The sequence below is a fragment of the Helianthus annuus genome, chromosome 1 (genome assembly GCF_002127325.2).
Source record: "Helianthus annuus cultivar XRQ/B chromosome 1, HanXRQr2.0-SUNRISE, whole genome shotgun sequence".
NCBI classification, from domain to species: Eukaryota; Viridiplantae; Streptophyta; class Magnoliopsida; order Asterales; family Asteraceae; genus Helianthus; species Helianthus annuus.
In genome coordinates this window covers 88,800,113-88,872,201 of record NC_035433.2, presented here as the reverse complement: position 1 = coordinate 88,872,201, position 72,089 = coordinate 88,800,113, and the positions used below count along the sequence as shown (strand labels likewise).

The window sequence follows — 72,089 nt, the reverse complement described above, 5'->3', positions numbered from 1 at the left end:
TCGAATCCAAATCGTGGTGTAAGGATGCTTGTATGTTAGATATAGTAGTTGGGACTGAAAGTAATTTGAATAGAAACTCTATCCTACTCTACTCCTCAACTATCGAACTCGAAATATCAAAATCGTCGCGAAACACTCAAAAACCAGGCAAGCCGATCGAACAGGGCAACCTGATCGAACAGGCTAGCCGATCGAACAGGCTGTTCGATCGGACAGCTGCTCGATCAGGGATGCTGTTCGATCAGCTAACCCTTTCCACTTTTGGAAGCCTATAAATAGGGCTGTCCTTGTCAAGCTTTCCACTTTTGGAAAAGCTCTGACCGACCAGCCTTCTATTCTCGCCATTTCTCAGATTTCTCTCAAACCGGTAAGTATTTCGCTCTAATCCTTGTACGTTTTTGTTCATTAATCGATTCTCCATCTTTCTATCTTTCAAAACTTGGATTTCAACCGCGAAATCACCAAGATCTAGGTGTTCTTGGATGATGTCATCATGGTGTTCTTCAAGAACACTAAGTTTTGACATCATTCCACCATGAATAGCTTAGATCTAACCGATTTCCACATAAATAACCTAAAATCTACCAAAGATCTTAACATTTCACGGTGGGAAAGGATTGGAAGATGGGTTTTCATCTATCTTTCAACTCTTTTACACTCAAACCGGTGAAAACGAAGCTTGAACCGATTTATAAACCATTCTAAGCAAACACATGGTGCAAGATTCGGGTTCTACCGAGAGATATACCGATTTCGGGTTAAACGTTAAACTTAAGTTCCAAACCGCCTCTGGCCGAGCTTGGGTGATTCCTGCTCGAGTCAGTAGACTAAGTAGGGACTTCAGCTTTGTGGTTCAACTCGTAGTCAAAATATCTCTAAAACATCAACAATTAACGGGAATAACCAAGTGTTAAGTGATAGGTTAACCGAATCGAGGAGCTGGCCGAACGGCTAGGCTGTTCGATCGAACAGCCCAACCGATCGAGCAACACCAGCCGATCGACTAGGCTAACCGATCGACTAGCACTCAGACCCACCAACTCACAAAAGTGTAGTATTGACGAGGTACTGTTCGATCGACTACGCCACTCGATTGAACATTACTGCTCGAATCATGAGATACTATACTTCAACACTTAACCTTTTCGAAACATTGGAATGTCACCCGATCGAGCATGCTACCCGGTCGAGTGACATATTGTCAAGTCCTTGCTGATAACCGATCGGTTGGGCTAACCGATCGAACAGCTGTTCGATCGGCCAACTTGAAAGGTAATGCTGCAAGAACTTCAAAAGTTCAAACCATCATACACAAACACATCCTTCTCATCAAAGGAAGAAACAATCCACTTGAAGGAACCAGCCGATCGAGCCAGCCGGCCGATCGAACGGGACGTTCGAACAGACTTTAACCCAATCGAACAGCCCACTCGATCGAACAGCCGTCCGATCGAATGGCCTATCCGATCCAGTTTCCACTGTTCACTTTTTCGCATTACTCATTGTATTGTTATCGAACTATTCAGGCTAACCTATTCTCAGTGCTCCTCTCAATCCACAACCAACCACTGTGAGTATACTCGATCCCTTTTTGCTTTCAGCACTTTTGGGTGTTACATACGTAATCTATCAAATTCACGAACAACACAAACTATTTGAACGCTAACCTACTTGCATGTATTACTTGTCTAAATGATTGCTGTTTATTATGTTTACACGTGGAGTGCTATCTGCCTGCTTTAGCAACGTAGTACTATAGTTTGGACTCAGCACCCGTTCACACGGGGGTTGCTAAGGACAATTACTTGCATGGATTACGGTGGTAATCATGTATTGCGAACTGTCGCGGACAGTCAACTCGAAGTCATTGGTATCGATGGTCCCATGTTGATAATTTACATGCATCGTTTGCCCTTGTGTACGTGCTTGGTTATGCGTAAACTTTTCGAACTTTATATGCTATATCAAACTTGTGTACTCACCTTTACATTATATGTATTGACTTTTATTTTAACGTATGTGACAGGTGTTTAAGCTACTAGCGTGCTAGGGAAGCGAGGCAATAATAAGCTTCTAGGAGCCTGTGACCTTAGGACAGTGTCCACATACCTGCTCCAGGGCCATAATTATCTGTAGATCTTGTACTGGCACCTGTAGTCAGTAAGATCTACAGTTAGCCGTCTAGAAGTCTTAAAACAATATTTAAATTCGGTCTGTAATAATTAAGAATCTGAGTTGTCGGAACAGTTCCCATATTGTTTAGTTGATTTCTATGATAACTTGTTATTGTTTGGGACACGGTATGGGACGTGTTATATAACTGAATTGTATGATAGTTGTTGTGGAAACTTCTGAACAATCTGTTTCGCTCAGTGCCGCGCCCCGATGATTCCGCCATCGGTTGGGGTGTGACAAAAATCATTTAACTACAAGTCTAGAACAACAAAAAATCAAAAAAATATAAGAAGATTAAACCCTTACAAATCTATATTTTCTTCTAATCATCGCATAAAACAAAATAAATAAATAAATAAATAAACCATACTAGTTCTATATTGGAATTCTGACGTAATATGGGTCGGTCCAACCGGAATTTTGGTTTTTCCGGTAAAAAAAAACACCTGGTCGTGAGCAGTGGCGTCAAGTCGCTGTGAGTTTTTTGGGGGCGGGATTTGGAAATGGAATGGGTGGATGGGTTTGGGTTATTATATTTAGTTCAAATTTCTTTAGGTTGGGTTTGGGCTTGTGTTAATAAAAATTGATTGTAGATTGGGCTTTGATTGGATTAAATAATTAACTAAATAAGTGGTTAATAATTATTTTTTTCTAAGTGGGGCGGTTGAAAGTTTTCAAGGGGTGCGGGTGAAAAATTCCAAGGGGTGCGGTCGGGATTTCCGACGAAAAATAACACTAAAAATATTTTTTTCATAGGGTGCGCCCGCCCACCCTTGGCTTAGGGTGGGTACGCCCCTGCTTATATATGTGCAAGTCATATATGTGAATCCAAGGCTGATCCTAATAATTAAGTTGCCCTGTTCGAGCCTAGAAAAACATGTCTCTTAGAGCATTCACATCCCTTTCATCTTTTTTACCCTATAATTTCACTAAAAATAACTACATTTTCTCTTCCCCTTTCAATTAAATAATATTTTTTATATTTTTATCATTAGACCACCCGTAGTGGCTACCCAAAGGTACGTTTTTTGTGCTCAATCACGCCCCATCTCGCCCACCAGCCACTACGCATGGCCGTGTTTGACCTTTTTTTTTGTTATGGCGTGTTATAAATCATGTTGGTGGGGGAATTTCTTGGCCAATCACATTTGAGCTTCCATTTTTTGGCCAATAAGATTTTTAAATGTTTTTTTTATTTTATTTTATTACAAACATAATGCCCCACAATCCACACATCCCCACTACACCCCTTTTGTAAAAACGCCTAATAATGCCTCATTGCTGACTGGGCTGCCACATGACGCAAAACGTCCTAGGGTGGGGTATTATTCACCCCAACGACTACGTATGGTCTTACCTTTTTTTTCTTTCCTCCACTCACAATCATTTTCGAAATATATAAAAAATTATAGAGGGTGAATAGTGTCCCCTCAAATTTACAGATGAACAGTAATATTTTTTCTCCCTCCTCTACTTACAAACCATTTTCAACCATCTACAATCACTTTTCATAATATAAAAAACCGTCTCACAGAATTTGGGGGACGGATTATGAATGCTCTTAGGACTTGACGAATATATAATTTAAACTATTTTTTAAACATTGATGAAAGATATATATATTTGGTTTTACGTGATACTATGGTGTTTGATAAAATTTATTTCATTTAATTATGATTTATTTTAATAAATCTATAAAATATGAATAAGAAAAACTGTATTTTAAATATTTTTAAAGAATGTTCCATATCATGAGGGGAGAAAGTGTCACATCAAATAAAATGTCTTTTAAAAACTAAAAGTTTGCAAACAAATTTTTAGTGCTTTTTAAATTATATGACTTTTGTATTCTTTTAATTCGGTTTTTTTTTTTTTTTTACCTTTGGCAATCTTCACACATGACTCATGAGAAATCAATATTTTGGTTATGGACTTCCGTTTTAATTTTGGATTGTGGGCAAGGGTTATGGGTTGTTTTAAGGAAAATATAAATATGCTCATTATATCATTATTTAGTAACAACCTAATTAGGTTATCTTCTTCTTTGTTTTCACAAACTCAACTGACGCTGCAACATCTATGTTCTACGTGTTCTTCTAGAAATTTAGTGTTTTTGGATGATATTGTTTGATCCAAGTAATGTAGTGAAATATTTCATCTAGTTTATACAAAACGTAGTGAAATATTTCTTCTAGAAATTTAGTTATACAAAATGTAGTGATATATTTCTTCTAGAAATTTGGAAATTCACGTATTTTTATTATCAATAATTTCATACACATTTTTTTGTCGTCTAAAGTTGTTATAAAATGTTTCATCTAGTTTATATAAGGTTTTAACTTTTTTTCATGTCAAATGATGAAAATTTAAGTACATACATCTTAAGGCTGGACAGTATGAATTGAAGTCTCTAGGAACTATTGAAATACATAAATAAAGGGGTTGGTTCCGGTACAAACCATATTTATCCTACAAACCGTAAGAACAGATCCTAGCACTTAAAAAAAGTTAAATTAGCACATAACAAAACAATACATACATAAAAGTAGCACATTTGAATTATATTAGCACATGAAAATTAATCAAGATAATTGATTTTAGCACATATTTGAATGATATCAGCACTTTTCTTAATCAGCACATTGAAAACAACAAGAAGATCCAAATAAAGATTTAATTGCTTGTTAGCATATTTTATATGGAATTTGATATAATTGATATTATTTTATCATTTCTCTGTAATTGGTTGAATGCCACGTGACACTTTTTAAATGGTTCTTACAGTTTGTATGCAAAATGTGGTTTGTATTTGATCCTACTCCCATAAATAATAACGGTATGAATTGAAGTCTCTAGAAACTATTGAAATACATAAATAATAAATTAAGTTGAATAATATAATTGTCTAATTGAACTTGAACGTGGGTTTGGTTGATATGAGCTAAATTATAATGAGAACTTGAAAAGACATTAACATGCACTTCAAACCATTTTACTCAGAATTTATAAATCCAAAATATTAGTTGTTGTTATGTAGCATTCTTTTATAAGATCATATGTTTTTATATCGTCTACACTTGTTAAAAGACATTTTTAATCAGAGTTCCTTTTGCGCGTACGTTAATGTTGTTAACGAGATAATATGACAACGTGCGGGTTCTAAAAACTAGTACTAACATCTGTCACACGTCGGCTAATTAACTCATTTAATCGTTTGTTTATCATTACAATAAACGAAAAATATACTAATAACTGTGGCATTATATGTTAATATAGCGCACATATTTTATAATTATTAATAAAATTAGTTGGAGGGAAATTTGAAATTTTAACTATCGAATTTTAAATTCAAAAATTTACACAAAATAAAACATTAAAAAATACTACTCAAATAAAAATATTAAAAAAATCAAAAAATTACAATAATTAAACATTATAATTATTCCTTAACATTACAATAGATTATTTACATTAATAAAATATTTAATTTTATAATTAAAAGTATTTTTTCAAATATATTTAGAGATGAAGAAAGTCGTCCTTTTCTAATATTACCCAACCAGCCCATCGTGTTTCTAGAAACGATAATAAAATATACTAGTTAGATTTCCCCCCTGCGCGTTGTGGCGGGGACCCAATGTCTGCAAAACACGTATTAGCAACAGATATCGAATATCAAAACATAAATAAAAATGACGTTGTCACTCCGTTCTAAAAAACGATTTTAAAGAACCTAATATATAATAATAGGACCCACACGTCCTACACGTTGGAAATTCGGTAGTTTTCAATTTAGTTATTACGGTGATAGCACGTTAAAATATGGATGAGCTCGGTACCTGTAACGGCACCGAAAGTACCGATCCGGAAAATCATCGAAATTAGGTACCGGCACCGAAAATGCTCGGTACAATACGGTATGGTATTTGAAGGTAAAAATCAATAAATACAGGTATGGTGCTAGACCGGTGTCGAATCGAAAGTAACAATTCTGAAAACGCCAAAAGGTGGGTACCAAATTGGTACCGAAAATGATTTGGTATAGTAAATTTGGTACCGATACGATACCGGTTTGATTACAGGATTTGATACGATTTGCTCATCGATAATCTAAATATCCAAGTTAATTTTACATGCTACAATTCATTCATTACAGAAAAAAGACAAAAAATAAAGCAAAATAAGTTGTGTATATAAAACCTCATTCAAACGAAATACAGTTTACTTACTGTGTGCATGAAAAGTAATCTAAACTGTGCAATTAATTGCATTGCTACGTTGCTACAAGATTTGATGAGCTCGGTACCAACCGTTACCGAAATCTCCAAAAGTATGTACCGGTACCGAATATACCTGGTACGGTACGGTTCGTTACCGGTCGGTACTGGTACAGCACTAGTATTTGAGGGTAAAAATCGGTGAATACCGGTGCCGAACCGGTACCGAAAATACACCTTATTTGATAAAGAAGGATACCGGTACCCGATACTATTTCTTAATTTTATTTTATTTTACTGTTCATTGACTTCAAAATTTAATAGATAGGGTAAAATTTTATTTTATTTTACTGTTCATTGACTTCAAAATTTAATAGATTGGGTAATGGGTAATGGGTAATGGGTAATTAGTCAAAACACGACCAGTGGAAAACTAGCCCAAATCAAAGGGGTACAATAACTACAACAATGTAAGTCACCTAAGATAATCATCACCACTAATACATAAACATAACTAGTGATATTTCCCCCACGCTTCGTTGCGGGAATTCAATCAGCATTTGTTCAGTTAGTTACGGTATCACCACTCGCTATAGTAATTAAAAGAAAAAACTTTATACCGACAGAAAACAATAAAAAAGAATATCGGTACCGACGATTTTCAGTTGAAATCGGTTTAGTTGGTTTGCGTTCTATGCTTATTTGTTCAACACTATCATATAAACTTTATTGAAAACGGCTATCGTGACACTATCGTACCAAACAAAATCGACACCGACTGAGTTGTTTGGTACCATTATTTATTTTTATTTTTTATTTTGCTTTCGATAAACTAAGTTCGTATCGCTACCACACCGTACCGAACCGAACAACATCGATATCTGTATGTATTATTTTTTATGGTTTTTTTTGTTTGATAACATATATCGTGCTGCTACCATAGTGAACCGAACCCAAAGCGAACGAACATCGGTTCGGCACCGATAATTGTTTTTACTGAATTTTCTTTCAATAAACTGACATCACGTCGCTTGCGTATCGTATCAAACAATATCTGTACCGATACCTGTATTCATTTTATGGTTTTTTGTTTCATTTTTTAATTTATTTATACAACTCTGTCTATGACGATAAATAAATATCGGTATCAGTACCGTGACAATTTGAACTAATCGATACATTCGAACAACATCAGTTTCGGTACCGGTGTTTGTTTTTACCGTACCGATACTGTAATGTACCAAACTGATATCGAATTGATTGCTAAATAAAATACTACCAACTAAAATAAAAAACAAATACCTAAGAATTATTATTTACTCTTTATAACTGAAAATCAAAAAATAATAAATTAATTACTATTTAATACTAAAAGATTAAACAATAATTATAAAATATTACAAAAAACAAATACTACAATTACTATTCATGAGAATTATCTATTCATATGAGTATATAATAATATACAATATGTTACTATTAATGAGAGTTCTATCGGTGTCGGAAATTTGGTCGGTATCGTTTCGGTTCGGTTCTTAACGGTGTCACTATGGTACCGACATTCAATTTAAAGTAAAAAATATGCACACTAAATGTTTTTACACTGAAAGCCATTAAAAGGAAACTGGTACCAGTTCCGATAATAACAATACCGGTGCCGACGTTGATAAAAATCATAAAAAACGTATATCAATATCGGTTCTGATAACAACAAACAGTACCGATACTGGTGCCGGTATTAGTTCGGTCTGTCATCGTACTATCTTGAATAAAACTCTTTTTTTAACAAAGTTTATACAGTAACATCGATAAAAATTATTAAATACGGTTGTGTATTCAGTTTAAAAAAAATAATAAACGCGAGTTATCGAAAGAAAATCAAACGAAATAAAAACTGAATAGGTTAAAAATGTATATTATTTAAAGTATAATGGTTAAAATCAAAAGCTAAAAAAAGTTTGAAAATAGTATTTGGTTTACTGTTCATGGGGAGTTTGAATTCATATATATAATAAGACACCGGAGTCATACATAAAGTTGGGGATGTGGTTTAAAGCACCTAGGGTTTTGTAGTGTCACGTTAGATTCATATGAGCGCCATATCACATAGGGGGCTTTAAAGCCACTCCATTTAATTTGCATACAATAGTTTAAAGTCCATTTAAAGCCCCATATTAAACAAAATAGAAAAAAACAAAAGATTTGATTGGTTGAAAATAATGGCCCCGCCTGTACACCCCCTTTAGCGCTCGTTACTAGGCTGGCGGAGCTTCGATGGTGCCCCCCCCCCCGGCGTGCAGGGGATGGGGTGGTGGCGCTATAGGGCGCTAACGGAGCTGATGTGGCCAGGGACGGTATACCACACCCCCTCGCCTAAGAGCAAATGTAATCAATTTCATTTGTTTTGGTCCCCATCATGTGGCACTGATGCGTATGTGTAACACCTTGAAATTTTGCGTCCAATAATGTATTGACACGTGTCTTAGGTTTACACGCGGTGTTAAATACTAAATAAAGGACTAAAGTTGACAAACATTGAAAGTATGCAAATTCGAGGGTTAAAAATGTCAACGAGAGATAAATATACTGTACGGTAACCCTAAATGATGCTCGTACCTTCAAACGAATGAATCATGGATCGTACGGAACGAATTGTGGAAGAAAGTGAGGAATTGCAAACTATAGGGGCCAAATGTGTCAACATGTTTAAGTTATACCTCTGAGTGACCTTTGGGCATACTCGAGGCTTTGTAATGGTAAATTATACTCACTAGAATGCGCGATATAAATTTCGCGAAGTTCCGATTTAAAACGAGAAAGTTATGATCGAATTCGTTAATAAGGGTTAAAAGCGTCAAACTTTGAAAGTTAAGACTTTTTCGGGTAATAATAAATTAACCAAGGCTTAATAAGTTGGGTAAAAGTTCCGAGGCCCTTATTCGCAAATAAACGAGGCCCAAAACGCAAAGTTAACCCTTCCAACCGAAAGGCCAGGGCAATAATTACAAAAGATTTGAAAATCTTGAAAAACAGGCCTCAGGCGGGCCGCGTTGAAGAAACTAAGGAGCTTACGCGGGCCACGCGGGCAGTGTAGATGCGGGCTCTGACATTAGGATTCAGGCGACCTGCGTAAGAGTTGATGTATCTCTAACGCGGGCCGCGTCAATACGCCAGATGCAGAAAACGTGGACAGAAGCACTGTTGAGTGTTTTAACCGACCTTAGAGCCAATTATGAGAGCATGGGCGCCCCCTAAACGTCCCCTAGCACTCAGGGACAGATGTTGGTTATCCATGATCAATTATAGGTCTTGTTGTAATGATCTCATGCTCCAAATTTCATTATAAAAGGCCTTGTTATGCACACTTTAGAAACACACCTAAACCTGCTTTCTTGATCACATCTGGAGCTCAAGAACACTCTTCTAGCATCTCTGGTCGTGTACCAAACTTCTGTAAGTGTGCCTAACCCTTTGTGGTTTAGTTTTTGCATAGTTATAGCTTAAAAGTCAATCCGTCGTAATTAACGATTGACTTAACGATAAATCACAAATGGTCCAGTGATTTGTCGAATCAAAGGTAGTTAGTTATATGTTGGTAATCATGTGGGCATTAAACCCCTAAAAGGGCACCCTCTGATTCCCACTCTAACTAGTCCGAATGTCGAGTCAAACTTGCTTAGAAAAAAGTCAACAAAATGCTAAATTACGATTTTATGCATAATCAGTAATGTAGATAGCGTGTAACCTGTTTTAACACTCATATAACATGATAATAAGTATATTAACTAGTCTAAGCTTGTTTGATCCCACCATTTACTGTTTTGACCCGGTTCGGAACCGAAAGTCGCAAAACTTTGACTTTTGCTTTGACTTCAGTTATGACCCGTTATGGTATGATTTAGATATGCCTTAGGACTCTCTTAGGACCAGGTTACATGATGGTATAACCCTCTGTGACCGGTTCATTGTTTGTCCAAATCTTTAGCACATTTCCGTTAAAAGCTTAAAAGTTGACCATAACACCCTTTTCACTTTAAAACGAGAATTTTGGACATGTGAAAGGACCATAACCTTAGTTACTGATTTCTAAGCATGTCCCTAAAATTTCACGTCAATCCGAGGTCTAGAATAGGAGTTATGCTAAATAGCGCAATTACGGAAACTTTAGTAATTAAACGGCGCAATTAGCATAAAGCCTATCTAAACCCAAATTTCGACACCAAACCTTTTACACACTGATGTAAAATAATATTTTGAGATTTTTAAAGATTTTTAATTATTTTTAACCTGCACATAACCTGCGGTTATGGCATCGATTCGGTAAATACCGAATATACCCTTTTCGGACATAACTTGAGTTCTACATGGTATTTTGACCCGATTCCAGTTGCTACTAATTTTAAGTAATAAATAGAGTATTTTGGACTTTATAAACTGTTCGGAAAACTCAGATTTCCTGTAGAACTCAGAAACCTCTTTTATGATCTTTAAAATGACCAAAATATCCCTACGGGGCGTATATTTGATTTAAACTCGTTACGGGCATTATGGAAGGTATCCTACTGATACCACAACCTCTTTAGAGCATATTAACTTAGGAAACCTGTGTAGGACTCCTACGGTTACCCGTTACGCCTTTTTGCGCGCACGGTTCGGTTTATGTAACTAGTTTACACAAACTAGCCGAAACGGGTCAAACCTTATCGTTTTCACTTCAAAATCCAGAGTGTGGTTATATTATCCATATGAAACAAGTACTCAAACTTGATTGGGTCCAAACCACATTCCATTCCCGGTTTTCGCCTTTCACGCGATTTAACCGTAGTTATCCTTTGAAACTGACCGGTCTAAGCTAAGGCTAAATTAAAGACCCGTTAGGATTCTAATAAGTTGTTATAAACCTTCGTTCCAGAATAGGAGACCAGTAAAAGATACTTGCATTTGTTTGATTGAGGTTTAATACTTGCTCAGGTAAATACTTTTAACTTATTTTCCGTTATACGGGCTTGGGTTACGGTATTTAAATTACCGCTTGGTCGGGCAATTGACCCCAACTCATTAGTAGTTGGGTATTATCAATGTGACCCGTTTAAAAATTGGTTTTGTTGGTTTTACGCCTTTGGGAGCTTAATGACCATGTCCCGGATATCCTTGGCATCATTTTACGAAATGGCCACGACCTCGACACATGGGTGTAGGCGTACACCCGACAATGTGTCTATAATTATAAAGGTATAACCGTTGGTTTTCCCGCCACGGCTTTATGCTTGTGGCGTGTTTATTAACCTTAAACCCGGCACGACCCGGGCGACCGAATGCATAGTGACATGTAATTCTTTTACAAGATTAAATTGATTAATTATCCCAAGTTATAAAGAGTTTGTGCCTTGCGCATTCAAATCAATTTTATTAAACATTTTACAAAAGTGTCGGTTGAATGTATTTACCAGTGTAAACTGACGTATTTTCCCCAAAAAGATTAAATGCAGGTTCTGTACTAAATAGGCTGGCCACTCCTTAAGCAACGTTAGAGTCTCACAAGCTTGGGATGCCATATCTGTTGAACAATATTTATATCTTTATTTTGATCCCATGTGGATTTGTTTCGAGTACTCGTGATACTTGGATATTACAATCCGAGGTTGAAATATAAATTTATCTTTATGCTTCCGCTGTGTATTTAAATATTGTGTGGTTTGACTATATTGTTGCCAACTACGTCACGGTAATCCCCCACCGGGCCCACCGGTGAAGCACGTGGAAATCGGGGTGTGACCGTATGCTTTTGGTACTCCTAAATGGTTAATATTTATATGTTTTAGCATCGAATTTGTATCGAGACTTGTTACTTTGATGCATTTTTACATGTAGGGTAGCGGTGGAAGATTGTGTGATGATTCCGGATCATAAACCTACCACATGGAGCTTTACACACATCAAAGGAACTCAAGGAAAGTGATCTAGGCTTGTTTGGAACACCCCGACGTTCACTTTAACGTTGAACCAGCGTTTGACAGTGAAGCATGGGCGTTTGGGTTTCTGCCCGGCGTCCCATACTCCCAAACCCGGCGTTCCATACTCCGGGTGCAGATACAAAACGGTTTTGTTCGGTTTTGGACAAAAATAAAGTGGTTTTTTCGGGATTTTTCATTCATTCTTCACCATTGGAGGCTAGGAGACATCAAGGGACAAGGAATACTCATTCACAAAGTGTTCTAACATCAAGAATGCTCCAATTGCTACCGAAATCGCAACATTTCTTCATCAAGCATGATCATGTGTGGCTAAAACCCTTGTGATCACAACCAAGGGTTAGGGTTTGTATGCCATTTAGTTCAATTTGAGTTGTTTATCTATGTTGGACATGAATTCATGGTGTTTGTTAGAGATCTATGACATTTGCTAAGTTTTTATGTGTTATTTCATGTGTTGATTGTTCTTAAACGTTGTTTTCTTGAATCACTTCATGTATTTTGAGTTAATTGGTGTTTAATCATTGAATGTCAAGATATATGATTGAAGGTTATGTTAACATGTTTATATTTGATGGTGATCATTTTGTGCTAGCCTAATTACATCGGTGTTCAATCGTTGTAAGCTTAGATACACAAGTACAGGTCTTTCAATACTCAATTCACATATGATGTCACAAGATTATGTCTATATAATCTACCAAACCAGATTCACAAACTTAAATTACTAATTGTGCTTTCAAACTTGATACTTGGTTGTGCTCATTGTTACTTTATTGAATTTACAATTGTAGTTAATTCTAGTTTCTCAAATCAAAATACAAATCCAATTTTAAGTTTTTACCATGTTTTGCAATCGATTGAGATCTTACACCAACCACTAGCTCTTCGTGGTTCGACACCCTATTTGCCACTACTAATTTAGGGTACTTAGGAGCATATAATCTTTTTATCTTTGATCGGTACTTCGACGTCGATCAAATTTTGGCGCCGTTGCCGGGGTCTCAAGTTGAGGCATATTAGGTTTAATTAGGCAATTCGTATCTATTTTCTTCCATTCCTTCTCAAAACCGATGGCCTAAACAACCCTTCAAACCAAAGGTGTACAAGTCGCTTTTTTCTTTTCAAAAAACTGCTATGGTTTTTAACCGAACCGGGTTTTCTCATCAAAGATCCAAACCGGATTTTTCTCTATCTGGTTACGGTTTTGTAAACCTGAAATCCATACCGATTTTGAATCGTTTGAACTTCAAAGGATACCTACAATAGGCAAAAACCGGATGATATGGAAAAAAAAACCCCTCAAAACCAAGCTATAGGGGATGCTCTAATGAAATTCAAATTAATTCTTTGATTTCCCAAAAAATAGTCCCCAAATATGTATTTTAGTATATGACTTTTCAAACACGTTGGGGTACAAAGTGTGTACATGGTCCCGAATAATACATGTATACTAACAACTAAGATTCTCTAAGGCGTTTCACTTCTAATTGATCTTTTGTTGGTGCCTTGCAGTGGCGGAACTAGAACATCAACTCAGGGGTATCCCAATTTTTTTTTATCGTGCAATCATACAATATTAAAAAAACATGCCGCCCAATTGCCCAAATCAATAATCATTCAATTTTGGACTATTATTTACTTATTTGGGCTTAGCAAATGTGTATTATTTACTTATTTGGGCTTACCTAATGTGTTATTATTTACTTATCTGGGCTTACCAACATCTTATTATTTTGTAAAAAAAATTTTGAGGGGTGTCCTCGTACTTGTTCAGGGGTGTCCTATGTATAAAAATCGAAAAAAATAAAAAATTTAACACTACTAGTAAAAACTTGAGCCGTAGCCCGGGCTACGCCCCACATAACTAAAGGTCCGCCCCTGGTGCCTTGCATGGAAACATAAATCGATTAGCAAAAATATAAATATAAATATAAATATAAATATAAATATAAATATAAATATAAATGAATACATAGTATATTTTTTTTAAACCATGGCAAAAGATATGAAAATTTCAACTTTATAGGAATACAAAACCACTTCTAACACTTTTAAAGACACAATTATGTGTTTTATCTACGTAGACGTGTCCTACTAATATAATCAATCATTTGCTTACAAACCATATATTCACTTCACAAATCATACACTAAAATCTTGAAAATCAATCTATTTGCACGTTAATACACATAATTAACTATAATTCCAGTCATGAATTTATTAAATCTCAACAAATTCTTTATGGGAACTTAAACTAAACAAATTACATAATTTGAAAACACTAAAATGTTTTTGAAGAAAGTGTTGTTAAACTTCCAAATAATGCACAAAAACCACAAAAAACAACACACATGCATAGATCCAACTCCAAGTATACTCTCTAGGAGTTTTAGAGCCACTTTTGTGACATGGGAATTTAATCCCACATTTTGTCCAAATAAGCATAAACGTTACACATCTTGACACCTGGTGAATGTATTGCACATATATTTATATAAAGATTTTTCGCACACTTAGATTTTAAAGGTAATGATTCTACCTAAGTTAGGGACTGTCGAGTTCTCAAGTCCCGGATGATGGTCAAAGGGTCTCGTCAACGTTGTAAGGATCCTGCCTTGTTGTCCTACAAGAGAGAAAACCGTTAGCCTCGTCATGGGGGACCCGGGGGGGGGGGATCCGTGACCAAGCTCCGACGTGAGAGTAAGTAAACTTGCCGGAGATAATGAGAAGTTTATTCCGACGAGTGTAACCGCCGGAATATTCTCCTTGGTGTGAACTCAAGTGAATGTGGGTGATTGATGAGGTCCGAGGTTGTCGGAATAAATGGAGTGTCTTTTGTATTTAATGGGATCGGTATTGAATGCTTACCTTCGCTGAATTTATCACCTTCCTTATGTAATGGAGGTTGCTTATCCTCCTTAGACACATCACCTTGATCATCTAACAGTTTCTTGGAGATCTCGGGAGACTCAGACACGTGTCTGAGTCCCAACGACTGGATTATGGACTTCATTAATGAAGCCAGCTGCAAGTACTTGTTTCCGGCGAGACCCTTTCTCTCTCTTTCTCCGTCATGCATTAATTGTATTGTAGAACTTTGGATCCTCCTTCATTTCCCGTCTTTTCTGTAGTTACATTCCAAAGAGAAAGAGCCTGGTGTGGGCCCATGCAACGGTCCAAATGATGGAAGCCCAAGACGGGTTCACTAGGCTACCAGTGGGCCCCGTCGTCAGGGACCTATCATGAGTATGCATGTATGCCTATTGAGTAGCAACAAAGCGTCTGGTATGAATAGTGGTCGAATCCCTAGCCATGGTTGTTATAATAAATAAGCTGAGTCGGAGGGGCTCGCTAAACTAAGCGAGGTGAGCCAAGTTGGCTCATTTAACTTTGATACCGAGCTCGAGCCCAAGCTGACTTTGTTTGGCTAGTTTACAGCCCTAATTGTAAACCCTCATAACCAAATTTTGTTCATTGAGACATAACTCACCCGCTCTAACACTTATAACCGATCAATCAAAATTGACGTAACCGATCGTTGATGGTTATGACTATCTGTTGACAGACATCTCAGTTATGGTTACAGTTACCGGTAAGCTAAAGATGAAGTGAATGTATTAAGAGATGAAGGGTACACTATATGGTTTTCTTTAAAGATGGATTTAGGTTGAAGTTGATTGATTTGTTTTCTAATACTCGAAAAATCCTTTCATTTAAAAATACACGATGAAATATTAGCTTGATGCTAGTTAAGGCCTCTATGTATGCAACAAAAACCCTTTAAGGAGATGCAATAAATTAATCCGTAATTTTCAATATACCACAAGTACGATTTTTGTAGTGTGCTCTTATTTTATTCTAATTTCTTTTAAATGAGCAAAAAAAAAAAAAAAAAAAAATTTACCAACACTTCTACCTTGACACAAAGGTAGAAGAGCATGAGGATGTTAGCACTTTTTTTAATAGTCAAATTCATAAATATGTATATTAGAAAGATTTGAAACTAAGATTCAAAAAACATAAATCATTACGCTCATAAAAATGCTCAATCAACTCAAGACCGTTACTACTTGTTATCATAACACAGCAACGTCCACTTTATCTTTTGTCGTGAATAATGTTCATAATTTAACATAAAAAGATTTTTATAAGATGCATGCAAGAGCAAACTCGAGTACTGAAAACTTATGAAGCAAAATATTGATACTTTTGAGAGTAAGGAAAAAAAATTTAATAATTATGGTTTCCCTGTCTTTTCCCGCTAAAACCATGTTCTATCATGAGCAACGAGTTGGTTATGGTCGAGCGTTACGTTGCGTCCGTATGGTGTTAAATAAAATGTGTATACAAACATAAAAAAAAATAAGCGTGTCTCGCAATGGCATATTCACAAGTTTATGGAATTTTATATTTGAAAAAAATACATCTTACATCGATAAAAAACCATAAAAACGAATATTAACACCGGTTTCCATAATACAAATACCAGTATTAACGTTGCTCCGTGGGTATCGATTTTGTTCGTTTCATTACCGGTACTACACCAACAATTGGTAGAATTTACAACACAAAATATATTGTTCTAAATATAACTCGGTTTGTTACAACACTTGTACTCAGTATAGTTTACAATACAAAAAAAAAGTTATTCACAATGGTTTTATTACACAAAATTTATCTTGTGTAACTCAAAATATAAATTTGTGTAACTCTAAAAATAAAAACAGTGTTTTACTTCGATTGAAAACCATAAAAATTGATATCAGTGCCTATTCCAGTAATATGGTTATAGTACCGATGTTTGGTCAGTATCAGTATCATTCATCATAGTACCGGTACGTAACGACACTCTATATAGCATACGATACAAAAAATGACTCTATTTGCGAATACAGCTTAGTTTTCAACAAAAAATTGTTACTGAACGAATGTTTGTACGTTTGGTGCTTTTCTATATAATACAACGTCAAACGAATCTAAAACATTTTGCCTAAAACCCAAAACACAATGCCTTCTCACACTTATTAGACGTTTTGGATTTTGTAGCGAACCTTACCCACTAGTTATATTGACATTTTCTCCTTGTTATAATGAATAAACATAGGCATCGAGTTCATATAAAGCCAAGGTTCGTTGTTGAGTCTATGGATCTAACTCAATCTTTAACTAATGATTTACATCCACTAAAATTTTCTCTAAGTTATTAGAGATAATAGAGATCACCATTATAACATCTTACTAAGAAGATAGTCATCACACATTCTCACCTCACTAAGCTTATTATCACTTACTACTAATCATTAATATGTAAGTTTATTTGGAAAAGGATGAGTCAAAGTGATAGATACCGAGTTCAAGATCGGTGGTCTCCGACGAAATAAACTACATGTAAATATGAAAACGTAAATGCTTGAAATTTCAGGAAACAAACGTAAAATAAAAACTAATAAAAAACTAATATCGTTTAACTTTTGTGACATAGTTAAAAAAACCTTTTTTTTTACAGAGGTAGAAAAACCCTAAAGTTTATTGTGAACAAAAACACAAAAGACAAATTATTACTATTCATTAACATGATTTGTGGTTTTAAAGACAGGTTTTTATATTTTCATATCAAAACCATTTTTTATGCTTAAACCGTCGGACCGTTAAGATTTACATAATTTCAAATTCATGTTTTTGACCCGTTGACTCTTCTATTTCTATACCTTCTAAAAAACCGTTCATTTTTTTCAGGCAAAATTTCGTATTTTCATTTTTTTTTTACTTTTTTTATATCAAGAAACCAACCAAACCAGCTTCATTTCCTGCTACACTTGCAAGTTGCAACAAAAGATGCCATTCGCTTGCTGCAGAAAACTAGTCAAAGTTTTAGAACTGGGGGGTCAAACCATGGTTTCACGCTAACAAGACGACATCCAACACAAGTATAAATCCGGGGGTCTTGAATAACGGGTTTGTAATTTCTAGAAATAGTGAAACAACACGGAAAACCGAATGGTAAAATTATTACAAATTTGAGAACAGTTGCTAAAGATATACATGCTACACTTGACATTACTCCTAACTCGGCTATAATCTATCAACAGTTCAAAATCAATGATGAAACATAAAAGACTGTTACACAAGGCATAATCATAACTCCAACACGAATAGGGGTATGTTGCGCCTTTAACCTTATTTCCATAATTTAACAGAACTGTCGTGACTTGCAGACGCAACCATTCCAGTAACCGGTGACTGTGCTAAAGAAGCTATAATGGTTTCGTGCGCTTGAACCGTCATGCGTTTGTTCTCGGTCATGTTCCACAACTCCAATGACTGTCAGCAAAAAATGAACTTAAGTAATCGTTTCATCAGTGTTGAGAATGTCAAATATTACCCGTTCTTCCAAAAAGGTAAAATTAGATTTTATAAGGAAACCGGATCTGAAAGAACTGCGCACTTGAGTGGTTTATACTTTAGAGAGATGACTATTTTGACCCATAAAAATGGTCAATTTGGGTCGGACGGGTTGAATAATGGGTCAACATCAACAACACATTCTCTCTTTTTAAAACATAATGGACCAGGTAGGGACAATCCACCAACTTTTTTGCTCTTTTTTTACTTTTATATATATATATATATAGAGAGAGAGAGAGTGTGTGTAAAATACAATTGACCTTAACGTACGAGCGTACGCTGTGAAAATATAACATGCGGCATCACAAACCCTGACAGCCTATAACATGCGGCTTCACTAAACCCTGGCAGCCTATAACATGCGGGATTGGCTGTCAGGGTTTGTGAAGCCGCATGTATATTTTCACAGCATATGATCGTACGTTAAAGCCAATTGTACAATAACCGGCCTCTATATATAAATATATATATATAGAGAGAGAGAGAGGCCGGTTAACGTACAATATTCCTTAACGTACGAGCGTACGCCGGGAAATGACGCACATTGTGAAACTCAAAACCCTAATCACCCATGTGAAAAACATAAATCATGCATGTTGACATAAACTCGGAACACTACTTCGCAAACTCGGAACCTACTTCATAAACTCGGAATCAATTTAAAAAAGAAAAGGTGGATGGAAGAATGTGTTGGGAATAATAATAAATGCAACAAAAGAAAATAATTACTTACCCGAGTTCCACCAATAACCAAAAGAGTAGAATAACTTGGATGGAAAACACATGAATGGAACTGGTTTCCATTTGAAGTGAGCTCATGAATGCACTCTCTAGAAGCTAATGACCACACTTTCACAGATTCCTCACTAACAGTTGCCAGAAACTCTCCGTTCGAGTCCCAGCACACGTAGTTAACGACTCCTGAATGTGCCTGATAATGAGTAAAGGGTTGAAACGGTAAATAAACTCACTTATATAATTACCATGTTTGACGGAAAATGTATTACTTAATACCTGGAAGGAATGTGTTTGTCTATCGGTTTCAACATCAAAGATGGAGACGATTTTATCTGATGCTGCTGCGAGTAAATGTCCGGTTACTGGCTGGAACCTCACTTGTGCATTGCCAGGTTGCTACACTTGCCAACAAGAATCGTGTTGAGATATGAAAAAAAGATGTAATACAGGTGGTAATTTTGACTCATTTCCTTGTTAATGGGTTGAATAAAAATCAACTAAAAAACATACAACCCTGCAACTCCCACACACGCGGGGTTAGGAGGGTGTCACGCCACCTAGGATTGTTTAAAAAAATCTGAATCCAAATATCCGTATCCGAAATTTCAGATAATCTGAAATTTTGGATGGGGATTTCTAAAAGGTTCGGATAATCGGATTATCCAAAAACTAAAAAAATAGTAAATATATATATTACATGAGTACTATGTTTAGTTTAACATCGTTAAAAACAGTAACTAAACGTATTCGGATTTATGAATGTGTTTTGTTTTCAAAGTTGGAAAATACAGGTTTAGTTTTAATCTATGCACGAAACAGATTTTTGATTTTCCTTTTTTTTTTTTTTACAAATTCGTTTTAATCTATGCACGAAACAGATTTTTTATTTTTTTTTTCTTTATAAATTCGGATACCCGCATCCGAAAGTTCAGATACGGATATTAATATTCACTATCCGAAATTTTCGGATATCCCATCTTGAACACCCCTAATGCCAACTTGGGCCTGATGTTTCCACGACTTGAACTGGCCAAATGAATTGACTTTATAAACCGTCTACCATCAATTCATTGATGAGTTTATTTCAACTTTTGATGAACTTAGCGATAAGAAACAGTTTGAAAGTGAAGCACGTTTTTTAGGAGAAAAATTAAAGCCATATACTACAATCACTTTGCATTATATAAAACGTCTACCACCAATTAATCATTTCAAATCTAAATCGAAACTTATTATTTCATGTTCATCCAATTGAGTTTTACAATGGGTGTGTGTACAAAGGAATAGGATGTGATAAGAAGTGATTTTCGCTAAAAAGTGAATTGATGCATAACTTTTTGAGCGGAAGGAAGCTTATGGTAAACAGGTTAGGAAGGAAGAAAGGTTGACACATGTAGTGATTCACAAACTTTTTGGGGAGGCTTGCATCATTTTAAACGCGCGGTTATCAGAATTAAGGAACCACCAAAAATGATGCAATGATACAACAATGCAAAAACATTATATATAAGTGTTGCATCAATGTATGAAAGTGACGCAACATCTTATAGCGTTGACACGCATGCAACACAAACGATGGTGCTTTTGATAAGTGTGAAAGTCACTAATGCACCATGGTTTGTGTTGCATGCGCATCTATGTTATAAGATGTATCTCTTTTATACATTGATGGAAGTATGGAACACCTGCATATAACGTTTTTGCATTGTTGTATCATTGCAAAATTTTTGGTAGTTCTGATAACGGCACGTTTAAAAATGATGCAAACCCTCCCAAAAAATTTGTAAATCATTACATGCATCAAGCTCTCTTTCTCCCACTCAAAAAGTTTATGCATCAGTTCACTTTTAGCGAAAATCACTTTTTATAACATCCTATTCCTCTGTACACACACACACATTGTAAAACTCAAATGGATGAAGATGAAATTACAAGTTTTTAATTTAGATTTGAAATAATTAATTGGTGGTAAACGTTTTATATAATGCAAAGCGATAATATTATATGGCTTAATTTTTTCTTCTAAAAACGTGGTTCGCTTTCAAACTATTTCTTACGGCTAGACCTGGCAAACGGGTCGGGTCATGGGTCATGTGTCAAAACGGGTTCGGGTCAAAAGGGGTCAATTAAAAAAGGTTGTTTTGGTTCGGGTCAAAACGGGTTCGGGTCGGAACGGGTTGCGGGTCAGGGCGGGTTTCGGGTCGGGTTGGTTTAAAAAGGTTTTTCTATTTTAAAAGAAATGTATTACAAGTATATCCATCTTTCCTCCTTCAAACGACCAAAATATAATACTCAAACTTATCAGAGGTAAGAAAAAAAATTTAATCAGTGTCTGTGAGACCATAATCAAACTTATCAAAGATAAGAAAAGAAATTTAATCAATGTCTGTGAGACCATTGATATGAATGTGTGGTGGGTGTGGGGCTAATTTAAAATATTTAAACAACTTAGAAAAAAAACAACATATGTACATGGTACGGTGATGAGTGATCTGTTTTTTTTGAACGGCAAGGAACGACGTGCCAACCAACGTGACACCGGGCGTTGTGGCCAAGGTCGACTACTCGACCGCCGCCAGCCCCTTGGCTCTCCCAGATGCGCGGAAAACCGACCTCCACCCGCCCGAAGGCACGACAGTGGAATAATCGGTAAAACCTCGCCTCTCATCCAAGACGAACCGGCGCCACCCGCATTCGCCCTTCACCTGGATGCCGCAGAAAATAATGGGGAGAGTGGGAGTCGAACCTGAGTCACAAGGAACACCAAATTTTTCCCCAACCACTCCACCACTACCTACCTCATTGGCAGGTGATGAGTGATCTACCACAGGTTACAACTTACGAGGCATATTATATATAATACTTAAATAAAAACTGATGAAAAAAAGATATTTAAAATACCCATAGTCAACACACCTTTTGTTCCTCTCTCTACTCAAGCATCCAGACCTTTTGTTTCTCTATCTACTCAAGCATCCTTCAAACTCAGATGCAATCTCACATAACGATGGTAAAAAACTAGAAGACAAACAAGATGTTAATTGTGTTGATGATTCGTTCAAGAAAAAAAATTGAATCCATGGGTGTTTGGTGCACAATCGGCTGTAGGTGTAGAATCGAAGGCGGTAGAAGAAGCCGGTGGTAGAAGAAGGTGACGACCCGTCGTACACCTGCCTTGACCCATTTTGACCCGTCCAGTCACCTGCTATGACCCATTCTGACCCGTGCTTCCTTGCCGAGATTTTGTTAGATATCCGTTTTGACCCGTGATGTATGTTTGACTAACCCAAAGGAACCCAAAAGGCAGATGAAATTTACCCAAATCTACCCATAAACAGCCGCACGGATTGTGATTGCCAGCACTACTTACGGCCAAGTTCATCAAACATTCAAACGTGAAAAAGAACTCATCAATGCAATGATGAACATTATAATTTGAGGTGGGGTTGATGTTTTGATTTCTTAAGATTTTTTTTATATCCTATGAATATTGAATTGCCCAGTTTTTGGACAAAATTTGTTTTTTAGGCAGCGACACAGTCAACTCATTTGACCAGTTCTAATCAGCTATATACAATTTCAGACCAACCTTAGAGATGCGAGTACAGACAAACGGGCTGAGATTCCAATATCGAATTTCACTGTTACTATCACAGAAGCAGAAAAGATCATTCTTCTTTGGATGAAAATCCAAGGACATAACATGTGCTGTATGGCCCGTATGTGCATGCAAACAATAGCTTGGCTGCAAGATTATATTCAAAACGTAATGCATCTCAGAACCCAACAAATATTTATAAAAACATTATACTCTAATAGTGTACATCGCATAATAAGGTAAAAAACAAGGCTTACATTAGCGGCATCCCATATCCGTACAGACTTATCAAAGGAAGCAGTTGCTAATTGAGTTGAATTTGGTCTAAAGCGAACATCAGTTATTACGTATTGGTGTTCTTCAGGGGTGTTCTCGGTTTGCAGCGTATCCATGTTCCACAAAACAGCCTAAACAGAACAAGTAGTTATTAACTGCCTTGACACGCTTGATTAATGATAAGTTACAGAAAGTCAGAAGCCATGAATAAATAATTAAACAATAAAACAGGTAGCATGCAGTATAATCATCATATACTATATTTAGCAAGACAGGTGGGTAGCATAAAAGGTCAGAAGGGTTATATTTTAGACCATGCGTAGTCGTTGGGGTGAATAATGCCCCACCCTAGGGCGTTTTGCGCCATGTGGCAGCCCAGTCAGCAATGGGGCATTATTGGGCGTTTTTACAAAAGGGGTGTAGTGGGGATGTGGGGATTGTGGGGCATTATGTTTGTAATAAAATAAAATAAAATAAAATAAACATTTAAAAAATCTTATTGGCCAAAAAATGGAAGCTCAAATGTGATTGGCCAAGAAATCCCCCCTTCAACGTGTTTCAAAACACGCCAAAACAAAATCTAGGCGAAAACACGCCCGAAAACGCCCATGGGGGTGGGCAAGGGGCGGAATTGGGCAATATTTTTGAAAAAACGACGCCCACTACATGTGGTCTTAGACATGTCAAAACAGATTGGGTTGGGTCCGGTTTAGGGGTGCTAAACGGGTTGTGTTCGTGGGTTGGCGGTCTCAACCCGAACCCGAAATTCGTGTCATACAAATGAACCCGAACACAACCCGAATATCCGTAGGTTGACCTGAACACGACCCGTTCAACCCGAAATTTTTATTTTTAAATTTTTTTTTCTAGCAAATAACATATTAAAATTAAAATTTTACTATAAAAAATACAAATGTAGATAGTACAATGACATTTTAATTATAAAATATAATATCAATTTCTCTTTTTAAGTTATAATAATGGCATAAAACACCCACCCAATGTAATTTATGACATACAACATAATGTAAAAAATATAATATAATATAAATGGGTTAAACGGGTCGACCCGCCAACCTGATCGGGTTGACACGAACCCAACCCGTTTAGCTAAACGGGTTCGCGGGTTCAACCTGAAACTGACCCGAACCCATTTCGACTAAACCCAAACCAGCGAATTTCATGTTAGATTCGTGTCGTGTTAGAAACTCACACCCCTAGTTCGGTTGACTGGAAGACGGTCATTTATTCATAACTAACAATATGATTGTAAAATTACAACGGTCAATTTTCTTAACTAAAACAATTTAGGGGGAATGGGGGATACAACTTCAAAGCAATTGATTATCTAACGGGGTATGTTTAACCCGTTTCCATTTTGTTTCAATTTCTAGAATTACACATTTGACCAGTTAGCATTAATAAAGACCAAATCAACCCATTTTTACATCCCATGGGTTGAAATCGTCAAAATTCTAATTCTTAGTTTCTTACCTTTTTGTCATGGCCCGCACTAGCTAGCAACTTCCCATCGGAAGAGAAGTGGCAGCATGTAACCTTATTTCTTGTTCGTATACACCCAACTTCCCCGAAAGAAAAACCTGTATGATAGAGTTTAGATATTACGAGGGCAGAAATGATAATTCTTTTTGTAAACGAAATGTTTATCATTAAATACCCTTGGAAGACCCTGTTTTGGGCTCTGTAAGTGTCTGTTTTAATGTGCTATAATCTCCAGCATCTTGCTGTAGAAAAGACTCCACATTATCATCCAGGGCACCAATATCACCAAAGTGCTCAATGTCATCCTGTGCAAATTTTATTCTATGGTCATTGCAATCATCTAGTAAGATCAAAAGCTTTATGTAGAAAATGAAACGGGCTTACCAGCTGATTTGTTGATGAAGCAAGCCCACCTGTTCCATCTGCACCATACATCATCATACTTTTCTGCACAATGTTCACATGCTGCATACTGCTTGATGTGGTTACACCATCTCCAGGTGTATGAGTTGATGCTGGAGAACTTGGTACTGATGGGCCCACTGTATTCCCTGTACCAGTGCTGTTAGCTGGCCCAGATGAAGAATGTTGTTTCCTTTTTCTATTGTTCTGCTCCAAAGTTGATAATAAAAACAGTAATTAAATGATACAAAAGCATTGCAAGAATAAAAACAGATAAAAACAATAAGAACCACCTGTTGCTGTTGCATCTGGAGTTGTTGTTGCTGTTGCAGCTGGTCTTGTTGTTGTGAAGAAGACTGTTGCATCTGTGGCAACTTCATCTGTTAGAAACATTTATGGTCAAAATTAAGGCTTTATTGCTTCAGAAATAGTTGAGACAATATAAATGACATCTTGAAATTTTGAAGATCATCTGAGGTTGTGAACTTTAATAATAGATACAGAAAAATGGGTGGGTGTGTAACTGGTAACATATGAGTGGGTCGAATCAGTTGACCTAGATCACTTCTTGGGAAAAAAAGATTTTTTTTTTTGTATCGATACAATGAAAGATGTATCATTACAACAGTAATCTAATATTTGTAATAACACAGATAGTAGTTTGTATGCATTAAAAATAAACCTTGAGGGACTAATCTATTTTTAGCTAACTTTATTCTCTACCCATTGGCCCGTTAGAAATAAAATATATCCCAATTCGGGTCATGAAAAACCTAGCCTGTGGAATAATCAAAGGGTGGTAAGAAGAGAATTTTAACCTTGGGTGAAGTCATTTGCCCAGGGGAACCTACAGATCCCTCGTTTCGTGTGGCTTGACCATCTTTCATAATTAAATTACCCCTTGGCAATCCACCTACAAATCCATAATTTGGTGAAGTTCCGAGGGTGCCTTGGGCTTGGGCCTGGGCCTGGGCCTGCGCCAATACCTGTTGTTGTGATGCCATATAAAACTGGTTGGGGTTTTGGATATTTGGTTTATGTACTTGCAAACCTAAACCCGGGCGTAGTTGGTCAATCCCCTGCATTGTATTCCAACGTCATAGGTCAAATACGAAAAAAACATACAGCATATTGCAGAAAATGACTATGAAATACTTACAGTTAGAGGCCAACCCTTCAACGGTAGCCCAGTTACACCTTGGTTTAATCCTGAAAAAAAGTATAAAAAAAATAAGTAAACTTCCTTTTAGAATAGATTGTTTAAAGCATCCACATAGAGTAATACTACTCATTCCAGATAAGTTCAGCAAAACAATAGAGTAATACTTGCCAACAGAATCAACATCGAATAACAGCTATGAAAATCAGTTAAGACAGAAGATAGTCCCATTATTTTTAAGCTGTCTAACAAGCCATGTGTCCCTATGCAGTAGAAAAAATAAATCCTATTCCTAGTAAATTTAAGAGCTATGCAGTTAACATCGCCAATATATCGGTGATATATAGGTTATCAGTCTCCTACTGAGATATCGGTGCAAAATATCGGTCAGAATATCGGTACCATATCGTCGATAATGACCGATATATCATTGATTTTCCCGATATCAGTACCTTTCTTCTTAGTTCTACCATTCGTCTTTCTACTTATTGCTGCTATTAGTGTTTTAAGTCCTAAACTCCTAAGTGTTAATTGTTAGTGTTTTAAGTCTTAATTAGTTCCTACTTGCTACACTTGTTAGTGTATTGCAAGTTGCAAAAGGTTAATTTGTTAACGGTAGAAGAGTAAACTGAATTGTTAGTGTTAAATTGCAATATATAAATTCAGCATGATATTAAAATTACTGATATCCCAACGCAATTACCGATATATCAAATATCGGTCCTTGACCGTATCCGATTTTTACCGCATTAACTGCTTAGTTTAAGAGCGCTTGATTTCAAACTAATTCATTCACTAGAAGAGATATGTGGAAAGATTACCTGTAGTACCCAATCCAGACTTTGACTGCAAAATGGCCTGCCCATAAATTGATGAAGGATCTGTGGCCAAAGATTTCGGTGTATTACCCATGTTAACTTCTTGTTTAACTTCCTACAATTTATACACAATTTCATGAGACCAAGCGTGAACAAAACTTTTTTTACATAAATCTACATGCAAACAATTAGATAAGGCACGAATATACCACATTCAACTGAGACCTCCCTTGAATTTGCTGCAAACTTGTCGACATATTCGAAGAAGTTCCTTGCACTAACTGTCTGGATGAAGTACAAATACCAAAAGAATATGATAATTCAAAAACTTTTGAATGAGAGAAAATAAAACGGGAACTAATAGTAGAGAAGTGATTGTACCCTTGATGATTAGTGGCTGATTTAAGAAGGCCCATCCTACTAGCATCAAGAAGAGCTGGGGATGTTTCTGAATCCATAGAATGGGCAGGCTTCATGGGTTCTTCATACATTTTCATACCATGTGTGCTGGGTGATGGTTTTCCCATCATTCCGTCTGTATTTATAGCATTAACGGGCCCACCAATTGGAGGATGATTAGGATCCCTTCTTTGCAGTTGAGCATTCCGTTGTTGTATGAGATGCATCTGCTGCATTTGAAGCTGTTGCTGGTGTTCCTTTACTTTCATTTGTTGGGTCTGTTATTTGTTTCAAAACGGAGAAAATGAAAAACACAAAAAAGGGGATAAACATAACAAAAAAGTGAACACCAGGGACCATAAAAAATATTAAAAATAAATAAATATATAAGGTGAAGCATCATCAAAAACCTCGATGTAAGCTACAGCAGCCTCAGAATGTTTCTCATTAGTCCTTGCAATAAAAATGTCCCAGAAAACAGACCACCATTCAAACAGAAATCCACCCGGAGCATCAATAGCTGCACATTAATCGAAAACAGGATATCTAAGTATTAACTAAACTGCAATCAATGCTTATTGCCTTCTTCGTGCATCGATTAAATAAAAATTTGCATTCGGGTGGCCGCAATCCACCACTGACTCATATTCCAAGATCCACACACAGGGAATCAATTTGAAAAAAAAAAAACAATCATCAATGGAACCATGACAACATACCTACAGGATCTGTAGCAACCTTGCCTTCAGTCATGAAAGCTTTTGCAGATTCGTGCAACTTCCGTTTCAACAAATAGTCATGGATGTAAACATCCAGCCTAGCAAAAAGGGTAAATTCAAGATTAGAATAAAAGTATAAAACCATCAAAGAATAACCACAAGTGAACAAAAAATTAATATCCATCTATTCCAACTTTAGTACAGCATTTGATCACTTAGGTGAACAAATGACGTTCTTGGATAAAGAAGGAAAAAAAAGTCTACATGAATGCTATCTAGATCAGCGTCAATCTCCGTAAAAATTACTCAAGTCATCGACAATCAAAGTAATAGCTACAAGCTGCAATTACAATCGTACAAGTACACCCTCCGTCTCCACAAAAAATAATTAATAAATAACAAAATATTTTCACTCTGGCATTTTAGAGTTTCAAATGGATTGAAGTTTAATAACTGTATTCAAGTATTTTAAGACCGTGGGGTATGGTGGGGCGGGGGTTTGGGGCATGGGTTGACACGTGGACTTCGAGGGGCACCGCTGGTCAGTTGCATGTTGGGTCGGTATGGCGGGGCGTGGCTAGCCTGCGTGGGTTGGCCACGTATTATAATTTTTTTTTTCTATTATTATAAAAATACACACAAAACTAAATCCTAGCCACCTATAGCCTAGCCAACCCAGCCAATGAGAGCCGGCCACGGAAGACCGCTAGGCCCGCCCAACGCCCGAGCTGAAACCCCCGCCCAAGGGGCCACGCCGAAACCCAAGCCCACCCGGGGTGATGACTTGGGCGTTTGTACCCAACCCACGCCCCATACCCCATAGTCTAAGATAAATAATAATACAAAACATATATGCCAATTTTAGCACAGGAATTATTAGGTTTAAATTTCCAAGATCAGAACTGAACTCAAAACCCTGCCCAGAAAAGATTATCAGACATGATAGAAGATATTTGGAAGCAATAAGGACGAATACATTAAAAACTGGTACAGACTACTACACCACCTTACAGAGTAAGGCAATTAAAACAACGTACTGCAGACATAATGATACTCCCTACAATAAATTATGTCCCTCAGGGATCAGTCCCTTGGCAGTTGAATTGAGTACTTTTAATTTAGCTTAAACGTAATTTTAATTTTGATAATCCAAATCATCTTGGAAAAATAATTAAGACATCAATTCACAAGTAAATTTATACAACAGTATAAAATAATACTCCATAAATGAATAACAACCAGAACAAAACAGATGAAGATTACTTACATCTTATCAGCTTCCCAGCTACTCTGCGCCATGTTTAGTTCCGAATTCTCGATCAAAAATAAGGTCAATCTCAACTATTTTCTGCAATCACTTCTACAAATCAGAAAAATAAAAACAGCTTAAAATCAATTCTAGAACTCTGAATTGCAAATTTGAATATTAATAATTAATCATAACAAAATCAACAAAAAAAAGCGATTATATCTTACCAAAAGTCCATCACAATAACTCCAGCATTGATGACCGAACGAACAACGACGTTAACTCCAAACCTTGATTCATAATCAACAACCGATATTAACTTAATTCAACAAAAAAACAAAGAGTTATGAGTAAAATTCTAACCTAGAAACGATCAATAAACTTCACTAACCGTAACAACCGTAATTAGGACTTCTGATAGCAATATCTACGTTCGAATCAATTCTCTGCAAACCTAACCTTATTGAACAGTTCCAAACACAATCAATACGAAATTCAACTTCAATCACTGATTTATAATCAATGAAATTCAAACACACGAACATTCTAGATCCACTAGCACGATTCAAAATCTAAATTCACGATTAACAACTAATATCAGATGAATTCAACAAAATCGAATTAACAATAGTAACATTCAAAGCTAAAAATAGTTCAGTTCGTGTGTGATGAATCAAAAACGGCTTCTAAACTCCAAAATCTGAACAAAAATGAAGCAAAACCTAACTAAAACAGTTCAATTCGTGCGAAACGAATCAAAATTCATTACAAAACTTACCGATCAGGATCTAACTCAACGATTCAGCCTCAAACCGAAGAGATTTCAACGAAAATCCTCGAATGAACTTCAATTTCTTCTTCGAAAACCTAACTTCAACAGTTCAATCCGTGTATAATGAATCAAAATTCATAACAAAACTTACTGATCAAGATCTAATACAACGATTTAACTTCAAACAGAACAAATTCAACGAAAATTTTCAAATAAACTTCAATTTCTCCTTCGAAAACCTAACTTCAACAGTTCAATTCGCGTATAACAAATCAAAATTCATAAATCATAACAAAAATTACCGATCAGGATCTAATTCAACAATTCAGCCTCAATTTGCAACAAATTCAACGAAAATTCTCGAGTAATATTCAATATTGCTGTTCGAATCAGAGTGAACTGGAACAACAACAGAAGTTGTTTCACATGATGACATAAATAAAAAATAATAAAATGCTCAAGGAAGACGAAACCTTGAGGCGTGGTTCGGAAAGCGGAAAGGAGGTTCGGAAAGAGGTTTGGAGGAGAGTGGCGGTAGGTTCGGAGTGAGGTATGGAATGGAGATTTAATATCTGTGGGCCAGGGATAGAAGAGGAAAGACGGGGGAGATGTGAATGTGGAAGATGAGGTGGGGATGACGTAGTGTGAGCTGTCATTATCATTTAAAAGCCTATTAAATTGATTTTTTTTTTTATTTTAATTAGTGTTTCTTATTTATTTTTCACCCTTGTGGTAATAAATTAATTGTTGTTTATATTTTTAATTAAGGCCGTGGGGTATGATGGGGCGGGAGTTTGGGCTTGGGTTGGGGCATTGGTTGACATGTGGAACCGGGTGGCAGACATGGGAAACCCACTACAACACACGGTATGGTGGGCGGGGGTTTGGGAGCGTGGGTTTGGTGGGCTTGTGGGCTGACCGGCTGAGCTGACCCGCTGGACAGACCCAATAACAGAAATTTACTTTTTTTTTTAATAATTTTAAATAAAGAAAATTACAAAAAAAGAAGATTACAAAAAAAAAAAAAAATTCCTAACTTTTATATTTGTTTTTTTATCTCTTCTCTCAACGCCAAGACTATTTCTAACTCGTCACCCTGTAGGTGATCAATCGGCTGGGATAGAATTTTCAAATCATCCCGTCTTTGTTTCAGGGCATCTCTAGCGGCATCTCTAGCTTCTTTGCTCCTACGTATTGTAGAAGGAGAATTTGAAGATGTATAGAAGATGTGGTTGATGAATGTGGTAAAAAATGGAAGAAAAATATGAGTTTTATAGTGAAAAAATGGAAGTTTTTTTTATTATTATAGTCGTTGGCCACGGCTAGCCCAACGGCTCTTTTCTTTGGGCCATTCACAAACCGCCATGTCACCTCTTTGCCCCGCCCCACGCCCGGCTTGAAACCCAAGCCCCAAGGGGCCACGCCAAAACTCCCGCCCTCCCGGGGTGGTGACTTAAGCGTTTTGCCCCAACCAACGCCCAAACTCACGCCCCATACCCCACGGCCTAAGTTGTAAAAAAAGTTAAAATGAGGCCCATGAGTGTATATGAGTTAATCTTATACAATAATTATTTTTATTCTATTTTTAAACAGGTTAATGTGAATCCATACTATTTTATTTGATATATTAATTCGAAAACGACATATTTATTAAATGAGTTAGACATGACTATCTAACACATGATAGCATGTTTATCAATCGGGTTTAGTTTTGTCATAGAGTTTTTACTAGCATGTTTATTAATCGGGTTTAGTTTTGATTTTGTCATAGAGTTTTCACTTGAATACAACTAAAATTCAGATTGGAAACTTGTTATAAACTCATTGGAAATTATTTTATGAGCTTGTTTTGATTTGTAAAATATGTGCTTGACCTCACAAGTAATTGTAGACTTTTTTTAATTGGATTACAAATTGTAGATTTTTTTTTTGAAACGGTGAGATTTTGAAAAAAAAAAAAGTTGTGTTGAGCTATACAAACAACAAGTTACATGATTATATCTCTAATTTTAAACTCACCATTAAATTCGATCTACTCCTTACCCAAACGGAAGAACTTTCTTTAATCTCCCAACTATTAAGAACATTAAACACCAAGTTACATGTTATTACAAATTCTAGATGATGGGTTATTTCCTTACAACTTGTAACTAACACCTAATTATTGTGGGGCAATTGACAATATGGATGCTTTTATAAGTAATGATGACATTCTAATGTTTTTCTATTTTTTCGGTAACCGACATGTTCAAGACCACATTGGCCCCACACCAAACCAGTACATAAATTAATGATCTGTTTTTCGGTTATAGCAATCCATGTTTTTAGAGCTTCAGGTCCTAAGCAGCTGAGTGTTAACTCGTCCCATCTAATTGTTTTTACGCAATGCATATATATCAATTTGATAAATTTTAATTAAACATAAAAGATTTCTTATAAAGTATTCAAAGTATAAGTTTAGTTATTTTTTAAAGTGTCATAAAATATTTTAACTCTATCCAAGGTATAATTAGTTGTTTTTTAAAGTGTCATAAAATATTTTTAACTCTGAATAGAAAGAAATTTATTAAACTAATTTAAAATTATTTTAATCAATGATTAGGAAATTTAGTTATTATGCACTTTGAAAATTATGATTATTTGTAAATTCTATAAACTGATTTGAGTTCCTTTAATAATTTGTAAAAATTGGTCACAGAAAATTATGTCAATAGGACATGAATAAATTACAATATTAATAGATTAAAATTAAAATGTACAAATTTGATGTCAACACCATCAAGCATCTTTATCACGAATGTGAACAACTCACACTTCACTCAAGCAATTGCACCCTATTCGTCCAAGAGTGTAATATGTCAACAACTCCATAACCTCCTTCACACCATTACCATTCACTCGTTTGGTACCATTCTCTCAATGGTCCTTATTTGAAATGATTGATCGAATATTGTTTTTAAGACTATTTTGTAGATTATTCCAACTTTCCACTTAATATCCACTTATTGGTATACGATAGGGATGAGAATGGGTACCCCGAAATAATTATACTGAAGTTTTTGAAAAGTGAGTATCAAATACCGTACCAAAGTTATTGGTACGGTACTGGTATTCATTACAAAATGCTCGCCTCTATATAGTATCGGTAATTCAATATCGTACCGGTACTGAATTCCTGAAAAAGTGGGTACCGAATGCCATATCGAATCTCGTATCAAATCTATAAATCTATAAGTACGATACTGGTACTTGATACCAAATGTTCGTTCCTAGTATATGTTGTAATTTCTCAAACAAATTTTTATGTACATCCTCAAAAATATTTAACTATATATAGTAATGATAAATTGTCATTTAGTATTTAATGATATGATTTATATGTTTAGAAAAAATGTCATAAAAAATGTTAAATTAAGGGTTAAAACTGTAAATATTAAGTACTTATGTCTAAAGTACCTGTAAATGAATGGACTGAGGATTTTCTTACCCCTTTGACATGGCTTGACCCCTTAAATATATTATTATCTTCTTGAATTTGCTTCTTGCAAGGTCGAGAGTGAGATCAGATATGTGTTTTCATGCCAATGTGAGAAGGGATCTATACTAAGAAATTGAAGAATGGATTAGTGAAGTAAGTTGATATTTATCCATCTCCAACTAATTAGGATTTAGAGTGGGGACACATCTTGGGTAAAGCTTCTTCAACCAGAATTTATAATTTGATAAAGTTTAGAATAAGTTTTTAACAACATTCCTATTTCCATAAATTAATCATATGATCTCGTTAAATAGATTAGAAACGTCCGTTATGATGATTTGAACACGTTTATCAATATGGGTACGTAATTTATTGGTGAAATTTAATTAAAAGATGGCAAGAGTAGCTTTAAATGAAGTCTTATGTAATAAATCTTAAATTATTGGTGAAATTTAATTTTAAAAAGGCGTAAGAGTGGACTTATATGAAATTTTATGTAATGAATCTTAGCCGTTGATTAAAATAAGTTAAAACCTCTTGTTGCAAAAGAAATGGATTGTTAATGTCACACCCCCAAAATACCACATGCGGAAACCCCTGCAAGGCGTGTGACGTACCAGGATCCAAGCCACCAATCACATTGAACTCATAAATATATTTAAATAAAACTTTCATTCATTAACATAAAGTGTTACAAACGTTACATGTCATTCATTGTATACAGCGGAAGCATAATTCATTTGTTAAGTGTTTCGTAAAACATGTGTACATAAACCATTAAGCTTGTATCGAGATTCCATGTATCTCGACCCATGACCACTCCAGCCTCCCAGACAGCAAGTTCCAAATGATATAAGCCTATAGACCTGCAAGCATGCAGACAAGTGTGTCAGACGACCCTGGTGAGTTCAAAGTTTTGTTAACGTGTTTAGATACCAGTTACCAGATTAAAACGTTTCACAGATTCGATGATTTGATGTTGTAATAACTCGTTTACCGCTGATGGCTTAAAGTTGTTTTGCCCAAACCCCATTGCCTCTATCAAAGCAATGGTCAAGACTGGGATCATTAGTTCACTCCCGACCTCCCCGGTGCGGTGTGAGGTTGCCAAGCCTAAATAGCGCTATTAACTAATATCCCGTTGCCTCCCCGGCAACGATCGGTAGATGGGACTTAGGTGATAGATATGCGAGTATTAACAAACATCCCAATAACCTAGCATTCCTCCCCGGAACGTTTACCAGATGTCCCTCCCCGGGACGCATGCTTGGAAAAAGAGCAGTGAACTCACATTGGTTTGCTCGGTTTGATTAGTTACCCGTTATCCAAGTTAATCAACCAACCCTACCGTGGTTACCAATGAATATCAGTTTCATGATTAAACAAGTTATTGTTTTCACACAGGTTGCATCACACACACCAGTTCACAGTATATCAGTTAGCAAGCACATTCTTCCAATACAAGTTCATATCTCATGTTTCTATCACAAGTTACACAGAACATAACAGGTGGGCTTGTTGTACCCATTAATCACTAATCGAACTATGTTTCTCATTCTCATTGACATATCACACAGCTTGTATACACACAAGTATTTAACAAAATCAACAACACATGCACCTACTGATCGATTCATCAACTTACACGACGAAACATCCCTGTGGCGAAAGTCCACTATCTTTCGTCGGCCCATATGTGACGAAAGTCCACCAACTTTCGTCGGCTTTCATGCTAAACAGTTACAGATCAAGGGTGCTAAACAATTACAGATCAATAGTCGGTTCTAGTACAAGCACATATAATCGTCATTCATCAATCACAACCTTATGCTAAATCTGCGATTCACATTAAACCCTAACTACCATTTAACAGTTTCATAATACAATTTCTAATTATCAGTTCATCATAATCAACAATTAACATATATTCATCTCTCTATTAAGATACTACAATTCAACCAACTATCATTCTAATCACTGTTGTCATGCATCAAATCATCATAAACATAGTTATATCATATCAAAATATAGCCAACACGTTCAGATCGGAGCACATGAAATCATCGATTTATCATTATCATGTAAAGTCTCAATTAACAATCAGCATCCATACGATCCCTAACAACACTGAATCATAGTTCTTGTGACCCTAAATCATAGTTATTCATATACATCAACACAATTCATCACGTAGTCACATAACTAGGATTAACAAACAAATACAATCAATTTAGTGTTGAAATATACTAACCGAGAGTTCAGATTACACACTAGGCCGAGGGGGATGTGATGCTTCATAGGGTGGGGCTTCGATGAATGAAGAAAGGCTGCTAAGATGATGGTACGATAAGATGGAGGAGGAGAAACTGCCGCCAAGAATATGAGGGTCTAGGGTTTCGTTTACATCTTATAACATTACACAGTTGGGCCACAAAATGGGTTAGGCTGAAGCCCTTCTTGGCGAAACTCTCCTGGTGGCGAAACTCCTAGTGTTTCGTCAAAACACTCTCCTAGTGAAACTCCTCATGGTGAAACTCTTCATGGTGAAACTCCTCACGATGAAACTCCTCATGGTGAAACTCCTCACGATGAAACTCCTCACGATGAAACTCCCCTGGTGAAACTCCCTTGGTGAACTCCCCTGGTGAAACTCCCTTGGTGAAACTCCCCTGGTGAAACTCCCCTGGTGAAACTCCCTTGGTGAAACTCCTCTGGTGTTTCGCTGACAGGTGACGCGTGAAGGAAAGGTTTTGAAATCTAGGGTTGTCACATCATCCCCAACTTATAAGAAATTTCGTCCCGAAATTTGATAAGCAAACCAAAAGTGACACGGTAACTCAAAAGTAACACAAGGCGGCAAAGTGCTAGATTAGGATGACCGTGGATTTTTCCTCGGGTACCACATCATCCCCAACTTGAAAGGGAATTTCGTCCTGAAATTCGCTAGTGATACCAGAAGTTGATACAACCGTTAGAACTGCTGATGGTAGTAGGGCTTACTCCGATCATTGCGTTCCCTCGTGAACTCCGGTCCACATTTTGAGTTCCAACAAACTCCAACGAACTCCCACAGGATAACTCGAGGGTAATAGGTATCACAAATGTTTTCTTGGTCAAACGTTTCTATAGGTTCGAGTCATACTGTCATCGTGAACGCTACCCAATTCACCAGGTAACTCGAGTTTGTGAGCCATGTCACCGATTCGTTCCAGGAATCCGAATGTCCCAACGCATCGTAAGCTAAGCTTGCCACGTTTTCGATAGCGTACCGCACCCTCCCAGGGTGAGACTTTCAATTATGCCACGTTCGCCTACAGCGAACTCCCAGTGTTTCCTAAGCTTATCAGCTCTCCTGATAGTCACGCGTTGCCGTCAACAATTTCCGATCTAAGCACTCTTCCCAAGAGTTTCGAGTACAAATCCTGGATCGGTGATTAGGTTGTCACCCACCTTAGTCCAATAAGAAGATTGGTATTATCATCCATGCAATGCCTCATACAGAGCTGTATGCATACTAATATGGTAACGGCTGCAGCAGATCTCACCCAAAGATGTGTGCTCTTCCAAATGTTTACTAAAGTTAACCACGCACATGCTCGCAACATGCCTTCGTGCATCAGGATGGTCCATTACTCTGTGGTTGTCCTTTAGTGATAAGTAATGCTCATGTCTAGGTGTGAGCCAAGGGTGTTGTGTATTGCCTGTCAGGAATCATGTATAGTTTGAAATCGAAGGTAGCAGGAGTTGGCACCACGTGCCTAAAAGCCGCCTCTCTCAAAGGTAAATTCACAGCTGTGAAGACTCGTCAGTTTCCTTGATTGCAAGAAAGTGTGCTGGTAATGTGAGACAATCAACGATCACCCAGGTGATATTGTTTCCGGTTCGAGTTCTAGGTAGCCCAGTGACAAAATCCATGCTAGTCTGTTCTCGTTTCCATATGGGTGTTTCTGGTTGCTAATACTTCACCTTGACTTTCCCACAAGTCAAACATCATTCCCATACCTAGCTAGGTGGGCCTTCATGCCTGATCACCAGTACAAGTTTTATAAATCCTAATGCCTCTCATCAAAACCCAGACGACTAGAATATTGAGGCCGGTGTGCTTTGCTCAACATAAATTTCCTACAGTTACTGCATAATGAGATCCACACTCGTTCCATGAGGTAGCGAATATCGTCTGACCTGCCAAGGTTGCTTCTCCATGCTCCGCATGGGTTCAACTTGAAAATCCTCTTCCTTCAGTTCTCCAGTTTGAACAGGGTGAGTCGGATCAGGTTAATTAGAGTCGATAGTGAGCTGCAAAGCTCGTGCACGTTCAAGTTTCATAGTTGTAATCATCCAAAAGTTCCCTCCAGCGATGCCATTAACTGATTTAGCTCTATCGAAGCCAAGGTACACGGGAGGCCCTTGTGATCGGTCTAAATAATGCACCTTGTACCGTCCAAGTAATGCCTCCATCTAAAATCCCAAGACCACGGTTTTCACCGCCAGTTGTGTGTCGTGCGGTTCCTCTTTGTAACTCCATCACGTAAGTCATCACTCTCTCGTGTTGCGTTGGTGTGTAACTGGGACTCTGATTCGGACCATCATGGTATACCACTAAATCACCCGCACCCTCGGGTAAAGACGATGCTCAGTGCATTGCAGAGTTGGAATTCGAAAGCTGAAAAGACGTTCTCCTGTTTTATCTCCCACGAACACAGCACCCTGCTGTGCTTAAGGGAGTTAAGCTGCGCAATCTTTGAAAACCCTGTGATGAATCTACAACAGCATCCACCGAAACCAAGAAATTGTTGTATCCCGAGGGAATCTTTGGTGTCAATCAGTTTCTAACAAAATGGATCCTAGCACAATCCCACGTATTCCCACTTCGTTGGTTACATGATCAAAATGCATATCTCGAATCTAGATGTTACATTTAACAAGGCTTCACACGTAATGACTCCTCCCTCAGGAGCTCTAAGATAAGATACAAATATCGTCCATGATGTCCCTTCCTCCAGGAAATGACCCGAAACGTCATCAATAAACACGGTCGATTCTTGTGGTCCATAAGCTGCTGGTGTGTTGATTATCTCGATGGTCATGGTGTACAAAGTCGCACTGGCCTCATTGCGTTTGATATGCCGTCCTAAGAGCGTTCTCCCATTGGACTTCCATCTGATGATAGTTCGTTCGTTAGCCAATCCTCGAATGGGAGCTTGACTCTCGCAACTAGTTGACAGGTTGTCAATACATGGTCGGGGCAAACGGTTCCTGACTGCCACTTTGTTGAGTTCTCGATAATCAGTATGCATACGAAAAGGCTTATCTTCACGGATATAAATGGGGCTCCCCGGAGCGAAAACTAGGTCCGACAAAACTTCTGTCACACAGTCTCTGTAGTTGATTTGAAAGTTCTTGCATCCCTCCTGGCGCAAGACGGTAAGAAGTACGAAGAATTAAGGCTGCCTCTAGCGTGAGATCAAACTGAGATTCTGCCTAACAGTTGTGGAAGTAAACCTGAAAGTTCCTCGAGTAGCACACCGAGAGGAATCACGAACAATTGGTGGATCCTCAATCCTCACCTCCTTAGTCTTAACATCAGTAACGTGTGCTAACATAGCGGGGTATCCTTCCGTAGGCACTTCTGGCCTTCTTTGCTGAGATGATGCTAACCTTTACACCACTCAGACACTTCAAGGTATAAAGCGAAGCAAAATTTTCTTCCCACAGGGTATACCTACGCGATATCTAGATAACCAACTTACACAACTACTGCACCGAAACCTTCAAGGATAGCAGAAGGAAGGTCGACGTCGATCACTTGTCCCACAAGGTCGAGTTTGCATCCCAACGAATATACGAGGCTTTAATTGTCTTGCCATCGGCCGATTCCACAACAGGTCTGGTTTTAGGAAGTATCAGGGTTGAATGGAACATGAACGAAATGATTAGCCTCCAAGAACGTGTTGGCCACCATGTTGCTGTAATCCTGGCGTCGCCCACGCCAGCCCCAAGAGCCCTTCCATGAGCATTATGTTGTTGTTTTCGCTACGAGAATTTCCAGTACCGCTGTCGTTCCCCTGGTTGTTGTCGTCTTGGTTTAACAACGGCCCATCCATGTCGTAGGCACCTTCATTTCCATACTGAAGGCTACGATTACGAGTACCTTGATGTTGCCATGACTGTTGCCTCTAATGTCGTTGCTTGAAACGGAGCTCTACGATTTTTCACCGACCAAGTCCATCTTTTCACATCTGTGCCACACCCTAACGCGCTACTCGCTGTGCTGGTAGTCATACATTCCACACTATAATCTGTTGTCATCGCTTATGTCCCGATTGATTTGTAAAGGTTGACTCCCATGAGTCGCTGACTAGGGTTAAGAGTTCGTTTGAAATCAATTTGTTGCTGCCCGCTACCGGTAGCCAAGGTCCTAATACTGAGGTTGGTAAAGTACTATGTTCACCCTCTTGTCCCTCGTTCTTGCAAGTTGACTGAGTAATACACGGTGTGTTTCCAGGGTGTTGCAGAAGAGATCGCACTTCGCGGTCTAAGTCGTCAGTACATTGAGTTCCCACAAACAAGGAGGAGTGAGAGGGGTACAGACCAATCATTGATGCTGCAACATCCAACTCGGAGACGTTCGTACAAGCACCTAACATTCTACACAGTTCGCTAGGCATTCAGGTGGGTGTTCAGGTAATACTCGACAGCATCGAGATTCGAAAGGTTTCAGAGGGAAATGAAAAGATCACATTCAAGTAGGAGACAATCACTGCTATGACTCCTATAGACTGTTATGTTTCACATCAACCAAATAACGGAACATAACCCCTTTTTCACTTGTTAAGCCTCACTGGGACTCACATGCACCCCACATTATTATTATGTGTGCACCCACAATAATATTGCGATTTGCATGCTCATCTCAGTTCCTCCTAACTCATGTCAAATGGTCCCCAAACTCGAGTGCCAAACAGAGGTTATCAAAACGATAAGATTACAGAAATCCCAAGACTATGACATATTACCAATGCATCATAATGTAAGCAAGCAATTCATGTAATCATACTATGGTGACAAGTGTGTGTCCGTATGCTACGTCATAAACAAATGTGTACTAGCCATGTAATGTATGCAACAAGTGAGAAAGACGAACCTTGCAATCTGGAACTGAGTGTCATGGTCGTGTTCACGTATTCAGAATTGTTCGGTTATAGTCTAGTTTTAAAAAAAAACGTTTTAAAACCAAGTTCACTATAACCAGTGGCTCTGATACCAAACTGTCACACCCCCAAAATACCACATGCGGAAACCCCCGCGAGGCGTGTGACATACCAGGATCCAAGCCACCAATCACATTGAACTCATAAATATATTTAAATAAAACTTTCATTCATTAACATAAAGTGTAACAAAAGTTACATGTCATTCATTGTATACAGCGGAAGCATAATTCATTTGTTAAGTGTTTCGTAAAACATGTGTACATAAACCATTAAACTTGTATTGAGATTCCATGTATCTCGACCCATGACCACTCCAGCCTCCCAGACAGCAAGTTCCAAATGATATAAGCCTATAGACCTGCAAGCATGCAGACAAGTGTGTCAAACGACGCTGGTGAGTTCAAAATTTTGTTAACATGTTTAGATACCAGTTACCAGATTACATTTCACAGATTCGATGATTTGATGTTGTAATAACTCGTTTACCGTCTGATAGCTTAAAGTTGTTTTGCCCAAACCCCATTGCCTCTATCAAAGCAATGGTCAAGACTGGGATCATTAGTTCACCCCCGACCTCCCCGGTGCGGTGTGAGGTTGCCAAGCCTAAATAGCGCTATTAACTAATATCCTGTTGCCTCCCAGGCAACGATCGGTAGATGGGACTTAGGTGATAGATATGCGAGTATTAACAAACATCCCAATAACCCAGCATTCCTCCGCGGAACGTTTACCAGATGTCCCTCCCCGGGACGCATGCTTGGAAAAAGAGCAGTGAACTCACCTTGGTTTGCTCGGTTTGATTAGTTACCCGTTATCCAAGTTAATCAACCAACCCTACCGTGGTTACCAATGAATATCAGTTTCATGATTAAACAAGTTATTATTTTCACACAGGTTGCATCACACACACCAGTTCACAGTATATCAGTTAGCAAGCACATTCTTCCAATACAAGTTCATATCTCATGTTTCTATCACAACTTACAAAGAACATAACAGGTGGGCTTGTTGTACCCATTAATCACTAATCGAACTATGTTTCTCATTCTCATTGGGATATCACACAGCTTGTATACACACAAGTATTTAACAAAATCAACAACACATGCACCTACTGATCGATTCATCAACTTACACGACGAAACATCCCTGTGGCAAAAGTCCACTAACTTTCGTCGGCCCATATGTGACGAAAGTCCACCAACTTTCGTCGGCCTATAGGTGACGAAAGTCCACCAACTTTCGTCGGCTTTCATGCTAAACAGTTACAGATCAAGGGTGCTAAACAATTACAGATCAAGAGTCGGTTCCAGTACAAGCACATATAATCGTCATTCATCAATCACAACCTTATGCTAAATCTGCGATTCACATTAAACCCTAACTACCATTTAACAGTTTCATAATACAATTTCTAATTATCAGTTCATCATAATCAACAATTAACATATATTCATCTCTCTATTAAGATACTGCAATTCAACCAACTATCATTTTAATCACTGTTGTCATGCATCAAATCATCATAAACATAGTTATATCATATCAAAATATAGCCAACACGTTCAAATCGGATCACATGAAATCATCGATTTATCATCATCATGTAAAGTCTCAATTAACAATCAGCATCCATACGATCCCTAACAACACTGAATCATAGTTCTTGTGACCCTAAATCATAGTTATTCATATACACCGACACAATTCATCACGTAGTCATATAACTAGGATTAACAAACTAATACAATCAATTTAGTGTTAAAATATACTAATCGAGAGTTCAGATTACACACTAGGCCGAGGGGGATGTGATGCTTCATAGGGTGGGGCTTCGATGAATGAAGAAAGGCTGCTAAGATGATGGTACGATAAGATGGAGGAGGAGAAACTGCCGCCAAGAATATGAGGGTCTAGGGTTTCGTTTACATCTTATAACATTACACAGTTGGGCCATGAAATGGGTTGGGTTGAAGCCCTTCTTGGCGAAACTCTCCTGGTGGCGAAACTCCTAGTGTTTCGTCGAAACACTCTCCTGGTGAAACTCCTCATGGTGAAACTCCTCATGATGAAACTCCTCATGGTGAAACTCCTCACGATGAAACTCCTCATGGTGAAATTTCTCACGATGAAACTCCTCACGATGAAACTCCTCACGATGAAACTCCCCTGGTGAAACTCCCCTGGTGAAACTCCCTTGGTGAAACTCCCCCGGCGAAACTCCCCTGGTGAAACTCCCCTGGTGAAACTCCCTTGGTGAAACTCCTCTGGTGTTTCGCTGACAGGTGACGCGTGAAGGAAAGGTTTTGAAATCTAGGGTTGTCACAGTTAATCCATTGTGTAACTGTTCATTTGGGTGTAAATGGTGATTTTGACTCAAATTGATATGAAATGAGAATTTGGTGACTGGTTGAAACAAGTGGTCGGACCTTGCTTTGAATGATTAATTTTACTCCGTTGCGTATGTTTCAACCTTAAAACTCACATGGGAGACGATCAAAATCATCTTTTGTGGTTTTAAATGCAAGTTGAGTCTGTGTGGTTTATATGAAAACACATGTTGAGTACCTAAAGTCTAAAACTGACCTCTTGAGCCCCCGTAGTTGCATTTTTATGCATTCTAAGTCCCTCAATGTATCAAAACTAGTATATTCTATTAGATGGTGAAGGACGACTGTTAGGGGTGGTTTTTTTTTGGTATTTATACCTAAACCCCTACGCTAAATACCCAAACGTGTCTCTTTTTTTCAAACAAACCACTCACTTGCATCCTTGTTGTTTGTCGTCGGACCCAACCCACCAAAACCCCCCCATCATCATCTCCAACGATCATGGTTAGCTTATCATTTGATGTGATAGTGGACACACAATGTGTCAGGGATAAACGTTATTTCTTGAGTTTGTAACTCGAAATTTATCAAAAATTATCAACCTTTGAACTTGACCTTGAAATGGTGTAGTCGGAATTAGGTTGAATGCTACCGTACGCTACCTCGTCGTGCATTTGAATGTCGTTTTGAAATTCTGGAACAATGTGAATAAGTCAGGGGTAATAGAATCGAATAGGGGTATAAGGGTAGTTTGTAATGATAAGGTGTGTGTGTGTATATATATATGATACCTTACTAGATTGTGTTGTAAATGTATTTGTTGCCTAACTAGATCGGATTTTTCGTTGATCAATTTTCCCTTAATTGTAATGATTAATTTTACTCATCATGGGTTTTTGTAATCAATCTAAGAATAAGATATGGATGATGAATCAGATATGGGTTTGTAAGTCAACGGTTTGCATTTATACAAAGATGATTCACAATCATCCTTGTGTTCATATTCATGATGAGTCGGATAAATGTTGATATTTGTAAGCCAATGGTTCGCATTTATGCAAAAGTAAATGTTGATATTTGTAAGTCAATGGTTTGCGTTTATATAAAAGGCTAATCTGAAACAGTCAATGGTTTTATACTGTCATTAACCTGAAACATAATATACAAAAGACTAAACATAAGGTAACAAGTCCCTAACTTATTCGCAGTTATAAGGTAACAAATTTGACCTGGAAAGTCAAAATATTGTTATTTTATAGTTAGTGTCGTATTGTTGGTTCTGTATATGCAGGATGTTAATGGAAACATATTTATGCTTGCAGCCAATGTTGCCTCCAAATGGTATGGGTGTAGCTCTTTATATATATAAATTCAATGTTTGTTAGTGAGTTATGGAAGTTGTTGCATGATGGATTCATTTAGGTGCAAAATTTTATTATTTAGGTTGTTGTGGTAAGTGCTTGCATTCAATGTTTGTTGTTGCATGCTGAATCTTCTATTATTTAGGTTGTTGTGGTAATTGAGTTTGTAAATTGTTATATGTTAAATTCAGTTATGTAAGTTGTTGTGGTAAGTGTTTACTATGGTTTCAAATCAAAACACTAGCATATTCAAATGTTTTTAATGTAACATATGTAACTTTTGTTTTTGGACAACATTGATCCGACTTTAAACCATCCTAACTTATTCAATACAAATCCAAATATAAGTTTTTGTTAAATCAAGTTCATCGAAAGACGAACCCGACCATATCAAAATCACCTCAAAATACTAAGTTATTAATCTCCAAAACAACAATACATAACAGGTGCGCAAAGCTGTCAAAATACAGCTTCAGACCATCTTTTCATAATCATAAACACTGATTAAACAATCTTTTTGTAACTGAAACCCTAAAAAGATGTTCTAAATCATGGAAAATCCCTGGATCTCATATGCCTTTTTAAACTCTAAGAAGCTCGTTATTCAGCCAACATACAAATTGGGGTTTGATGTTTAAACCCCTTGAAGCCGCATTTTCAATCTTCTATTCAACTCTCCTCATGTAGTTGGTATCAAAGTTGTTTCTTAAACAACTTACATAATAACAATAATATAGGGCATCGATAACCGTTTCACGCAACGAGAAAACAAGTCAAGTATAATGGTGAGTTCATAGGCCATCTTTTACATTGTTTAAACTTTGGGGTGGAAAACATACTCTTAACAACAAGATATGTTTTTTCAATAAAAATCAAATAATGGTTTTCACATATTTGTAAATGATTAAAACGGCTTTACATGTTCTATGGTACATTTGACACACTTTTAAAAGTCGTCCTCATTATAACAATACACAACCATTAATTTGCAAAGCCAACGGTAGTACATTGATAGATCTATTGGTTTGAAAAACACATCCAGTATTCTCGGGTGGGTCTGGATGTTTAAAACCCGACACCAGTAACAACATCATGACGTCCTCATGTTAGGTAGTCGGGCACTAGAGGGCACACTATAAAGTAACTAAAGGTTGGTTGTGGACAACATATATGGGATTTAATTACTTGTATGGTTTAAACTTGTTTATTATTTTGTGCTATGTTATGTTGTTTATTCAAACCTATGTTCTCGCTAACTTTATAGTTAACATATTTTACTATTTTAGCATGTTTTTCAGGTAATGGACACTAAAGACCACGCATGCTCACATAGGATTCAAGGATGGAGACTTAACTAGCTTAAAATAAAATACAGTATGGGATGGTCTGGGTTTATTGTTTATTTGGATGATGCTTGAAACATTTTTTTTATTAATAAAATTTAAGCACTTCTTATCCAAGGGTTTCGTTACACCCCGGTGTTTTTGCCTCAGGCTGGGGTGTGACATTAAACACCAAATTTACATAGATTCAGGTTTAGGATGTCAAACCAACATATTTTGAGTATGTTGATTTAGCTTATGATGGCCTCCGCAAGTGGTATATAACCTCTAGTTAGCTAACAAACCTTCCCGCTTCATGATATTAGAAGGATACGACTAGAAAGATAAGGCTTGTGTTTTAGAGAGAGGGGGGACTCAAACCGTGGGTTTAAGTCGAGTATAATTGGTCTAGTGTGTCAAAGATGCTTACACGATTGGTAAGACTCAAACCCGTAGATTTTCTAGTTGAAATAAGTGAGGCACAACCGTGCTTGTTGAGACATGAACTTGCCTATCCTAGGCACTACCGTGCTTGCTGGAGCGTCGTTATGCCTATGCTAGACACAAATCTCTTAGAAATTCCAAATATTATTAACGTGTGGGTCCAATTCCCGCATCCCAATTGTTGGCGAGTCTTCGGGTATAGATGGTTCCAACAGTTTTAAGAATCTTACACCAAATGCGATTCAGCCTTGCAAATATTGTAATTAGCTATAATGTCTTCTGACCAGGATTTGATCACTACATGTACCTAACTATGATTGTCAATTATTATGTAAATATTTTGAAAAACAATATTCACTACATGTACCTAACTATGATTGTCAATTATCGTGTAAATATTTTGAAAAAAATATTCACGCTCTGATATAATATTTTCAAAAATTTGGGAATGTTTATGGGATGGTTTAATATATATAATAAAAAGAGTTTACAAAACGTGGGTGTTACGTACAAGCAATTTATGATATTGACAACACTTCCGTCTTTGTTAGCTCTCTTTAGCAAATTGGTTACTCATCCTCTCCGAGTTTTTTTAGCTGTGTGAAATATAGAAAGCGGTTTCTGTCATTTAACAACCTTGCAAACATGATTTTTATGAGTGGCTAACTCTCTCTCTCTCTCTCTCTCTCACATACATACTTTTAATCCTACTTTTAAATGTACGTGTGTTTGTCCACCGCGAGACTTAAAACCCTCACCACTTAAGGATGGGCACCTTTTCTCGCATACACCTTAATATTACTAAGCCAAATGCCCTTTCATTTTCAAACATGAAATAAAGAACTTTCCTCGTAATGAAAATTTACTTTAACCCGTGTATTTTAAGTCTAGTGTTTCCCTTCCCCATTGTTCCTTACAAGAAAGAGCAAAATTACAAAAAGAAAATGAGAGAACTAAGATAAAAATACCAATTTTACCACCTAGAAAACCATCTTCACCATTGTCACACTTATCGGTTAAGTGGTGACTTTTGCTAAAAATGAAACCATCAAAGAAGTTATCAAACAAGTGAACATGGAAAAACAAAAATGCCATACTATTTCTATAACAATATAATTTTTGTAACAAATAATTTAACGTGTTGAATTTGACATCGCACCCGTCCTTACAGTCATACCCCATTCCTTGGCTTCTGCAACCTCTTGTTCTCGATGATCACTAACACGTGCCTTATGTTGTTCATTCATATAGGAGAAAGGTCGAGATGGTGATGGTTCAATTGGAGAATCAATTAACTCTATCGTGTCGGTTTTGTCTCCAAGGAAAGTAAGGGCAGTAACCACATCACTGATCAATGGTCTAACCGATGCGTCCTCGTTTAGACACATGGTTGCAACCGCTATTGCTTGGCTCAAACCCTTTTCTGGGTAGTCTCCTTTTAATAGTGGATCAACAAGTTCACCAAACCTTTGTGGGTCCTTTAAAATTGGGTCTGCCTGTTCAATAATAAATCTAACATCAAATATAGTTTTTAAAATTATTCAAATACACTATAGGTGGACACATTAATGTTTATATTTTTATTTTTAGGTTAATAAATAAAAATAAATGAAATAGTTAACTAAGAGCAAAATCGTAATTACCCAAGTAACTAGATTTTGGTCTTTATTTCTCCTTGTTGTATCAACGGCTCTCCGTCCTGTGATGAGCTCCAACAGTACAACTCCAAAGCTATAAACGTCAGATTTAACTGTTAATTGTCCCGTTCTTTGATACTCGGGCGCACAATATCCGTATGTGCCCATTACTCTTGTTGACACATGTGATTTGTCCCCAACTGGGCCAAGCTTGGCTAGCCCAAAATCGGAGAGTTTGACATTGTAATCTTGATCGAGTAAGATGTTGGAAGATTTTAAGTCACGATAAATAACAGGCGGGTTAGCTTTATCGTGCAAGTATTCTAGACCTTTTGCAGCGTCTAACGTGATTTTCATCCTTGTGAACCAGGGTAGTGGTGCTTTCCCTGGAGGAAGATCTGCATATTTGATTGTGCAATCCATCATAAGTAGCTACACCAATTAAAGGGGTAGTTAGATTTTGTCGGCTTTAGATCAAACAATAAGCTAAGTCATTAGTAACGTTTTAATCTCTTTAAACTAGAGCAAAGGATTGAAAACTGAAAAGGAGTCAAACCAACTTAAGCTTGAGCTTACTACCCTTCAAAAAAAAAAGGTAACTTTTTGGTATGGGTTAGGTTCACCTAAAACTTCTAGAAGTATGTAATATATTACTTAATGGTATTGGTTTTTTATGACTACCAGAAAATTTAACTATTTAATATTGTAACATATTATTTTTTGAACGACCAACTAAATCACCGGATAAACATCCTGAGATGTCTTTAATCGAGCAAATGTATCTACTCCTTCATAACGGTCAGAGTTGGATACATATATTGTTTGTGTTATTTTTAATGATTTGAGTATCCGCTTAGGTCGAGTTTGATATCGAATGGTCTTTAAACCAATCTATAAACCAAACCGTTCAATCCACTATGAGAAAGTTAAAAAAAAAAACATATCATTTTTTAAACCAAGCCGATGACTGATTTAACCTATTTTTATAAATTTAAACCGCAACGTGAACGCCTCGATGAAGACTAGAGAGGCTAGCAGGTAGCATTCTTAAAAGGTCTTATTATAATTACTTTTTTTTTTTTGCGTATGATTTGCGAAACGGATGCCAAATTTGTGACCGTTTTGCGACATAGTTGTACTTGCTAATTTTTCAACCATTCAGTCTCAAAAGCTCAGATGATTTTTTTCTGTCACAAATGCTAGTTTTCTGGTAGTGTTAAAAGACTTCTGATTTAAAAAAAAAAAAAAAAATTATGGTGACTAATGAGAAACTACCTTTGATAGTAAGAAAAGCAAACAAATATTACCGAATAGATGATCTTCTAGTGAGCCTGCAGACATATACTCGTACACGAGAATTCTTTGATCACCATCTGCGCAATACCCTACTAAACTCACCAGATTCGGATGATGAAGAAGGCTTAACATCAAAACTTCGACTAGGAATTCACGGTTTCCTTGCAACCCCTTTCGATCCAGTTGCTTCACAGCCACATCCTGAAAGAAAAATAGTTGAAACACTATTAAACTGTTTTGTAAAAATATAATCAAAACTGAATTATTTAACGGTGACAACGGCCTCTTATAGTGACATAGTGTTACATGTTTTATATTAGAGTATATATAGGTTTAAGCGACTTTAGTGATGATATAGATGAAGACGACTTTAGTGATAATAAATTCGCTTGTCATCGCTAAATAGTCGCTTGACCTACCTTATCACTAAAGTCGCTTGACCTATATATACACTCAATCTCATATGCATCAGTTGATTATAATACAAGCTACATGTTCAATATGTATACACAAGGACGAAGACAACTTTACGCCCTGCTGCTTGCGGTGTGCATATATAATGTATATATGTGTGGGCCCTGGGGGGAGTGAAAGTGCACTAATTTTAACGTTATTTTACTAATTTCATGAAAATAATGTTAAAAGCGGCAAACGGGTAATCATGCATCATGTGGTGGTGTTCATAGCCGAAAAGACAAGGGTACATGCACTAATCGGCCTTTGTCTCGATTGCTGAGTGTTATGTGCCTTATGTTCAAAGCTTGATGCAAAACTACTATCGAGCCGGGGGTCTCACTGGAAACAACCCCTCTATCTCTACGGGCTAGAGGTAAGGCTGTCTACATCTTACCCTCCTCAGACCGTACCTTAGTTTTGCTATTTGTGGGATCTACTGAGCATGATGATGACGACGATGATGAAGGATCAAGACGACTTTAGTGACAACTAAATTCGCTTGTCATCACTAAAGTCGCTTGAACTATATCATCACTAAAGTCGCTTGACCTATGTATACTCTAATAATCACTTTCGTCCCCAACTTGTTTTAATCAGAGGTGGCAATGGTGTCATGTTAACGCGTACTTGAAATGGTGTACCTGAATACAACCCATATAATTCAAATCAAAGACCTTAACCCTAAGCTAGACATACCTAAAATCATGTAACCTGAACACAACCTGTGTAATCTATTTATCTAGACGAGTTGCAAACATGTTGACGACTTGTAGATGAGGTACAATTAACTTGTAATTGGGTTGAGGAGTCATAATAAATGGGTTAGACGAGCACTAAACAAGTTGGCAGGTTTACCTTATAAAGTATATCTGTTATTCTAATTTTAAACTGGTTAACATGTCGACATGTTTAGTTAAATAGGTTAACACATTAATTATTTGAACACCGCCTAGTTTGTTAACCTATTATCTAACATGTCTAGCCTACATATTTGCCAATTGCATCTTTGCTAATTTACCTGGCCGGTTTTAGCAAGTTTTCCCTTGTAAACTCTCCCGAATCCACCTTCGCCGATGAGAGAATCTTGCCGGAAGTTCTTTGTAACGGCAGCTAGTTCCCGGAAAGTAAAAGTTTGAGCCGCAATTTTGTCGCCGGTGTCTGTTTTTATGGCAGCAGGATTATTGCCATTTTCTTTGCTTCTTCTATTTGGTGTAACAGCTTTATGATTCCTGTTTTCTACACAGAAAATGTTGGATTATATTTATAGTTAGACCCTTTATAGTTAACGGTTCCAAAGGATTAATGTTGGGTTGACATGTATTTTTTAGTACAGTTATAAATGTTGAATGTAAAAGGTTGCCAAATTTACGTAAATATTTTCATGTTTTGACTATAAAAAGGTTGCCATATTTACGTAAATATTTTCATGTGTTGACAGAACACATGTCATTATTTTGAAATTTTAAATATTTTTTATAGTTCTTTTAAATACTTTTATAGTTCTTTTTATAGTTATATTTATTACTATATTAATTGTTATTGTTAAATGGTTTTAAAAAGGATGGAGGACCAACCTTGATCCCGCTTTGTTTTCCAACCAGTTGATGTTTTTTTGTCCTTTCAAAATCATGTTTTCTCTTATAAAAAACACATTCATTGTTGAATGTGTTACTCTGATTATTTATGTTTTGTAGAAATTATAATTAAGTAACCTCTCATACATGTTACACGATCACAAACATCCCAAGAGCGAAGGTTAGAAGGGGCCAGGGGGCCCTGACCCCCTGTTATGTTGTATGGAATTGTTTATATGAGGGTTTTATTTTTAAACATGAATCAATGATATATAGATAAATTTGATGGTGTACAAATCATCTTCAGCGGGCAATGATCATGATAAAAAAGAAGGGACGAACATCAAATTTGATGATTAATATGATACCACCGAGAATTTACAAAGAAGAGTGAATGTACGATAAATCATATGTTTTTTTTTTCTATACGACTAGCTAACAAGAAAAAATAATACTTACCAGCGGGAGGTGGTTCACGGTGTACAATTGGGCTTTTTGCTCTTCGACTTGCATGTCTCCTTGATCTTCTCTTTCCTTTTGATGAAAAACACGAAAAACAACTCATTTTTCGGTCAAGTTAGATGTTTGAAGATTTTTAACAACACATTATGATATCAAGATTTCTCAATCCTTCCATCCATTCCCATTGTCTCAATGAAAAAAAAAATGCAAACTCTCTCTCTAACATCAATTTGTTCAAAAACATACAACAAAGTACCATAGATTTTATAAATTTCTTTAGCACAAGGATTGGATCATCAAATCTTTCAAATAGATAAAGAAATGGTATGAACAAAGATGGAAAGAGAGAAGATCCCAAAGGATGTGGAGAGAAAGCGAAGGAGAATTTGAAGGGGAAGAAGGAAACGTGGGAACCATTTGGCATGTATTTTTTAGTCATTTTTTTACAACTTTTAAGTCAATGAGGAATAAAAAAAAGTCTGAAGATTTCACATTTTTGGGTGGCATTTTTTTTGTTTATAGAAATATTTGTTAGTAAATGATGAGTTGGATAGCCGGCTAAAACGTGTATTTTACGGTAGAAGTTAGGTGTATCAAGAAATATTTTCTTATTTATTTATAAAATATTTTATAACTATGTCAATATGTTTTTGAAGACAATGTATAAGAAGGCAATCTATAAATATCAATGTAAAATTATAATATAAGTACTTTTTTTCTTGTAGGTACGCATAGAAATAATGAAGCCATGTTGTGTTTTATTCGATATTTTCATAACCGGATCGGTTAGCTAACTTGACGTCTTATTGGTTCACTGGCCGAACCGATTTAGTTGGATTTAAGAAATTAGATGACAAATAAAACGTATTAGTTTAGTATTAAAATTCTCTAATTTTAATATACTCAACTATTTATTTTTATTACATTTCTCACCTAATTGACATAATAATCATATTATTAAGCTATTTAGATCGTATAAATAAGTAACATGCTGGTGCATGGAGGTATTGTACCCTATGCTTAGGGGTTTTTTAAAAAAAAATTGATATTACATTTTTAATCCCTAACTATTTGAATTTTTACTTTTAGCCTAAAAGTTTTCTTCTTTTCAATTTAACCTCACAACATTTTACTTTCAACTTTGGTCCCCTACACTTTTCATATGTGGCAAATTTTTTGTTTTACGTTTTGTTCTAGATTTTGCGAGTTAACATGGTGCAACGTGCGTGTGTGGTTCAACGTTTTTACGTTTCGTTCTAGATTTTGTGAGTTAACATGGCGCAACATGCGTGCGTGGTTCAACGTTTTTACGTTTCGTTTTACACTTCGTTCTAAATTTTGCGAGTTAACATGGCGCAACATGCGTGTGTGATTCAACATTTTTACGTCGTCTATTTTTTCCCACTTGACAGGTTCGCCACAACACGCAGATCCTAAATGGACTTAGTTATTATTTTCTATATTTTATGTTTCGGTCGAATTTCTTCGCAATAACACACCCCAACTTTAATGTTGGTGGTTGCTGGCGATGGTATGACATTAGTGCTATTTGTCATGGTTTTATGCTCCCATCGCAACACGGGGGCCTTAATACTAGTTATTATATAAATAGCCTTTTTAAAGAAAAATCTATATTGGGGTTTTAAAGGATAATCTTACAATTTATAGGGCTTAATGCAAAAGCCCAATAGTGGTATAAAGTTCTAGATGTGTCCTCTATAGGGCCTAAACCGTGCTCCCATTTACAGTTTCTTTCTTTTTCCAAAGTAACATTTCTTTAGTGGTGTACAAATGCAAGTTTGGGACCAATCTGAATTAGTTTTTTTTTTTTTTTTTTTTTTTTTTTTATTATGGGCTAAACCTGGTTTTACTAGGTGAAACCTCTGACCCCATCCTAGTCGGTTTGGGTCGGGCTAAAACTGGTTTAGCCTAAACTAAATCCAAAAAAGGGTTTCTGTGTTTTTAAATTAAACCACTTAAATTAAAACAAATACAGATAACTAAAACACTTCATTATTATCACGTAAAAACTTCAAATATAACTAAAACACTTCATTATTATCACTTATAAACTTCAAATAACTAAAAGCACTTCACTATTAACTTTTAAAAATACAAATACCTAAAATCATATTTAGTAATACTTTAAAACTTGGATAAATATTACAAAACTAATTAAAACTGGCATCAACTATAAGCTTCCAAATTTTTATCTTAACAAAACAACCTTTCATTAACTCGTGCATATTCGACATATGATTCTTCAACAACATCCTCATTGTTTTGATCGTATGTAAAATCTTTCAAGCATTGAAGATATCCTCAACATCTTTGCAAATATTTGATCCTTTGTACGCCCGCTTGCGAAACACATTTCCTCGTCAATTCTATCCTTATTGTGATCCCAAAAAATATTACCAAATCTATCCCTTGTACCCTCCTCTTATGTCTAAGGTCGCAACATCGTAATGTGTCAGCATATCTGTCTATACATATGGTTTACTACGAAAAGATATTTTTATCTATCTGGAAATGTATTTTAGCACACTTGGTGATGTGTAGTCCCTACGTATTTGTTCGATCTAGACATGTACTTTAAACCAATATAGTTGTATTATGTAACCTACACCAACATACACTTATCTTCAACACCAAATTGTTTTGTTATAGCTTAATGTGACATAGTGAATCCTAAAACAACTCAATAGCAAGGACCATGAAGTATCGATCACCGTACATGGGTCTTTAACACCAAAAAGACTAGCTAATGTGACTATGTGTAACCTAAAATAACTTAATAACACATGGCCCGACCTATTAGCGTATCAGTCATCATACACAAATCTTTAACATCAAAATGACTTCTAACCTAATGCGACTCTATCTAATCTTAAACAACTAATCAACACATGACATAGCCAATTGGTGTATTGATCATCTTAAATGGGCTTTTAACACAAAAATGATTTTTTATGGCGTAAACATAAAACAGCTCACTAGCATATGTCAACACCTATTAAGGCTCATAAGTAGGGGTAACGAGCCGAGCTGAGCCCGAGCTCGACCAGGCTCGAGCTCGAGCTCGTTTAACTTATGAAAGCTCGAGCTCGAGCTCGGCTCGGGCTCGACTCGTTTAGTATTTATTAATTAATTTATATTAATTATAGTTATTACTATACATATAATTTAGTTATTTTTTTTATATTTATATAAATGGTAATTATTATTATTATATAAATATAGTTACTTTTTATATTTATATAAATGGTAATTTTTTAAGCTCGAGCTCGGACTCGTTTTCTAAACGAGCTTGTTTTTAGGTTCGGGCTCGAGCTCGAGCTCGTTTAAGCTCGGCTAGTTCGAGCTTTTTTTTCGAGCTGAGCTTGAGTAGCTTGCGAGTAGCTCGGCTCGTTTGCACCCCTACTCATAAGTGCACTGACCATCATGCTTAGGTCTTTAATACCAAAATGATTTGTTATGACCTAATATGGCTCCTGATACGTGGTTGAAAACCCGTTGTTTAATCGTATTAAAGTTTGTGTCTATACATGCATTTAAGTTTCGAATGGTCTACTTTGATATGATTTGTGTTTGGCAGGTCTAAGTCTAACAGAGTTTAAATTGCTATTTGGGAGCTTTACGGAGCATCGGGAGGCGATCGAGACCATCCGGACATGCGAAACGAAAAATACCGGAGCCAAACATAGATATTGCATCAGCGACGGCCTAATGACGCGTCGAGTCATCCAGAAATGGCCGTAGATAGAAACCCAACACGTCAGATCAGAGCGCCGAGTCGCCTACGCGTGGGTTGAGCGTCGCCTACGTGGCCTCTAAAGTTGCAGCGCTGAATTTTGGTTTTTGACCTTGTTTAACCGACAATTGAAGGGGATATTATGAGTTACGGGTTTTGAAACACATTATCATTATCTTGGAGCCAAAAACACAAAACCTCTCATCCACAATCCATCTCATACCACCAAACATCATCATCATCTTCATCCATCCAACCCTAAAACCCTAATCCACTTCCATTCCAATCATTCAATCCATCATCACCCTCACCTCTCCAACCATTCCATAATCATTCTCTAAAATCAAACCCTGACCTTCATATCATTATTCCAAGGATCAAGATCATGGCTATATGTTCGTGTTCATCATTCGGTGTTCAAGATTCCTCGAATATGAGCGACTAGTCTCCCCGGGTTTCACCCTGGTGTAGATTTTTGTAAGATTTCTAGGGTTTCAAACATCGCGCTTAATTTGATTTGTGACTAGTTGATTGTAATATTTGAAACTTTTGATAATTGTCTTGCATTTGTATCGAATTCGTAAATTGTCGAGTGAATATTAAATTTGACGTTACGAAATGTTTATGTGCAATTATGCCTTGTCTTAGGTTAGAATTTACATGTTCTTGGTAATAAAATGCATTGCAGTCCATTCTAGAAATGTTGATAGCTCTTGGCACCTAAGACACGTGACATTAAATTCGTTAATCATCAAATGCAACTAAATCAAGTTAAAACGTGTAGGAACCCTAGCACTTGCATTTATCGAACCGGGTGTGAACCTTGCTGTCCCTTATTGTTTACAATCAAGAAAGCGATTTTTGCAACAGTTCGATTAATTTGTTTTCATAATTATTAGTCAATTTGTCGGTCCAATCCGCACCTTTTACTAAACAAACATACAAGATTATGACCTAGGAAGCTTCATAATCAATCAAATTTGACCATAATTGACTAACATTTGCTAATGGGTGTGTACAATTCAATAGTTTATTTAACTTGAACTTGGGACTTGTATTTGTAATTTTCTTGAATTGACCGTAATTGACTTAATATGACCATGTTTGGCCTAATTTTATCATGTTTTAATTCATTTCTGTACGATGACACATGTTAGGGATGGGAGCAGCAGGCTTAGCACTGATGATAGAACTCCCTCCTTTGGTATTTTTTAGGGCACCAACAACTTTACCAAGCGTAGGGCTGGCATATTGTGTATACACCTGTACACGATAATACACGAACAAGATAATACACGATACACGAAATCCCATACACGAACACGAAATATTTTTTAACAGGTATACACGATAATTACCTGTTAATACCTGTTTACAAATGTTTCAATAATTACATATCTAGGAACTTGTTTAGTGAAACAGAAGTTGCCAAAAGTTCACGATAGGTTTAAATAATGCATAAATGCATAATCGGTAACAAGTTTGAAACAAAATCCATAAATGACAAATCACAAAAGGTTTAAATGATTCATAACATCCATTCAAAACAATGTAAAGTTCATTGGAATGGGAACGGGAAGGGTTAGGGAAACTAGAAAGATAAGTGATAAAATCAGGTTTTCAAATCACATGGTCACACTAAATTATATTTTTATATATTAAAATTGTTAACATGTATTAACAGGTACTAAACAGGTAAACAAGTATTTTACCTGTTTAGACACGAAAATTAACAGGTATTTTCGTGTCTACCTGTCTAGTACCTGTTACCTATTAAGGCCATACATGATACATGTTAACTTCGTGTAGGTTCATGTCGTGTATTCGTGTACGTCTCTAAAATTGCCGGCCCTAACCAAGCGTGATGATTTGCACATTAATTAGCACGTCGAAGGGAGTCCCATTCAAGATTTTGGTCCGGAAGATATTGAAAATGGTGTTGGCTTCAAGCACACCAGTTCGGTGTTAGGGCATGGCCTTATTGCTACGATACAACCTCCTATATTTCTTGACTATTGAACAAAGCTTTGGATACATGAAGACATGTTATTTTGGGTGGTTGGAAAGTATTTTGCATCTTTTATATTGTATTAGTAGTCTATGCTATGACCTATTTGCCTAATTTTGCATATTTAATGACATGAGCGTTGTATGCTAGGCAGTAACCATAGTTAAGAGCTACTCTATTGTCCTTAATGTTACTAAAATAACTCCTTGGGACCAATAGGTCCTGGGTTCGATTCTCACAAAGGGGTTTTTTTCCATATTTATGGTGTTCATCCTGAATTGGTGTATAGGCATTATGCTTGATGAATATGATCGGGTGGTTCCGCTCGTGATACGATGATACTCCAGTAGTCCGTCAGTGATCCAAATTTACCTTTAGAAAAACTAATGTTGACTGTGTGTGTGCATGGATTGTATCACTGAGATCATAGTCTATCAACAAAACATGAAGAGCTTGTGTTTTTTACTAATTATGAGTCTTTTTGTGAAAGGTGGACACCAACTGTCACACCCCAACCGATGGCGGAATCATCAGGGCATGGCACTGAGCGAAACAGATTGTCCAGAAGTTTCCATAACAGCTATCTATATAATCCAGTTAAAGATACGTCCCATACCGTATCCTGAATAAACAAATACCTTATTACAGATAACATCCAAACAAGTAATTCCATTCCGACAACTCAGATTTAAATTAATACAAAACATAAACATTGTTCGAATGCTCCTAAAGACCCAGCCTGACAAGATCTACAGATAACTATGCTCTAGTTTCTCTTTCCTGACAGACAACTATTTGTTGGGGGCCTCTAGAGCTTTATTCTAGCCTCGCTTTCCTAGCAAGCAAACATCTTAAACACCTGTCACATACGTTAAAATACAGTCAATACATAAATGTAAAGGTGAGCATACAAGTTTGATATAGTATATAGAGTTCGAATAGTTTACGCATAACCAGCACGTACACAGAGGAAAACGAAGCATGTTAATTATCGACATGGACCTATATATACCAATGACTGCGGGTTGACCGTCCGAGACGGTTCGCAATACATGATTACCACCGTATCCATGCAAAGAATTGTCCTTAACAACCCCCGTGTGAACGGGTACTGAGTCCAAACTATAGTACTACGTCGTTAAGGCAGGTAGACAGCATTCCACGTGTAAACACAATCAACAAGCATTCATTTAGTCACGTAATACATGCGAATCAGTTAGTGTTCAAATAATTGAGTAGTGTGTTCGATAGTGATTTGGATAAGTAACGTACGTAACACCCAAAAGTGCTGAAAGCAAAAAGAGATCGAGTATACTCACAGCGATTGGTTGATGGATCGAAGGGAGCGCTTGAGAGTAGGGTTAGCCTGAATAGTTCGTTAGCATAATGATGAATACACATAGAATGGAAACAAGTGTAAGTGGGTCGAACAGCCTGGTCGATCGAACGGTAGGTTCGATCGAGTGGGTTGTTCGTTCGGCTGGACAATCCGTGGACCGCCTGCTCGATCGGCCGGTGGGCTCGATCGGCTGGACTGTTCGAGTGGATTGTTTCTTCCTTTGGGTAGGTTGTGTTTGTGTATGATGGTTTGAACTTTTGAAGTTTTTGTTGTAGCATTTGAGAACACTGAAGTGTTCTTACCCTTCAGGTCGATCGATCGAACGGTCTGTTCGATCTGTCGGCTTATCCGATCGGTCAGGAACTTCAGTAGTAGTCCTCATCAGGTTGTCACTCGATCGAGCAGCATATCAGATCGAACGGCCTGTTCGTTCTGATAGCATGTTCGATCGGGTGGCACCCCAATGCGTCGAACGAGTTGGAAATCGATTAAGTGTTGAAGCATAGTATCTCATAATCCGAAGAGTAATGTTTACCAATCGAATAACATGTTCGATTGGGCATCACTTTGTTCGATACCATACTTCATGAAATTGTGAAATGTGGGACCCTATGCTAGCCGATCGGCTGGCATGTCCGATCGGCTGGGCCGTTCGTTCGAACAGCCTAGCCGTTCAGCCAGCATTCTGACCTGGTCGGCCTTTCGTCTAACACTTGGCTGTTTTGACATAATTTCGAGGTACTTTGACAACGTGTTGAACCATGGGCGTGGGTTCCTACTTGCTTCACTGGTTCGGACAGGAATCACCCAAATCCGACCGGTGAACTGTTCAGATCGGTAGCTTAACGTTTAACCCGGAGTCGGTGAACCTCGTTGATAGAATCCGAATCTTGAACTACGTCACTATTAGATGATTAGTGAGTTGGTTCAAGCTCTGTTTCTACCGCTTTTAAGGCATTGAGTGTAAAAGAGTTGAAAGAAGGTTGGAATCCTTTCTTTCAATCCTTCACATCGCGGAAATATTTAGATCTTTGGTAGATCTTAGCTTGTTCATGTGGAAATCGGTTAGATCCAAGCTATTCATGGTGGTTTGAGGCCAAACCATGAGGTTCTTGAAGAACACCATGATGACATCATTCTAGAATGCTTAGATCTTGATGATTTCACTGTTAGAAACCAAGATTTGAAAGATAGAAAGGTGTAGGAGCATGTTTTGATTAAGAAAGTACAATATTTAGGTTGGAAACTTACCGAAATCGGAAGAAATCTGAGGAAAAAGGAGGAGCACGCGCTGGTCGGTCAGAACTTTCCAAAAGTGGTAAAGAGTGATAATGACAGCCGTATTTATAGGCTCCAAAAGAGGAAAGGGCTGGCCGATCGGCCAGGCTTCCCGATCGGACAGCCTGCTCGATTGGACAGTCCGTCCGATCGGCTGGGCTGTTCGATCGGCTGATAGCCTGATCGGTCAATAGCCTGTTTCGAGTGTTTGGTGTGACGATTTTCGATATTTCGGTTTCGATCGAGTACGATAGAGTTTCTTATTCGAATTACTTTCAGTCCGAACTACTATATCTAACATACAATCTCCTATGATTCACCCTATCCTTACATTTCCATTCGTCGTAGTTCGATTTCGATTGTATTCGATTTGAGTTTCGAGTTTCGATTGATTCGATTGAGTAACACACCAAACATGAATTAAACACGCACAGGTAACACATAAGGCACACACACACACGTATACAACAACCAAGGTTCGCATAATTCGAGATTCGAGTTCGATGATAGTTAGATCGGTTTGATTATAGATTAGTTAACTTTATCGCATTGTTACTTCTTACTATACGCAGTCGTAAATCAATTTGCGTCGATCAAACATTCGATTACTTCGACTCTTTCTTAATTACAACACTTACTCCACATAATACAAATAAAACATAAAATAGACTAATCATAGTCAAAGAAAGTCAAAGTTGACTTGGACTTTGAATTTGACTTTGATATTCGAAAACACGGGATGTTACAGCCTCCCTTTGTTTAGGGAATTTCGTCCCGAAATTAGGCTCGAAGCTGCACAGCACCGTGATTTACCAATTTGACGCTTCAGATCTTTATTTGAACAACTGCGGGTACTTGGCCTTCATGTCGCTTTCGAGTTCCCAAGTGAACTCCGCACCTCGTTTGCCTTCCCATCGGACTTTCACGATAGGGATGCGAGAGCGCCTAAGTTGTTTGGTTTGGCGATCCATGATTTCGACAGGCTTTTCCACGAAGTGTAGCATTTCGTTGACCTGAAGATCGTCGAGAGGTACAATCAAATCATGATCAGCTAGGCATTTTCGTAGGTTTGACACATGGAAAGTCGGGTGGACATTACTGAGTTCCTCCGGTAGTTCGAGGTTGTAGGCGACTTTTCCGATCCTTTCCAGAATCTTAAAAGGTCCAGCATATCGAGGCGCCAGTTTCCCTTTCTTGCCGAATCTGACTACACCCTTCCAAGGGGATACCTTTAGGAGTACGTAGTCGCCAACGTCAAATTCAAGGGGCTTGCGTCTTCTATCGGCGTAACTTTTCTGTCTATCCTTGGCCTTTGCCAAGTTGTCACGGATCTGGAGGATTTTGTCAGTCGTTTCTTGTAGTATCTCGGGACCGGTTAATTGTGAATGACCGATCTCGTGCCACACAATAGGCGAACGACATCTTCTTCCATACAGGGCCTCGAATGGTGCCATTTGTATACTGGCAAGATAGCTGTTGTTATACGAGAATTCGACTAGCGGCAGGTGTTTGTTTCAACTACCACCGAAATCTATAACACACGCGCGGAGCATGTCTTCAAGAGTACGGATCGTTCTTTCAGTCTGTCCGTCAGTTTGAGGATGGAACGCAGTACTCAGATTAAGCGACGTACCAAGGGCCGCTTGAAACGTTTCCCACAGTGGCGAAGTAAACCGAGCATCACGGTCTGAAATGATATCACGAGGCGTACCATGATTACAAATGATCTCGTCGGTGTAGATTTGGGCTAGTCGTTCTACTTTGTAGTCTTCCCGTATCGGCAGAAAATGGGCTGATTTGGTCAGACGATCTACTATAACCCAAATGCTGTCGTGACCTGATGGCGTGGGTGGAAGTTTGGTTATGAAATCCATAGCTATACTCTCCCACTTCCATATGGGAATTGGAGGTTGTTCGAGTAAGCCGGAAGGTCGTTGATGTTCAGCCTTGACTTTTGCACAAGTCAGGCAACCTCCAACATAGAGAGCGATATCCCGTTTCATACCCAGCCACCAGTACTTGTAACGAAGGTCCTGGTACATTTTATCGGCACCGGGATGAATAGATTATCGGGACTTGTGGGCTTCATTCATTATAATCTTTCGCAAATCGGTCCGCTTGGGGATCCAGATTCGGTCCAGGTAATAGAAAATCCCATCTGCTTTGCTTACAGGCTGAGCTCCATCGTGATAGATTCTCTCCTTCTTCAAGGTGCGTTCGTTGAAACAAGCATGCTGAGCTTCGCGGATAAGAGCTTCGAGGTTGTGCTGGGATTGGGTATTGCGAATACTAAGCAAATAACTCCGTCTACTGAGTGCGTCGGCAACAACATTTGCCTTGCCTGGGTGATAACGAATCTCACAGTCGTAATCGTTAAGAAGTTCTACCCATCGGCGTTGACGCATGTTAAGTTCTTTCTGATTAAAGATGTGTTGTAAACTCCTGGTGATCGGTGAAGATCGTACACTTGGTACCATACAGGTAGTGTCGCCAAATCTTCAATGCAAAAACAACTGCGCCTAGCTCGAGATCGTGGGTTGTATAATTCTTCTCATGGATTTTGAGCTGACGAGATGCGTGAGCTATAACTTTGTCTCGTCGCATAAGGACACAACCGAGACCTAGGCTAGAAGCATCACAGTAGACAATGAAATCGTCATTTCCGTCCGGCAATGTGAGAACGGGAGCATTGCAGAGCTTGCGCTTAAGGGTTTGAAAAACAGACTCTTGTTCAGTTCCCCAAACAAAAGACCTGTCTTTATGGGTAAGAGTGGTAAGCGGCACGGCGATCTTAGAGAATCCTTCGATGAACCGTCGGTAGTAACCCGCTAATCCGAGAAATGATCGGACTTCAGACGAGTTCTTTGGCGTAATCCATCTTTTAACTGCTTCAATCTTCGCGGGATCGACATGGATACCCTGACTATTCACGATGTGACCCAGAAACTGAACCTCCTCCAACCAGAATTCGCACTTGGAGAATTTGGCATAGAGTTGGTTCCCCTGGAGTAACTCGAGGACCAAACGTAGATGTTGCGCGTGTTCGGCTTTCGATCTGGAATAAATCAGGACATCGTCGATGAACACAATGACGAAACGGTCAAGATAAGGCTTACACACGCGATTCATCAGATCCATAAAAACCGCAGGTGCGTTGGTTAGACCAAAAGGCATAACAACGAACTCATAGTGGCCGTATCGTGTGCGAAAGGCTGTTTTGGGTACATCTTCTTCTTGTATGCGCAACTGATGATAGCCTGAACGTAGATCGATCTTCGAGAAACACTTGGCACCTTGCAGCTGATCAAATAAGTCGTCGATTCGAGGCAAAGGGTAACGGTTCTTGATGGTCAGCTTATTCAATTCCCGATAGTCGATGCACATCCTGAACGACCCATCCTTCTTTTTGATGAAAAGGACCGGCGCGCCCCAAAGAGAGGTGCTCGGGCGAATAAAGCCTTTCTCAAGTAACTCCTGGAGTTGGTTTGAGAGTTCCCTCATTTCGGATGGCGCGAGTCGATAAGGGGCTTTGGCAACAGGGTTAGCTCCAGGAATAAGGTCGATACGAAAGTCGATATCACGACTTGGAGGTAGTCCAGGAAGATCATCAGGGAACACCTGAGGAAATTCACGAACCACTGGAACGTCTTTGACTTCAACCTTCTTTTTCTTTTCCTTCTCCGCTACTACAATGTTGGCCAAGAAAGCGTTGTATTCCTTGCGGAGATACTTGCTAGCTTGGACGCATGACATAAGTTTAAGACCTTTCGAAGCTGTTTCACCGTACACACAATAAATCACCATTCGCGAGCGAGAATCGAATCATCTTTTCGAAGCACACAACTTCTGCATGGTTTTCGCGAAGAAAGTCCATGCCTACTATGACGTCAAAACTTCCGAGTTGCATTGTAATGAGGTCGATTGGAAACAGGTGATTGTTGAGCTCAAGGGTACAATCACGAAGAACAGAGTTAACAGCGACGGTTCTTCCAGTAGCAACTTCGACTTTGAATGACGAGGGAAGAAAAGAACGCTTACGACTAAGGAGCTTCTCGAATTCAAACGACACAAAGCAGTTATCGGCTCCAGTATCAAACAAACATGATGCATAAATACCATTCACAAGGAACGTACCATTAACCACGTTGTTGTCAGCCTGGGCTTGACGGGCATTGATGTTAAAGGTTCTGGCACGGGCTGCTTGTTGTTGCTGCTGAGGCTGCTGCTGTTGTTGCTGCTGTTGTTGCTACTGCTGGGGTTCTTTCTTCACAACCAGGTTCGGGCACATGTTTGCAAAGTGGTTACGGTCACCACATGCAAAGCAGACTCGAGCGTTGACCGCGGGTGCTTGAGCTGCAGGTTGGCCTTGAGGGGCTGGAAGTAGGGCTTGATGAGCGGCGGCTTGAACTGGGGCTTGACGGGGACCATAGCGGCAGTTCGCAGTGAAATGGCCGTAGAGGTTGTAGTGGGCGCAGAAACGACAGGCGACTCCCACTGGATGATGGTATGAGCATGTCGGGCAGAGCGGGTGGGGACCTGTGTAGGCGCGCTTAGCTGGCGGCGCATTGATCACTGGAGCTGGTCGGTGGTGTGACTGCTGTTGAGCCGGTACGGCTTGCAGAGGGGCAACAGTTGTTGTCACAGCACAGTTCTTGTTGCTGGAGCTGTTGTTGTTGTGCTTCTTCCTTCTTCTTGACGACTTGGAGGGTTGAGCAGTGGTGGTGTCGACGGTTGACGTGGCGGTGGCTTGGTGCAGAGACTTAGACGGCTTATCCCAGAAACCAGATTTTACTCGCTTGTCATTGATCTCGGCGGCAAGCAAGTAGGTCTCCTCAATTGATGATGTCTTGGCGGCGTGAACAAAGTCGGCTACACAATCGGGTAAAGCTCGAATATACTTCTTGATGGCCATGTCTGGAGTCTTGACCTGATCGGGACAGATGATGCTGAGCTGCTTAAAGCGTGCAGTTAAAGTAGCGTTGTCTCCATCCTTCTGCTTGATGTTCCAAAACTCATCCTCCAGCTTTTGGCGTTCATGGGGAGGGCAAAATTCGTCCATCATAATTTCCTTTAACTCTTCACAAGTCAGCTCATAAGCTGCATCATTTTCGCGCTTGTTTCGTTCGGCCGTCCACAAGTCTAGAGCTCAGGACTGGAAGACGCCTGTAGCATTGAGGGTGCGGAGATTCTCAGGACAAGCGCTTTGGCGCAGAGTGACTTCAATTGAATCGAACCATTGAAACATGGCGGTAGGGCCATCTTCTCCTGTGAATTCCTTGGGTCCGCATGCTTTAAACTGTTTGAAGCTGAAACCAGTCTTGCTAGCATCTTTGGGAGCGTTGGTTCGCGACTCTTCGGACGACTTGCTAGCGTTCTCATATGCATCGCTTACAGCTTTTGCCACACTCTTGGCGATGAGAGTAGCGAGACGCTTGTCTCTCTTCTCTTGGCGGGTCAGATGGTGTCGTGATCCAGACGACGACATGGTCTGCAACAGGCATCGTCACAGGACTCAACACAACGTAATTGAATCTCACCTCACACGTCTACTACTTACTAAAGCTTAGGAACACGTCGAGACATGTATTACACAAACATGTAGGCACATAACCCCAGATTCACGTAATCACAGAAGCACATAGGCACATAGAGCACAGAAACACATAAACACAGAAGCACATACACATTTTAAACACAGAAGCAGTCAGAATACAGAAACCTATTATTCAAAGCTCGCGTGTCATATAGTATTTCGAGTAGTTTCGTATGATCGCATAGCATGTTGAGTATAGTATAGCGTATATCGCATTATAGCGTCGTCTAGAATTGCAACGACTTGTTAGCGTTTTGAGGTAGAATAGCAATACGAGTCGTGTGTGTGGATCGAAGTGATAGCAAAATCGAGCGAACATCAAAATTAAACACATAACAGGAAATTACACATAAAACACATAAAAAATCGATGAAGCATCAGAGTAGGCAGTTGCGGGCTCAGAATGGGAACGCATAAAATCGAGGTAATGGATTGTCTGCGGCTACTAGACATTGACTACCCAAAGTGATTCGACTATTCACAATAGACTTGTCGTCACTTTTCGACTTTCGGGATCGCGTTTCTGCCTCGATTCTTGGGCATTCAACACGTTTTCCTTAAGTCATACTTGTGAGTTCAGGTCGTTGGAGTCCGTCGAGGCTTTGGTGAGATGAGTAAAAGTTGGAATAAGTTGCCAAGGTTCGGGTTTCACCCCTGGCTTAGAAATTTCTTCCTTGTTTTAGTAAAATTTGAGGAGATTATTCATCAAAAATATGGATTTCACTCCTGATTTGGTATAATTCTCCTCGTTTGTTGTTCGAGAATCGTGAGAAAATCATAGGTAAATTGGTGAAATCGACATTAGTCCAGTAATCTAGCCGGGAGTTTGCGGCTTTCACACCTATTCCTGACTAAATCGCTCGACCTTAGTCATAAATTCGAGTGCAGTGCTAGCGAGGGTATCTGGTTATAACACCTAACTGAGTCTTGCTGGTTCCTAACTATAGTCTAGGTCTCTAAGACAGCGACCCGGACTAGGTCGTGTCTTGCCTAATTCCCTATAGTTATGGCTCTCATACCAATCTGTCACACCCCAACCGATGGCGGAATCATCAGGGTATGGCACTGAGCGAAACAGATTGACCAGAAGTTTCCATAACAGCTATCTATATAATCCAGTTAAAGATACGTCCCATACCGTATCCTGAATAAACAAATACCTTATTACAGATAACATCCAAACAAGTAATTCCGTTCCGACAACTCAGATTTAAATTAATACAAAACATAAACATTGTTCGAATGCTCCTAAAGACCCAGCCTGACAAGATCTACAAACAACTATGCTCTAGTTGCTCTTTCCTGACAGACAACTATTTGTTGGGGGCCTCTAGAGCTTTATTCTAGCCTCGCTTTCCTAGCAAGCAAACATCTTAAACACCTGTCACATACGTTAAAATACAGTCAATACATAAATGTAAAGGTGAGCATACAAGTTTGATATAGTATACAGAGTTCGAATAGTTTACGCATAACCAGCACGTACATAGAGGAAAACGAAGCATGTTAATTATCGACATGGACCTATCGATACCAATGACTGCGGGTTGACCGTCCGAGACGGTTCGAAATACATGATTACCACCGTATCCATGCAAGTATTGTCCTTAACAACCCCCGTGTGAACGGGTACTGAGTCCAAACTATAGTACTACGTCGTTAAGGCAGGTAGACAACATTCCACATGTAAACACAATCAACAAGCATTCATTTAGTCACGTAATACATGCGAATCGGTTAGCGTTCAAATAATTGAGTAGTGTGTTCGATAGTGATTTGGATAAGTAACGTATGTAACACCCAAAAGTACTGAAAGCAAAAAGGGATCGAGTATACTCACAGCGATTGGTTGATGGATCGAAGGGAGCGCTTGAGAGTAGGGTTAGCCTGAACAGTTCGTTAGCATAACGATGAATACACATAGAATGGAAACAAGTGTAAGTGGGTCAAACAGCCTGGTCGATCGAATGGCAGGTTCGATCGAGTGGGTTGTTCGTTCGGCTGGACAATCCGTTCAGACCGCCTGCTCGATCGGCCGGTTGGCTCGATCGGCTGGACTGTTCGAGTGGATTGTTTCTTCCTTTGGGTAGGTTGTGTTTGTGTATGATGGTTTGAACTTTTGAAGTTTTTGTTGTAGCATTTGAGAACACTGAAGTGTTCTTACCTTTCAGGTCGATCGATCGAACGGTCTGTTCGATCTGTCGGCTTATCCGATCGGTCAGGAACTTCAGTAGTAGTCCTCATCAGGTAGTCACTCGATCGAGCAGCATATCCGATCGAACGGCCTGTTCATTCTGATAGCATGTTCGATCGGGTGGCACCCCAATGCGTCGAACGAGTTGGAAATCGATTAAGTGTTGAAGCATAGTATCTCATAATCCGAAGAGTAATGTTTACCAATCGAATAACATGTTCGATTGGGCATCACTTTGTTCGATACCATACTTCATGAAATTGTGAAATGTGGGACCCTATGCTAGCCGATCGGCTGGCCCAGTCGATCGGTTGGCATGTCCGATCGGCTGGGCCGTTCGTTCGAACAGCCTAGCCGTTCAGCCAGCATTCTGACCTGGTCGGCCTTTCGTCTAACACTTGGATGTTTTGACATAATTTCGAGGTACTTTGACAACGCGTTGAACCATGGGCGTGGGTTCCTACTTGCTTCACTGGTTCGGACAGGAATCACCCAAATCCGGCCGGTGAACTGTTCAGATCGGTAGCTTAACGTTTAACCCGGAGTCGGTGAACCTCGTTGATAGAATCCGAATCTTGAACTACGTCACTATTAGATGATTAGTGAGTTGGTTCAAGCTCCGTTTCTACCGGTTTTAAGGCATTGAGTGTAAAAGAGTTGAAAGAAGGTTGGAATCCTTTCTTTCAATCCTTCACATCGCGGAAATATTTAGATCTTCGGTAGATCTTTGCTTGTTCATGTGGAAATCGGTTAGATCCAATCTATTCATGGTGGTTTGAGGCCAAACCAATAGGTTCTTGAAGAACACCATGATGACATCATTCTAGAATGCTTAGATCTTGATGATTTCACGGTTAGAAACCAAGATTTGAAAGATAGAAAGGTGTAGGAGCATGTTTTGATTAAGAAAGTACAAGATTTAGGTTGGAAACTTACCGAAATCGGAAGAAATCTGAGGAAAAAGGAGGAGCACGCGCTGGTCGGTCAGAACTTTCCAAAAGTGGTAAAGAGTGACAATGACAGCCCTATTTATAGGCTCCAAAAGAGGAAAGGTGTAACACCTCGAAATTTTGTGTCCAATAATGTATTGACACGTGTCTTAAGTTTACACGTGGCGTTTCATATTAAATAAAGGACTAATGTTTACAAACCTTGAAAGTATATAAAATTCGAGGGTTATAAATGTCAAACAAGGGTAAGTATACTGTATAGTAACCCTAAATGGTGCTCGTACCCTCAAACGAATAAATCATGGATCGTACGGAAGCGAAACGCGGAAGAAAGTGGGAGATTACAAGCTGCGGGGGTTAACTGTGTCAACATGTTTAATTATACCTCTGAGTGACCCTTTGACGTACCCGAGGCTTTGTAACAGTAAAATACGCTCACTAGAATATACTGTATAAATTCCGCGAAGTTCCGTTTTAAAACGAGAAAGTTATGATCAAATTCGTACGGGAAGGGTTAAAGGCGTCAACACTGAAAGTTAAGACTTTCTGAATAATTAACAAAGTTACCCCTTCAAACCCGAAAGGTTAGGTTAATAATTACGGAAGATTTCGTTATTAATTACCAGATTCTGATCATGATTACAAAAGATTTTAAAAACCTGAAAAATCAACCTCTCGCGGGCCGCATTAGGATTTGGGTTAAGTTGAGGCGGGCCGCGAGCCATCTGTTTTTACGCGTCTGATATTAGAACTCAGGCGGCCCGCGTACAAAGAGCATGGTTCGTCCATGCGGGCCGCGTGAGACGCCCAGATGCAGAAACCTTGGACTTGCATGACTTTTGAGCTTGTGAAGGATCAACTAGGCAATAAGTGAGGCATGGGCACCCCCTACTCGACCCATAACATCTAGGGACACCTGCCATTGATCCATACTCACTTGTAGGGTGTGTTGTAACCATCTAAGAGCATACATTGCACTATAAAAGGCCATTCATGGTTCACAACTTAAACACACCTCAAACACAATTCTCTTATCATTTCTAAAGCTCCCAAGTGTTCTTCTTTGGTTCTAAATCTTTCAACAAATCTCTGTAAGTATGCCATACCTTCCATAGCTTTGTTTTTGCTTAGTTTAGTCTAGAAGTCAATCCGTCATAACTAACGATTGACTTTGCGATAACTCACGAATGGTTCAGTGAATTGTCGAATCAAAAGTGGTTATGTGTTGGTATTTACATGGGTAATAAACCTCTAAAAGGGTTCCCACTGATCACCACTCTAACTATGTCGAATGTCGAGTCAAACGTGCACTTAAAAAGTCAACAGAAAGTCATTCTGCGATTTTGTGCATAATCTGTAATGTATATGCTACGAAACCTGTTTTGATGATCATAAAACATGATATTAAGTATATAAACTTGTCTAAACTCGTTTGATTCGGCCATTTGCTATATTGACCCGGTTCAGAGCCGAATGTCGCAAAAGTTTGACTTTTGCTTTGACTTCAGTTCTGACCCGTTTTAGTACAATGTAGATATGCTTTAGGACTCCCTTAGGACCAGGTCACGTGATGGTATCACCCTCTGTGACCGGTTCATTGTTTATCCGAGTCTTTTACGCGTTTCCGTTAATTACTTAAAAGTTGACCGTAACGCCCTTTTTAAAATAAAACGAGTATTTCGGACACGTGAAGGGACCATAACCTTGCTTACTAAATTCTAAGCATGTCCCTAAAGTTTCACGCCAATCCGAGGTCTAGAATGGGAGTTATGCTAAATAGCGCATTTATAAGAAACTTTTGTAATAAACGGCGCAATTAGCATAACGCCTACCTAAACCAAGATTCCGTCACCAAAACTTTTACCCACTGTATTAAAATAATATTTTGGGATTTTTAAAGATTTTTTAATTAATTTTAACTTGCTCATAACCTGCGGTTATGGCTACGGTTCGGTAAATACCGAATATGCCCTTTTCGGCTAAAACTTGAGTTCTACAAGGTCTTTTGACCCGATTCCAGTTGCTACTGATTTTAAATAATAAATAAAATATTTTAGACTTATAAAACTGATCGGGAAACTCAGGTTCCCCGTAGAACTCAGAAATCCCTTTAAAAGTCTTTAAAATGACCGGAAAACCCCTACGGGGCGTATAATGAACCTAAACTCGTTACGGGCATTATGGAAGGTATCCTACTGATACCACAACCTCTTTAAAGTATATTGACTTAGGAACACAGTGTAGGACTCCTACGGTTACCCGTTGCGCCTATTGCGCGCACGGTTCGGCTTATGTAACTAGTTTACATAAATTAGCCGATACGGGTCAAACCATATCATTTTGACCCCAAAATCCAGAGTGTGAATATTAAACCCATACAAAACGAGTCTCCGAACTTGTTGGGTCAGAATCACACTCCATTCTCGGTTTTCGCCTTTCACGCGATTAAACCGTATCGATCCCTCGAAACTAACCGGTCTAGGCTACGGCTAATATAAAGACCCGTTAGGATTCTAATAGGTTATTTTAAAACCTTCGTTCTAGAATAAGGAGCCCCAGTAAAAGATATCAGTGACTTAATTGATTAAGGAATATACATTGCAAAGGTAAATACTTTTAGCTTATTTTCCCTTATACGGGCTTGGGTTACGGTATATAAAATACCGCTTGATTGAGCATCAAATAATTCCATCGCGTAGGTGGTTAATTGAATAGTTTGATCGGCTCATTTAAACAGTCTTGTTACTTAAAAGCCTTTGGGGGGTTAATGACCATGTCCCGGATATCCTTGGCATCATTTTACGAAATGGCCACGACCTCGACACCCGGGTGTAGGCGTACACCCGGTTGATGTCTATACTATTAAAAGACGTAGCCGATGGTTTACCCGCCTCGGTTTTACGCAAATGTGGTGTGTCTATTGATCTTTAACCTGGCACGATCCGGGCTACTGAACGCAAAGAAGGAACATGTAATTCGTTCACAAGATTATAA

The 72,089-nt window shown here is 38.1% G+C and overlaps 2 protein-coding genes across 21 annotated transcripts; both read right to left on the bottom strand.

Moving 5' to 3' along the window:
* Positions 1–18,311: 18,311 nt before the first annotated feature.
* LOC110926651 (transcriptional corepressor LEUNIG_HOMOLOG) lies at positions 18,312–30,982 on the bottom strand. 19 transcript variants are annotated; one of them, XR_004893042.1, is made up of 22 exons: positions 30,708–30,847; positions 30,412–30,500; positions 30,025–30,087; positions 29,861–29,923; positions 29,652–29,744; positions 28,385–28,482; positions 28,076–28,185; positions 27,648–27,943; positions 27,476–27,551; positions 27,270–27,381; positions 26,449–26,498; positions 26,108–26,368; positions 25,583–25,669; positions 25,272–25,496; positions 25,063–25,192; positions 24,879–24,985; positions 23,366–23,515; positions 23,100–23,255; positions 22,427–22,528; positions 19,787–19,906; positions 19,506–19,703; positions 18,312–18,688 (listed from the first exon to the last, which is right to left on the bottom strand). XR_004893042.1 is itself a non-coding variant. In XM_035990181.1 (22 exons), exons 6-22 carry the CDS (start codon positions 29,681–29,683, stop codon positions 18,545–18,547), a joined length of 2,337 nt encoding a protein of 778 aa, XP_035846074.1. In that variant the 5' UTR covers positions 29,684–29,744; positions 29,861–29,923; positions 30,025–30,087; positions 30,412–30,500; positions 30,708–30,804; positions 30,879–30,982; the 3' UTR covers positions 18,312–18,544. The 19 variants fall into 19 exon arrangements, 18 of the variants coding, with proteins under 18 accessions (XP_035846074.1, XP_022026059.1, XP_022026072.1 ...); XM_035990181.1 differs by lacking the exon at positions 22,427–22,528 and adding an exon at positions 30,879–30,982 and having other exon boundaries at positions 25,583–25,654; positions 30,708–30,804; XM_022170367.2 differs by lacking the exon at positions 22,427–22,528 and adding an exon at positions 30,879–30,981 and having other exon boundaries at positions 30,708–30,804.
* Positions 30,983–47,629: 16,647 nt separating this feature from the next.
* LOC110924633 (probable serine/threonine-protein kinase PBL26) lies at positions 47,630–52,364 on the bottom strand. 2 transcript variants are annotated; one of them, XM_035989997.1, is made up of 5 exons: positions 51,977–52,364; positions 50,962–51,179; positions 49,499–49,688; positions 48,198–48,589; positions 47,630–48,050 (listed from the first exon to the last, which is right to left on the bottom strand). In XM_035989997.1, the coding sequence occupies exons 1-5, from the start codon at positions 52,080–52,082 to the stop codon at positions 47,688–47,690; spliced, it is 1,269 nt and encodes a 422-aa protein (XP_035845890.1). In that variant the 5' UTR covers positions 52,083–52,364; the 3' UTR covers positions 47,630–47,687. The 2 variants fall into 2 exon arrangements, with proteins under 2 accessions (XP_035845890.1, XP_035845898.1); XM_035990005.1 differs by lacking the exon at positions 50,962–51,179.
* Positions 52,365–72,089: the final 19,725 nt, after the last annotated feature.

What these genes read in the sequence shown, in the direction of transcription:
- LOC110926651 (XM_022170367.2), bottom strand. Translation starts at nt 29,683, where the DNA reads ATGGCGCAGAGTAGCTGGGAAGCTGATAAGAT. An exon ending in TCCAGATGCAACAGCAACAG is followed by an intron (nt 25,497 to 25,582) that starts GTGGTTCTTATT and finishes ACTTTGGAGCAG; the next exon opens with AACAATAGAAAAAGGAAACA. An exon ending in GGATATGGGATGCCGCTAAT is followed by an intron (nt 23,256 to 23,365) that starts GTAAGCCTTGTT and finishes ATAATCTTGCAG; the next exon opens with CCAAGCTATTGTTTGCATGC.
- LOC110924633 (XM_035989997.1), bottom strand. Translation starts at nt 52,082, where the DNA reads ATGAGTTGTTTTTCGTGTTTTTCATCAAAAGGAAAGAGAAGATCAAGG. An exon ending in CCGTGAACCACCTCCCGCTG is followed by an intron (nt 51,180 to 51,976) that starts GTAAGTATTATT and finishes TTTTCTGTGTAG; the next exon opens with AAAACAGGAATCATAAAGCT. An exon ending in AACTTGCTAAAACCGGCCAG is followed by an intron (nt 49,689 to 50,961) that starts GTAAATTAGCAA and finishes TTTTTCTTTCAG; the next exon opens with GATGTGGCTGTGAAGCAACT.